Below are 72,089 nucleotides of genomic sequence, written 5' to 3' on the forward strand. Positions count from 1 at the left end.
TTGAGGAAAACAGGATTTGGAAAGATGCAGGTCAAGAGAGAGAACGTTTCAGGCAAAGGCTCAGAGATGGAAGAGAATGGCAAGCAGGCCAGGGGACTTCATGTGAAATAAGGCTAGGGAAAGTGGGAGCCAGCTTGTGAAGGACTTGAAATGCCAGCAGAGTCTGTATTTGATCTTAGGTATAATAGAAAGCCACTAAATCTTATTAAGGAGGGGAATAAAGAGGGCAGAACAAAGCTTAAGGAAAATCACTTTGGCAGTTGTGTCAAGGATGGTTGGAAGACGGGAGAGACTTGAGGCAAGAAGATTGGTTGGGAGGCTGTTGCAATAGTTTGGGTGAGAGGACATAAAGGCCTGGACTAATATACCAGGTACGAGAATGGAGAAATGAGGACAGATGGGAAAGGTTGTTTGGGAAATATAATTGATTAGCTCTGGGGGCAGAGGGAGAGGGAGAAGTTGAGGATGCCACAAAATTTACAAACCAGGATAGCTGGAAAGATAGTGGTACTCCGGACAGCAATAAGCTGAGTTTGAGAGAACTCTGGGATACCCAGTTTGAAGAGTCTGATAGGCAGCTGGTTAGATGAGATGAGAGATGTCTCTCCCATCTGTCCCCTTTTCTCCAATCCCAAAGCTGGAGACGCTGATCTGGAAGTCATGAGCTTGACAACGTCATCACCAACCTGTGGGAGCTGCTGAAGTCACCGAGTAAGTGAACAGAGAAGAGGATCCAGGGAACGCCCAATATAGGAATAACTAAGTCTTAGGGAACTTCTCGAGTCCTAGAGAAGCGAAGATACTTGCCCATGGTCACCCAGTTAGTGTCAGAGATGAGATCTCCTTTCCTGGTTCTGAGCCCTGTATGCTAATCCTGCCCCATTACCTTTGTTTCATCCTATGTAGATCTATTTGCTGTTGCTGTCTGTTTCCTCCAGTGTCTTGCTGTCCTTCCTGTAGACTGTTCATTTCCATTTATTCCTGGCTTCCACTCCCGGGTCTAGCATTTATTTTGAACCTCAGTTTCTCCATCTAGAAAATGGGCCTTGTGGTACCTACTTTATGGGGTAGTTGTAAAGGTTAAATGTGATAGGTATACCCTGGGCTTCACAAACTTTCCAGGCCCAGAGCAACATTGGTTTTTCATTTTTGGTTTGGGACATGAAGAGTTTGTAAAATATCCCCGGGCTGGATGCAGAATCCAAGAGCACAATGTACCGTCTGTTACTGCGTTGATAGACAGCACATCTCTGCAAAGGGGATGCAAATGGTGAGGTGCTTTGATATTAGCTGCCTGCTGTCCTGGAGCATACAGACAGGTTCTGGAAGATGCTGTACCAAGGCTCGTTCCCCATCTCTGTGGCTTATTCAGAGGAAATCAATAAATAACAGAATCACCAAAGCGCAGCAGTGCTTGGTGCTGAAACCAGGTCTGTCTCAGTTTCCATGGCATCCAATCTGTTATCTCCAGTGTTCTTGCCGGGCTGTTCTGAGCCTTTGGGACTACAGCATAATGTTGACAGTTTATGGGGAAAGTATCCGTTGGCAGTCACAGCCCCATTGATTCCACTAGGCTCCAGGAAAAGAAGATTTTCTAGAAACTTGGGCAGAACGCTGGCCTGCTTTACCTGGTGTCAGGTGAAAAGCTTGTCTCTTGGCACAGCATTATCTGACCCCAAGACTGCAAATGTTCTGCTTGTCCCAAATAACATAATTCTTTGGGAAATGATGCAAATAATTTTTTAAAAGAGCTTAGACTAGATTGATAAATAGGATTGCTGTTTGTGTTTTATCTAAGGACCTTAGAGATAACCTGATCATAGATTTAGGGTGTGACCACACCTTCCGAGGCTATCTAGTCCAGCCTTCTCATTTACAGAAGAAGAAACCAAGGCCCAGAGAGATGTTTCTGAGGGTCACAAGGTAGTAAGTAGCAAATCAACCTCCTCTTTTTACAGATAAGGAAACTGATACCCCAAAGGAGATGAGTCTTGCCTAAGGTCACACAGGTAGGAAGGAGCAGAATCAGGAGTCAAATCCAGTTCTTCTGGCTCCAGATCAATAAATTTTTCACTGAACTAAGCTGCCACCTGAGGGAAACCTCCAAGCATTGCCTCAGGAGAAGGTAGGTGTGGGCTTCTTACTCCCATTTCGCAGATAAGGCAAGTGATGCTCAGAATGAGTGATTTGTTCCAAGTCCCATGACTAGTGTAGTGAAGAACCAGGGTTTGAGGTCCAGGGCTCTTCTTCCTAGTGCTGCCACCAGTAAACACTTAAGCAGTACTGACCATGGGCAAGGTGCTGGTGATACAAAGACGCAAACAAAGTAGCCTTTGGCTTCAAGGAGCTTTCATTCTGGGGCGTGGCGGGGGGCAGAGGCAGGAAGGTACAACATGTCAGCTGATGAGTGAATACAAGGTCATTTGAGGAGGGAGAGAGTGGTAAGAACTAGTGAATCTGAGGCTTTCTGTAGGATGAGACACTGAACTAGTCACTGAAGGAAAGTAGCGATTCTCGGAGGTAGGGAAAAGCAGGAGAACATGGAGGCAGTCTTTGCAAAGGCATGGGAGGTTTGGAGATCGAACATCAAGTTCAGAGAGCAGCAAATAGGTACAGGTCTGTCTGGAATCCAGAGACAGGAAATGCAGTGAAATAAAAAAAAATTCTGGAAAGGAAGATGAGAGGAGGATTGTGGGGGCTTTAAATGCCAGGCTGAGGGCTGTGTGTTTTATCCCATAGGCCACAGGAAGCCCTGATGATGTTTGAGCCAGCATGTGACATGGTCAGACCTCCATCTTTGGTTGTCACGGCAAATATGTTGAAGGATAGACTGGAGGGGAGAGAGTCTGGAGACAGGGAGACCAATTCAGAGGCCATTTCCATAGTCCAGGAGGAAGGAGGTAAGGGTCTGAACTAAGGTGATGGCTAAATGGAAAAAAGAAAAAGATGAGGGAAATGTGTAATTAGAAGTAGCAAGACTTGAAAGATGCCTGCATGTTGGGGCAAAGGAGAGAGAACTAGGAACAGTGAGCAGAAATTACTGGAAGTGCGACTTTGATTTATTATATGGAAAGACTCCCTAATAGTGAGGGCCGGCTCAAAGAAGAATGGACCATCCTGGGGGGTAATGGTTTCCCTCCTTGCCCCTCTGCCCCTGCCCCCATCCCAGGGCTACAAAGGCTGACCGGCCACTAGATAGATATGTTGTGAAGTGGACTCTTATTCACATGTGATTAGACTAGATGATTTCTGTGGGCCCTTCTGACGCTCCATTCCTCCATTTTCTGATTTTGTAAGTTGAGGATGACTCTGAGTTTATAAACCGGGGTGACTGGGAGGATTGTAGTACTCTTTATCAAAACAGGAACGTTCAGAGGAGGGGTGGGCCTATAACAACAGCAGCAATGATGATATAGACGTTAATGTAGCATTCACCCATGGGTCTCTTTGGCAGTCTGGGAAAGCTTACAGACCCTTCTCAGAATCATGTTTTTAAATGAATTAAATAAAATACACAGGATTATAAAGGAAACCAATTATATTAAATATAGTTGCCAAAATATAAAGACTTCAAGGTCATGTACCCCAGGCTAAGACCTCTAGTTCAGGGGGATACTGATTATTTCTTTTTAAGACACTCTGAATTTGAAATGCTGATGGCCATCCACCAGACAGCTGTCAATGCCAGGACTCACAGGGCTGGTTATATAGATCTATGAGTCATCTGCATAGAGATGATAATTGGATCCATGGGAGCAGATGAGATCACCAAGTAAGAGACTGGAGAGAGAAAAGATTTGAGGGCCCAGGCCTGAGGCTTAGGTGACACCCAAGCTTAGGGGGCAAGAGATAGAAACGTATCATTGAGACATGCAGGAGGTGAATTAGTGTCACAGAAGGTAAGAGAGTCACCCGGAGGAGGTCTGGTCATTATCGTCCAAGGCTGCAGAAGGGTCCAGAAGGGTGAAGACTGAGAAGGGGACAACTGATTTAGTGATCATTAGTGATGCTGGGGAGAGTAATTTCATTGAGTGCTGGGGTTGGAAGCCTGGTTGTAAAGGATTGTGAATGAAGTGGGTGGTGGGTAAGCTGAGGCAGCTGTGTCAACAACTCTTTTTAGGAATTTGGCAGCAAAAGGGAGCAAAATATAGAATGATGGCATGAGAGAATGGGAGGATTAAATGAAGGATTTTTTTTAAGGATGGGGGAAACCTGGGCAAATTTATAGGCAGCAGGGAAGGAGCCAGTAGAAAAGGAATGATTGAATGTGAGAGGAAGTGGTGGGGCAAACTTCTGCAGGACAAAGGGGGATTGGTCCAAGGACAGAGTAGAGAGTTTGGCCACCCTCTTCCCCAGAGCCTGGAGCAAAGAAAGCGAGGATGGGTGATGATGTAGAGAGCTTTGGAGATGTAGAGATGGGAGATGAGGGAATTTACAATAGATGACCTAAGTCTTTTCAGTAAAATGGGAGGCTGGGTCATTGGCTGAGAGAGGTAGAGTGGGGGTGGTATAGAGCTTGAGCAGAGAAGAGGTTTGGAACAACTGCTATGGGGTGCTTCATAGAGTCAATCAGGGAAAAATAAAAGGATTGCATTGATTGTTGAAATGAGAAAATGTGAATGTGTAGAGGACATAGTCTGGGCAGCTGTGTGCCATCCTTCGGGACTGTTCAGGAGCTTAGGACTAGTTGCCGAGAAGGCAGATGGTAGAGGCGACTGGAGTTGAGGATTGGCAGGGCATGAATGGTGAAAAGATAATGTACCAAGGGACTAATGGACCATTTCCACTCCAGCAGCTGATTGGCCTCCTGGGGCTTCACAAGATACAACATCCGCATTTGTCACAAGGTTGAACCTCAAGGGAGGATCTCAAACAATCTAATCACATGCCTCCCTTAACAGACTTCTTTCCAACATTCATACTCTGTCTGGACTCGTTCCTCAATGGTTGGGATACCCCATCTCCCTTTACTTGCCCCAATCCTCTGATTCTGAATTCCCAGCTGCCAGTGTATAAACCCTGTTCCCGATTAACTAAAAACTCTATTCAACCTTTAAAGCTCTTCATATCCCGGATCCTTCTGACCTGATTTTCCTCACACTTTACTCTCCCCCTGTGGGCTGTATAATGCAGCTACATTGGCTTCCTTGAAGCTCTTCAAACAGTCACTCCATCTCCTGTCTTTGCACTGGCTGTCCCTGGTGCCTCGACTACTCTTCCCCCTTACTTTGGCCTGTTGGTTTTCCTGGCTTCCTTCAAGTCTCAGCTCACTTCTTGCCTTACGCAGGAATTCTTTCTCTATCCCTGAAGCTGCCAGTGCCTTCTCTCATCAGATTAGCTTCCATCTTCTCTGTATACATCTTGTATGTATGTAGTTATTTGCATGTTGTCTCCCCCATTAGAATGTAACTTCCTTAAGGGCAGTGAGTGCTTTTGACTTTCTTTGTATCCCCAGTGCTTTGCAGAGTACCTGGCATAGAGTATTCACTTAATGAATGCTTTTGACTGACTTGTTGACTATACAGTCAAAATTGGGCAGACAAGAACATGGGGACAAAGCAGTAATGACATATTGGAAGAAGAGGGACAGATTTAAGGACTAAAGGTCATGAGGAGGACTAAGTTTAGGAAGAATGAGGCAGAGGTATACTTGGAAAGATAGGAGGTTATTGGTTAATTGTTTCCTATTTATCCTGTATGTAGCTTGCTTTGGGTATATTTGTTTGCATGGTGTTTTCTCTATTAGATTGTAAGCTCCTCGTGGGCAGCAACCTTCTCTTGCCCTTTTTCATCCCCAGCACTTAGCACAGTTCCTGGCACATATTAGACACTTAAATGTTTATTGAGTTGAGTTGAATTGAATTGGAAAGAGGTGGAAATTTCAGCCTGAGATTATTAAGCTGCCATAGTACCAGCAATATTGAGCTGTAAGGTATGACCGTCCCTGTGAGGGGCTGAGTTGCAGTAGAGATGTAAGCCATGATAGTCAAAGAAGCTGAACATTATTCATTGTCTTTTGAAAGGCAATGTTGTCTTGTGGAATGAGGCTAGAGAACCTTAGTTTGAATCCCAGCTTTACCACTTAATGATTGATACAAGTCACCTCAACTCTCTGAGCCTTAGATTCCTCTTCAAAATGAGGACATTGGACTAAGTGACCTCTGAGATTCTCTCCAGCTCTAAATCTATGACCCTATGATATTGAAGTTCCCCATGTATAAGGACAGGGGTAGAGGTGGAAAGACTGTGGGTCAATTACTGAATTCCTTGAGGAAAAAGAGAGTGTGGCCTGGAGGCTGGTGGATTAAGAAACAAGGATCTGGATGAGGATGACACAGAAAGATGGAGTGAACCTCAAAACAGGAAGGGCTGCAGATGGATGGCAGCAAGAGGAGTGTCTGGAAGTGGCAATGGGGAGCAAGGATTATACCCATTCCTCCTCATGACCCCAAGTTTTACTCTTTACTGGGCTACAAGGCAAGAGACAAAGGATGCATAATATAAATATATTTCTTGGGGAAAAGAATGGTAAATTCATAGATTTTTCCCCCATGTTCTGTAGCCATGTATAATCTCCAAAGGAAAGAACTGGAGGATGTAGGGTACTTCTCATTAAAAAAAAACCAAAGAGTATTTAATAGCAGAATGTGTATGAATCCAAAAAATAAATAATAAACTTCATCAGAAATCGGAAAAGGGGAAAATGACCCTTTTAGCTCCTGTGGCTGTTATTGTTTTTTTAAAAAATTTCATTTGGAAAGAATATATTTTTCAAGTAAGCACCTCAGAGGCTAAAAAGTTGACTCACTTATTTCCAAGTGTCGTTTTAAATGTAATCTTTTGCCCCAGTCTGTTTTCTTTCCTTTGGGGGCTCGGACTGTAGGTAGAGTGAAGGTTTTAAGGCAAGCGCACTTGTGATGGGTTTTTATTTATTAGGTGTGACACATTCATGAAAGATGGGGAAGTTTTATGTGGAAAGACTGCATTGCTGACCTTTGAAAAGAAAAGCATTTAAAGGCAGCTTCATGACTGGGTGTAGGTGTAAGAGACAGGATCCCTGGGTTGGAGATCTGGCTCTGCCACCCTGGGCCTCAGTTTCCTGTTCTGTAAAATGAGAGAAGGAAAGTTGTTGGTCATTATGTTCCCTCCCATTTCAAAGATGCCAGGCTATTTGCTAAGCACCCTCATTTTAGTATTTTTCCCCTGTAATAGAGAGTCAGGGAGCTGGTAGGACTCTCCGAGACTATTTACTCTAATTCCTACCCGAAGCATGGACCCCATTTACAACATCCTCTTAAGTGGCCGTCTGCCTCTGTAATGGAGAATCCACTTTTCTCTTCTACAAGAGTGGATGGAAGGTGATGTTAGAGGAAAGAGTACTAAAAGCTGGAGAGCAGGAAAGGTCTCCTGCAAAGGTGAGAATTGAACAGAGTTTCTGAGGAAGCCAGAGAAGCTAGGAGTCAGTGATGAGGAGGGAGAGCACTCTAAGCAGAGAAGATAGCCAGTGCAAAGTTACAGAGATGGGAGATAGAGTTTCGTGAGCGAGAGGGCCAATGTTGCTGGATGAGAGAATATATGGAAGGCAGGAAAGTGGGAGAAGCTTGGAAAGCAAGGTGCCAGAATGGGAAGGAAGAACATAGGGGTCTGCTGGGAGGGAACACAATGATTGCTTCATGTTCAATAGATTTCCAGATTCAAGGCTATCTCCCATTCAACTTGTAGGATATGATAACAAGATACTAGAATTTCCTTTTTGACATGAGGAGCGTCAGCAGTCAGAAGAAGATCATAGACTGAGAGCAGCAAAGAACCTCAGAGGCCATATAGTCTACATCCTGAAGAAACTGAGGCCCGGAGAGATAAAATAACATGCTCGAGGTCACAGATAAGTGAGTGACTTCTATCACAAAACCTCTCTGGGCCTCATTTTTCCTCCTCTGTAACAAGACAGGGTTGGACTGGAGGACACAGACTCTAGTCTAACTCTAATTCTATGATCAATGACACTGAATCCAAAGGACATTATCTGGTCTGAAGCACTAGTATGATGGAAAGGACTTTGATTCAATTTGGGTCCTTGGGTAAGTCCCAAGCTAAATCCCTGGGCTTCACTTTCCTCCCCTGTAGTTCAGACATTTTAAAAATGGTCTCTAAGTTCCCTCCTAGCTTAAAAGGTTTTAGTCCAAAGCTACACAACAATGTTCTAAGCCCTCTGCCAGGTGACTTTCTTGCCTTTTTGAATCTGTTCATTAGCATGCTCCTTGGTCCCTTTCTCTGCAGACCCACAGATAGCCAGTCTGCGTGCCCCCAGTTTTCCAAACAAGCAATGCAGATAGAGAATCTCTATGACATACAGACAAGATGAAAATGAAGCTGACTGTGATTGCAAGTAGGTCAGATCTATTAATATGTGATATTTATGTCTTCGCATGGTTGAAACTGCAACTTCTTTCTTGCACAACATTTCCTCTTGCTTTGATAGAAACTTTCTCACTCAGGAGATTTCAAAATCATCACTTTAAATTGGACTGCCTCTGAAAATTCCATATTCTTTAGAGCAGTGCCTAATATCATGTCAAACGAATTTTTATTTTCTCAAGTCCCATCATGCTACAAGATGCTGGCCTTCTGCAGGGTTAATTTCATTAGGAATAACTTGCTTCATATGATGCTTTAAGGTCTCCAGGTCACTTTGGAAGCTTTGGGCTAAATGATTCCTTTTGACTTGGGAGGTCAATGGCGCAGAGAAGGACCACAATAATGAAGCCAAGGTAGTGGGTTTGGTGACTGTGAGGGCCAATTCCAACCATTATCCTGCAATCCCCAAAATATACGTGTGTTCTTGGTCACAAGAAGGAACCAGGTGAGAGTGGTGGGAGCTCTGTGCAAGGCCAGTCTCCCTCCTGGAGACACAACCCAAAGGCAGGGATGTTTTTCATCTGGAGCAAAACCAAATGTGAGAATAAGGTGGTGGATAAGGGCATTGTTTTGAGAGGACAGACTGACTGCATGCACAGGCACACCCAGACAGCCTTGCCGGTGTCCTCATGGAGGCTGGGGGTGAGGGGGTAGGGAAAGAGAGCCCTGGTACTTTAGCAAAAGAGCAGGGTCTCTCCCTGTGCCAGAGGGCCAACAGGAGACTGCAAGGCACAAAAGACTGTTTGTTTTTAGGCCTGCCTAGAGGATGAAGTACTTCCCATGTCGCACTCTGGGACAAAACTCCAGTTGCTTTACTGGAGCATGTGCCTTACTGATGGCGGAGGGGGGAGGGGTGTACAGATGGCATAATCATCATCTCGGTCTAAATGGACATCATCTTGCCACTCCTGCTGCCAAAATCGCTTGGAAACCCCATATCTCATCAATTCCCTCCTTTTGGGGGCCTCATTACCTCTCATTTATGCTTTTATACCTGTTGCCTCACTGCTCTCTCTGCCTTTAGTCTCTGCTCTCTTTAAACCATTCCAAATAATCTTTCTAATGCATAAGCTGACTATATTACTCCACTGTTCGAATATTTTCAATGGCTCCCTATTGTCTCCTAAACATTAGCCAAAATCCTTTGCCTGGCATTCCAGAGTCTCTAAGATTTTGTCCTAAACTACCTATCCAGTATTTTTTCTTACTGTTACCCTGCATGTATTTGCTACATGAGTCAAGGTGGATTATTTGCTGTGTCTTGAACTAGGCCTATGGTCTTCTTGCTTTGCGCTTTCCTCTTTTGCAGAGTGTAGTAGAAAGCTTGTGAATCTGAAGTCAGAGGCCTAGGGGTAGATTCCTGGTTCTAGTGGTTACTTCCTTCCTATGTGACCTTTGACAGATCATTTGACCTCTCTGACCCATTCTTTCTAAATCTGTAAAATGAGAGCATTGACCTAAGTGGACTTTAAGGCTCTTTCTAGCTTTGAATCCTATAATAATACCCTTGAGCAACAAGGAGGACCTGCTTGCTTAAGCAGAAATGGCAACCTGTGGTACAAGTTGAGAGGAATTATTATTTTGCTATTATATTAACAACCAATGATTACATTAGAATTAAGTTTTTATTTCCTCATTGACGGACCAGCCCCTGGAGGTCAGTCAGCTAGTCTCTGAAGGACATGGCTGACAGATGAGATTGGCATAATCCTCAGGGTACATGCTCTTCAATCTTGGGCAAGACCCCACCCAACTAGGAGATCTTACTTCTGTTTAGAGTGTAAAGAGAATCCAGTCTAGGGGAATTCTTGCCCTGAGGGACCAAGTCCTTGTAGCCCCTCCATTGGAGTTTAGGGTGACCCAGCTCATGAAAGAGAAAACCAACCAGAATGATCTGGGTCCAGATTGCTGATGGTGGCTGAATCTCATGATCAAGCCATGTTCTCAGCAGGAGGAGATAAAGATTTTTTAGCCCACTCCCTCATTAATTATTTACCAATCAGGGTTTATTTTCACCAATCAGGGGCACCCCATTTTCCAAAAGTATATTAAGACTTCCAGTCTCTTTGTGTCTTGGTCTTAGGTTATCAAGATCATCAATTTATTCATTAGCTAGCCTAATCAATACATTGATATTAATTATCCAGAAACTTTGTCCTCAGGGTTTTTCATTCGTCATCAAGTGACTGCCCCAAGATATAAGAAGAGATCCTGGGAACAGTCCACTGGAGATCTTCCTCTGGCCACAGCGGCAGGGCACATGGCAATGCCCAGGAATCCAAAGGACACAGTGGCAAGGTGAATGGCAGATACATTTGTAACAGGTTGAAAGGCAGGACTCAGTGTAGTTAGTCATGTTCTATGTGAGCTTGGAGGGTGATCTCCAGCAGAGTGTTCTAAGGATCTCTTCTTGGCCTTGTTCTACTCAACATTTTTAGCAATGACTAGGATGAAGGCATAGGAGGCATGTTTGATATGTCAGTATGTACCATGAATCTGAGCAGGTTAGTTGGTCTGGTGCATAATGGTTAGGATCCAAAGAGATCTCCACAGGATAGTGTGATAGGCTGGATAAAGAAGGTGAAATCGAACAGAGAAATGTGTCAAGTTCCATAACTGGGTGAAAAAGATCAGGCTACCAAGTACAGAATAGGGAGAGATCTGGGGGTTCCGATGGCCTGAGCAGCCAGTCTGAGCTACTGCTGTTCCCGGCTTCGTGAAGGCAGGTACAGTGTTACCTCTAGAAAAACAAAGGCAATAACGGTTCTGTGTTTTTATTGGTCAGACCACACAGGTAGGACTGTCTGTGTTCAGCTCTGAACATCACTTATTTAGGAAAGATATAGACAAACTGATGCCTTTTCACAAGAGGGTAAACAAAGATGGGGAGAAAACTAGAGAACATTCCATATTAAGACTGATTAGAATAATTAGGCATGTTTATCCTGGCAAAGAGATGACTTGGGGGGCAGAGGAAAGTACCAGTCTACACAGATTTGAAGGGCTATCATGTGGAAAAGAGGGATTTACCTAGTTATACTTGGCCCAGACTGCCTAACCCTGAGCTGTTCCTGGAAGCAGATTCAGGCTCATTGTAACCAAAGACATTCCACTGGCCCATTGCAGCTATGAAAACAAAACCTTGCACATTTCTGCATTCGGTGAGAGACGTTCAGGGCAGAGCAGTGCCTCAGTGATAAATCAGCAGGGTCTAATTAGGTGGCAAAAATGGATAGAGCTTGGGACTTGGGAGTTGAGTTTTTTGGCCCCAGGACAAAAAACCAGGTTTCTAATCTAGGGCCTCTTCCACTAAGGGGCACAGTGGATAGAGCACTGGGCCTGGAGTCAGGAAGGCCTGAGTACAAATGTGACCTCAGACACTCACTAACTGGCAAGTCACGTAAGTTCTGTCTGCCTCACTTTCCTCCTCATTTGTAAAATAAGAAGGTTGGACTTGGTCTCCAAGGTCTCTTAAAGCTTTAAAACTAGGATCTTATGAGACTATCTCAGAAGGTTGAAAATATGCTGTGGACTGGACAAAGGAGGCTGGGGCCTGGAGAGAACTGGATACTTCTAGCTTTGACAACCTGGCACCTTGGATTGAGAAGTGAAGTTGGAGAGTGTGGGTTCAAATCCTAATTCTGACACTACTTTTGTGATCTGGGTGAGTCACTTGATCTCCATGGACTAAAGTTTCCTTGCTTATAATTGAGGATACTAGACTCATTGACCTCTATGGTCCCTTATGGTTTTAAACCTATGAGGCATCAATCCCAAGGGCTTTTAAGGCAGAAATGATGCAGAAGATGCTGTCACTTGGGGAATGTTTCATGGTATTTATTTTTAAAAAGTTCACAGGAGCCCTGTATTTTGCCATTAACACAAAGAAAATAAATTCTGTTATGCTAGACTTTTCTAAGGGGTCTTAGAAACAAGCAGATTTAATTTAGAAGTCTGGGTCATCCTAAAGCTTTGTCGTAAATATCAATAGCCTTGACACCAGTTGGTGCCTAACGGCTCATGCAGCCTTGCCGGCAGGGGAGAGATGAGCCAGTGCCTTCGTAATAAATCAACAGGGTCTAATTCGGTGGGAGCAGCAAAACTCCTGAAAAGACAGGCAGCCTTGATCCATTCAGGCTGAGTAAGGATCAGCTAGGGAATGGGGCTGTGGTAGAGGCAATCAATGAAATAAATTCTCTAAGCCAAGTGTAAGCCCTAACCGCACACAGAGAGGAAGCTGCATGATGGAAGGAGCCTGTATGTCCACCTAGGGGATGGACTAGGCACACTAAAGTTGCCCTGGGTCAATAAGGATTGGAGCCATTTTGGGTTTTGATGCTGATTAAAAATCCCCAATGAAGCATTATTCCACAGGCCAGTTTTCTATAACAGAAACTCTCTTGGTCCTTTTATTTCATACTTTACCATCTATCCAGCATCCTGGGAAGGAGTCCATATGCTCCCTGCCACACACAACTCTGGATGCTTTAATTCAAGCATTCATCAAGAGCTTACTGTGGGCCAGACACTGTGCTAGGCACTGGGGATACAAAGGTGTCCTCAAGGACTTTACAATCTATTGGGTAGAGACAATCTATTAGATAGCAAAGTACAACATATATGCCAAATAAATAGAAAGGGCTAAAGAGGAGGGAACAAGCATTGGTTAAGTGTCTGTTATGTGCCAGGCATGGTGGTAAGGGAGTTACAAATATTATCTTATTGTTCCTCACTACAAGGCTTTGAAGTAGATGCTATCACTATCTCCATTTTACAGATAAGGAAACTGAGTTTCAAAGGGGTAAAGTGACTTGCCCAGGGTCACACAGTTAGTAAGTCTAATTTTGAGAGGGGTATAGGGAAGAATGAACACCCAGGGGAAGCAGGAAAGGGCCTCTTGTAGGAGGTGGTGCTTGAGCTGAGACTTGAAGGGAGCTCTGGATTCCAAAAAGTGGAGGGGAAGGAGTGTGTTCCTGCCATAGGGGACAGCTTACACAAAGGCAGGGAGGTAGGAGATGGAATAGCATATATGGGAATCAGTAAATGAGTCACTTTGGCTGCAACAGTAAAGTGGGTGAGGGGAAGTACTATGCACTAACCCTGGAAAGGGATACTGGAGCCAGATGGCCAGGGCTTTGAAAACCAAACAGAGAAGTTGGCATTTTATCCTAGAGGCGGTAGGGAGACACTGTAGGCTGTTGGAACAGAGGACTCATTTGGGCAGTCCTAGACTTTAGGAATATAATTTTGGCAGCTGCCTGGGACGGGGATTGGAAAAGAAGAGACCAGTGGCAGGGAAACCAATTAGGAAGCCTCCTGGGAGATGACAGCCTGAAGTAGGGTGGTTGTGATGGGAGCGGAAGGAATGGGAAGGATGCAAGGGATGTAGCAGAGTTAGCACTGACAAGACCGGATTTCTCCAAACCCCATAAAAAGCTCCATTTTGCAACTGTGACCTCCTAGGTTCTTGTGTGTATTTAACTTTGGAGCCTTTTAAACTATGTGTCTATCCAAACATTCCTATTTTCTTCTCTCCAAATCTAAAATACTGTTTTCCCTTTTCCCCTGAGGATAAGGGAAGCCAGTAGACCATTGTTAATGGGTTAGGCTCTAACCAGAGCTGTTCTTTATGTAAGCAAAGGAGGATTAGGGTGAAACTGACCAAAGTCCTGACTTTGCTCCCTGACTTGCCAAGGAACTCCCGGTAAATACAGATGACTGATAGGTTACTGGCTTGAGTTAATCTTTGTGACAATACCCAGGATTCCTTTGAATTCATCACAGAATTGTAGAATCTATTTTTTTCTTTAACGTATTTTAATTGATGCTCTTAAAAAATCACCCTTCCTCCCGATGACCCCCCCCCTTTTTTAAAAACAAGTAATTACAATCAAGAAAAGTAAACCAAAACAGAATCATTCCATATTTGTGATTACATAGCTGTCAGTCCTCTGAAATTGTGACTGAACATAATGTTGCTCACAGTTATAAGGCCTTTCGTTTATGTCATTCTGGTCATTGTCTAAAGAGAATCGTAGAATCTCAGAGTTGGAGGGGATTTCTGAGGCTATTCTTACCCAACCTACAACTAAGTGGGCAGAATGGTGCAAAAGACGGAGTGTTGCACCTCAGATAATTCCTAGAGCCTGGGCAATTTATTAACCTTTCTGTGCCTCAGTTTTACCATTTCTAAAATGGGAGGTTGGCGATGGTAAGGCCCCTTTTAGCTCTAACTCTATGGCAATGACGTCTTCATTAAGTGGCCATGCAAACTCCAGTGAACTATCTCTCAGTCTTTCCTGAGGCAGCCCATTGCACTTTGACTTAGCCACTTGACCTATTTCTCTCTGCCAGGATCTCAGAGCAACTGGCTGCAAATCACCTCTTAGCTCCCCCTCCCTATGGATAGTTTTGAGTTTTAGCTTCCAAGGTTGGAGATTTGTGTTTCCACCAATCACTTGGCTCATTGCCCTTTATTTCTCAGGCCACTCCCATTCATCTTGTCACTAGCTTATGCCTCATTGATTCACCTCTCTCAAGGTAATTAATTTAAAAAAGCATTTAATCAGATTAGGCAAAAAGTTAAAAAAAGCATTATCCCATGGAACATGACTGTACATTCCCTGGCAGTCTGGCTTCTGACCTCATGACTCAACTGAAACTGATCTCTCCAAGTTAGCAGTGAGCTCTTAATTGCCAGTCTGAATACCTTTATTCGAGATTGGCCATCTTGTTTTCCCTTTCTTCCTGGATATAGTCTCCTCAAGCTTTCCATGATACTGTTCTCGCTTGGGTCTCCTACCCATCTGGCTGCTCCTCCTTGGTTTTCTTTGCTACTTAACTGTGTGTGTGTGTGTTCACACAAGCGTCCCTCCTGGTCCTTATCTCCTTTCTCTATATACATTTTCTCAGTGATCTTACCATCCTTCCATGGGTACAATTATAATTTCTGTGTAGAGGACTCCCAGGTCTGTGTATCCAGCCTGAGTCACCCTTGTGGGTTTCAGTCTTCTATCTCCAACTGCCTATTGGATACTTCCATAGGCATTTCAAATTCACCACATCCAGAACAAAAGTCATTGTCTTTCCCACAAATCGTCCCCTTTTTGTAACTTCACCGTTTTTGGTCACCCATTTTCATAACCTCAGAGTCATCCTCCATTCTTCCCTCTCCCTTGCCCCAAATAGGCATGTATACAGGGTGTGCTGAGTGTGCTCAGATAGACTCCAATTTGCCATTAAGCATCTTCCTGGGCCAGCTGAGGTTTGGGGGAAGGTGAATTTTCCAGCCTCTGGGGACCTCCACTTACTGCAGCTGCCACTGCTACTAATCCCGCTTCCTTCCTCTGATTCTTACTTGCTTTCCCTTTGCCATTTCCAGGAAGTATGTGTGATGACTTGGTCACCCTCCAGTGCATACCCCATAACCCTCTCCAAGGATCTTTCTGTGCTTCATCTTTGCCTGTTCTTGTGGTGCTTCTGCTTGGCGGAGCCCAGTTCCTGAACTTTCAGTTTTGCCTTTGTTTGTTCAATGCCTTGCCCAGAACCTGGCACAAAGTGAATGTTCATCAAATGAATGGATGAGTGAGCAAATGAATTATATTCAGTCCACAGCCTCAATCCACAGACCCAGCCCCTCAAGAAGGCTGAATCCCTTCCTGGGCTGGTGCCTATGTCCCTATGGTGTCTACTATGGTCTGGGGCACAAGATGCTAGAGACCTGTTCACAATGGCCTGGCTCTCAGAAAAAAACAAACAAAAAAAACAAAACTGAAGTTGGCTGCATGTGGCTAACTTATAGCTTGTCTAGAGCATGGTAGCAACCTGGGGGGTGCCTTTTCTGATTACATCTGCCTGGCCGCCCAGTAACCAGGATGCCACAGGGCACTCTGGTGCCTAGTGGAAGTCTTAACTCCCTCACTTCCTATGGGTCTTCTCTGCTTCACCTCTGTCTCCTTATTACTAGAACAAAGCATGTTGGGTTTCTCATAGCCAGTGAATGCCTACTCTCAGATTCCCTTTGAAGGCAAATGACACGGTGGGGGTGAGAGAGAGTCATTGTGTGCCCAGTGACCACTGATTCTCCCCTCCCCTCCTCCATAATCTCTTTGAAAAAGTCTGTCCGTCAAGGATATAGACTTATATTTGTTCTGTAAGTACATCAGCTGGAGAGACGGTAGCTCCTCCTCCCCTTCCTCCCATTGCATGGTTATTCTCACTCTCCCCCAGGGCATAGTTACTCCTTCTATGACATTAGCTACTCCTCCTCCCCCACCATAGTATTGGCTGCCACATTATCCTGTTGACTCACTGAGTTCTCAATCTCCAAGCCCCTCAGACTTTTTTCACACAAGCTGTCATCTAGCTGTATTTTCTCCATCCTGCAACCCTAACCCGAATATTTTCTTTTAAAAAAATTTTTTTAATTAACGAGCATGTTTTCTCTCCCTCCTACCTCCCCTCATTGTCACCAATATGCATAGTCAAGCCAAACAAATTCCCATCTTGGCACTGGCTAAAACAAAACCAACCAACCAAAACAACATGGTTCTTTCTGCATCTTGAGGCCATCTCATCTCTGGCAGGAGGGCTGAACCCTAATGCTTCCTTTTATCTTGTATCATTGATCCTTTTGAAAAGCCAAATATAGGCCCTGGTGACTTGGTGACTGGTCTTACTGAATATTGCATCCGACCTGGGCTTTTACTTATCATTTAAGGGACTGAGGTATTAAAATAAATTCCTCTCCTGCCAGAAAAGAAAATCAGATTGGCTGGCAACCACTTTCCATCCCCAACCAGCTGCTATTGATTAGAACCTATGCTCACATCCCCACTAGCTTCTTGGGCATTGGAGAGCGCTAGTGGGCTTAGCCTCTCAAGGGAAAGTGGATGGTAAGAGTGAAAAGGCAGCTTGGGACTTGATGCAAGGAAGGCAGAGAATCTGGTCTATGTCTGCCACAGTTGGGGTAGGAGTAGGGGGTGGGGTGGGGAAGAGATAAGAAGTGAGAAGAGGCCAGAGAGTGTTAGTGTTGAGGACAGGGAGAAGCGACAGGGAGACTGTGCACTTGACACTGAGCTTTGAAAGATTCCAGTCCAATATCTATCCCTCCCTCCCTCCACCTCTGAGTATGTGCAAAGCTTAGAGGAATTGGAATGACTTGTATGGTTAGTTGTTTAGGCCTTCCGTATTGAGGCTGCATGCAGCTAAAGGGTTTTCTAGGAATTCTTTTAAACTCCCTACAATTAAAGCCTTGCCACTGAAGATGGTATGGTAGCAAGGTCTTTGCAAACTTTGGGGAGTTACATAAATACAAGCCACTGGTATTTATTTATTTATATTTTTGGATGGGGGAAGACAGGGCAACTGGGGTTAAGTGACTTACCCAAGGTCACACAACTAGTAAGTGTGTCAAGTGTCTGAGGCCAGTTTGAACTCAGGTCCTCCTGACCCCAGGGCCAGTGCTCTACTCACTGCGCCATCTAGCTGCCCCGAGCCACTGGTATTTAACATGGCCCTTTAACTTTTCCAAAGGGATGATTCAAAATAGGATTGCTGCAGGTATGGTATGAAGATAGTTCTAGTATTTACTCTGTAAGGGAACTTGGAGGGCATCTTGGTCTCACCCCTTTATTTCACAGAGGGGACACTAAGGGTCAGAGAACTAAATTGACTTTGCCCAACTTTATTAGGGGCAGCTAGGTGATGCTGCAGTGGATAGAGCAGTGGGCCTGGAGTTAGGAAGACTCATCTTCATGAGTTCAAATCTGGCCTCAGACACTTACTAGCTGTGTGACCCTGGGTATGTCACTTCACCCTATTTGCCCCAGTTACCTCATCTGCAAAATGAGCTGAAGAAGGAAATGGCAAACCACTCCTTTATCTTTGCCAAGAAAACTCAAATGAGGACATAGAGAGTCAAAAATAACTTTAAAAAATCGAACCACAACAATAACAACAGCGACTTTACTAGGAAATGGCAGAGCCAGGATTTGACTTAGTCTCTCCTTGAATTCAATGCCAAAACACTGAGAAACATGAGATGAAAACATTTCTGTGTCTCTTGAAGTTTTTCTGAATATGTTTTGAAAGTGCCTAGTCAAAGTCAATAGTCTTCAATGGAGGAATGGCTAATGAAATGTTTGTATGTGAATAGAGTGGACTTAGAGTCCACTGTGCTGTAGTAAATGAATATGAAGAATACAGGGAAGCACAAAAAGACTTATGTGAACTGATGCAGAATGAAGTAAACAGAACCAGAAAGGCAACATACAAAAAGACTAGACAGTATTGATGAAAAACAAAACACCAAGAACTGAAAGTGAATGAATTGCAGTTATAATGACAAAGCATCTTGGCCCTGAATAAGAAATGAGAAAATATACCTCTTCCCCCTTCATTGTAGAGGTGGAGAACTATGGATGTGGAATATAATATATACTTTCAGACATATTTGATATTGAGGTTAATTTGCTTGAACTGCTTTTTTTCTTTGTCTTTTAAAATCTTTTTTACAAGGCATGACTTGTTGGGTAGAGGATCGGGGAGGGATGGGGAGGCAAATAGTAAGGGACATATTTGGAAACGAAGGTGATATAAAACAAAATATATCAATAAAAATAAGATTAAAAAGTATATGGTCACCATAAACTCAGGTTCAGATGGTTAGAAGAATCTTGAGTATTTATTTCCCAGGCAAAATAAAAGGAGGTTCCATTAATCAAAGAGGCACAAATGAAAATAATGCTAAGGCACCACTTCACATACATCAAGTTGGCAAGGATGATGAAAAGCAAAGAATTTCGCTGCCTGTGGAGAAATGGGTTCACTTATTCTTTCATGGAAGAATGGCAAACTTGTTGAATCTTTTTGAAGAGTAATCTGACAGTTAATGGGAAAAGGCAGAAAAACATGCAAACCTCTTGAATCCATTCGTTTTGTGGTTGGGAAGAAACTTTGAAAGTAGTGATGAAAAACAAACAACCCGTTCAAAGATTGTCATAGCAGCATTGGGTGTGATTGTTAGAATCTGAAAACTAAATAAATGTCCAACAATTAAGGAACAATGAAATGAAGCTGAGTACATTCAAATAATGGAATCCTACAATGCCATTAATACTAATATCAGAAATACAAAGAAATCAGGGAAGACCTTCGTGAAAGAATGGAGACCAAACAAAGCCAAATCAGAAGGACAGAGTTAAGTTGGATGGTATGGTCATAGACTTAAAGCTGGAAGAGGCCATCAAATCCAACTTAACCATTTTACAATGGAAGAAACTGAGGCACAGAGAGGTTAAATATTTGCTCAGGATCACAGGATTAGAACGTAGCTCTTCCTTACTCTAGGCCCAGTGCTACACCCGCTATACCACACTGATAATATAACATTTAATAATAATGTAGTTATCAGGGGGGCACTGTGAGTGTTGGCTAAAGCTGTTCATAGAATCATAGAAGGGCCCTTAGAGGCCCACCACCCTTTATTACACAGATGAGATGTTAGGTCTTCCTGAAAAGCAAGACTGGCATAGCAGAGTGTCTGATTGCAGTCAGGAGATATCTGGATTCAGTCTCACTTTTGACCCTAGCTGTGTGACCATGGGCAAGTCATTTAATTTCCATGGGACTCAGCTTCCCAATCTGCAAAATGGGAATCATGTGCATGGTGCCAGCCTCCCAGAATTGTTGTGAAAATTGATTGAAATGTATGTAAGATGCTTTAAGTAAACCTAAAAGCACTCTATAAGTGGTAGTTATCATGATGCTCCCCAGTGCTTTTGTATCCTCTGAAAATCCACCTCAGTACTGTAACGAAGCCACACTGTGAAGGCCTGTCTGGGGAGGCTAAGGTTCTAGTCTATTAACTTTCTGTGTGACCCTGGGCAAGTAATTTCACCTCTTCTGACCCTTGTTTCTTCATCAGTAAGATCGGAGTTGGGGGAGGTAATTCTTATATTACCTATTTTAGAGGGTCACTGGGGAGATTAAATGAGAGGTATATATGAAATATTTGGGGGCTTTAAAGCACTATTTGAGTGTAGGGAGCTACCAGATGAAAGAAAGGCACCAGGCCAAATGCCCTCTGAACTCAGGAATTAACTAGATGCCTAACTAGAGAATTAAAATGGCTGCTGAGATGATTTCAGTGCTACCTTATGGGATTCGAAGATTTATAGGCTTCTAAAGAATGTTAGCACTTCCAAGGGGTTTACAAATGGTTTAGTCCAGCTGCATGCCTTTCCAGAGAAGTAAACTGAGGCCCAGACAGGGGAAGTGATGTGCCCAAATCCACACAGCACGCTAGTGGTCAAGCCAAGACTAGTTTATACTTCGCCTTTCTCGGTGGGACTAGTCTATGGCAGGGGATATTTGTTAAAAAGAGCATTACTTAATCAGGCTTATCTTTTTGTTTCTTTTGTTAATTCTTTGATTATCTTTGCACCAACTTCACTTATATTAAGGTGTGTTAGTGATCATTATACTGTGATGAGATGGAACTTGGAATGGGGAAACAGGGCTTTGGCCCATGGTGCTGAGTTTAGAGGTCACTGACAGCATTTGCAGTGCTTTAGTAGCACAGAAACAAGAGTACTCAGTACTAAGTTAATGAAGGTAACTAGTCAAACTGGAAAGCAGATGGCTGCTTAGGTTGGGTTCCTCCATTATTTTACCTTGTTCCTCATCCCATAACTGAGAGCCCACTTGGCACTGATTGTCTCAGGTGCAAAAATTCCCAGTTACAGCTCTGGCTCATGGCATTTGACCATGAGGAGGTTATAGAAGAAGCATTGCAAGCTGCAAATGGAACTAACTAGCTGAACCTGGGTCTACTTTCTCTCTAGCACCCCTGACCCCAGCTGCTTATTGCCCATGGGAATTGGTTGCGATCTATTACCATCCTACTGTTAGAGAAAGCCGAGAGATTGGGCTCTCTGATGTCTGTGGACACCTCCACAGGGAAACTGGACATTCACCCAGTCCAGAAAATTTCTCTTTGCTTTGTACACAAGTAGCAGAGGGCAGGTTTTTGGACCCTGTTGGGGTCTAAATAAATGTATTCAATAAAAGCCTGAGCTTGGCCAGTGCTTCTAATGGCCATCTGGAAGGGGAGAAGTTGGTAATTTACAAAGCTGTGTTTACCCTGAATACATTTGAGAAATTCTATTTCAGGCCAGTGGGCATCTGATAATAAAGCAATGGGTTAGCAAAAAGGGATGGTTACTTTTAGAGAAGGTTGCGTTAGGCTCACCATCTTCAACCTGGCCTTCACCACGCTATGCCAGCTCAAATAATAATGTGCTGATGCATATCAAGATGGAATTAACTCCCTAGCAGTTGAATATTCACCTGGGCCCTCACTGCTGCCCCATAATCCTCATTGCTCAACAATCCAACTGTTCTTCTCTTCCTAAGGCCTAATATAATGTCTACCTCCTTCACCATGACTTACTTGATATCATGTGACTCATCCTGATCTTTCCCTCCTACAACTCCCTCCACACAACACTCTAACCCAGGAGTGAGGAACCTGAGGCCTTGAGGCCACATATGGCCTTCTAGGTCCTTGAGCGTGGCCTTTTGACTGAGTCCAAGTTTTACAGAACAAATCCTTATATTAAGGGGATTTGTTCTGTGAAGTTTGGATTTAGTCCAAAGAGCTGCACTTGAGGACCTAGAGGGCCACATGTATCCTCAAGGCTGTAGGTTCCCTACCTGTGCTCTAAACTTTTACATGGCATTTATTATATTCTGTCTTATCTGTATACTTGCTTTGCCCTCCCTTCCCATACCCTCTAGATTGTAAGCTTCTTGAGGGCAGGACCTTTACTCATCTTTCCATCCCCTGCTGTGTCTATCACAATCGCGTGCATATTGAACTCTATTAAGGTTTTGTTGAATTGAATTATTCCCACAAAAGCTATTCGATACTCTTTAACCTAGAGATTCCGTTGCTAGACCTATAACCCAGGGAGGTCACTGAAAAAAAGAAGGTTGCTATTGTATATCCCCAAATATTTACAGTAGCACTTTTTCTGAAAGGAAAGAACTGAAGACAAAGCAGGTGCCCATCAACTGGGGAATGGTTAAACAAACTGTGGTACGTGAATGTAATGGAATATCACTGTGCTGTAAGAAAAGATGAATGTTACGACTACAGAGAAACTTGGGAAGACATAAGTGAACTGATGCGAAATGAAGTGAGCAGAGCAAGGAAATCAACATACATAATTACTATAATAATGTAAAGGGAAAGAACAACCCTAAAGCAATCAAAAACAAATGTTTCTAAATTGTCCTCAAAGATAGTTATAAGAAGATAGATACCTTCTCCCTTTCCTTTGCAGAGGTAGGATCCATGGTTGTGCAACACTGAATACAATGTCAAATTTGTTTCATTCTTTGTCATAAGGGATGGTTCTTTGGGAGTGGGAGGAAGTCAGGAGACAGTGTAAGAACAAAAGATGCCAAGTGATTTTTTTAAGGAAAGAAAATGGAAGTGAAGTAAAAAAAAAATAATACATGTACTTCCTCACTCAGAGGGGTATGGTTGACAAAGGGCTTTGTAAAGAGGCAACATAGGCTGGGTTTGGTATGGGAGAGCCTGGATTACACAGCCAGCTTTGCCACTGAATACCTGCCTGACTTTGGACAAATTACTTCCTTTCTTGTGGTCTCAGTTTTTTCATCTCTAAAGTGAGAAAGTTGAACAAGATGGCCTTTAAGATCCCCTTCAGCTCTACAGCTACTGTCCTATGATGTAAGAGCAAGATAAATGTGAGTTATTATCAACCCACTGAATTTGAATTACAACGTCTTGCAATATTTTGCAAAGAGGAGCACTAAAAAGCTTGTTGAATTGAAATAAAGCAGAGGCTATATATGAGGGGGTATTAGAAGGGAAGGCAACCAGGATGGTAAGAGAGGCATGCAACTTGTTCTCTTTGGCCCCAGATGGTACAGCCTGGATCCAATGGGCCATGCTTTCAAAGAGGCAGATTTAAGTTGCATGTGAGGGAAAAAATACCCAATAATTAGGGCTGTCCGAAAGTAGAATGGGCTGATTGAAGATATGGTGGTCAGAGAGCCAGGGTATGGCTCCTTCCTCCTCACTGAGGGTTTTCAAGCAGAGGTGAGATGACCACTTGTTGGGTGTGTCTTTTTTAGGTATGCTCTGAACTACATGACCACTGAGGTTCCATCTTGTAAATTCTGTGATTATGTGAAGACTGGAAAGGTAGAAGAGACCAAGTGGTGGTGAGCCTGAAATGGCAGGCTGAAATGTTTGAAATTTCTTCTAAAAGCAAAGAAGAATCTCGTTCGAGGTGTTTGAGAAGGGCAGTGAAGTGATCTCAGTGATGCTTTGTGTGTTGGCAGGAGTTTGTTTGATTCATCAGAGGAAAGAGCCTAGACTCAGGGAAATCAGCTAGAGGGCTGGCATAGTAGTGCAAACAAGAGCTAGCCCATCCCTATTCCATTCTCTTACTTGTCTGATGAATGACCAGAGTCCTTTTTTCCTTCCGGATTTATCAGAAGCACGTAGTACTTTGTGTCTTCATGTTTTCATCTTTTAAATGTGGCTAATTGTAATTGCTACTCTCTCTACCTCACAGGGCTGTTAGAAAGATCAAAGGAGAGCATAGATGTGGAAACACTTTGAAAAGGAAGGAAAATATGCCCTAGAAATGAAAGGGATTATTGTCATCACTAGAGTATTTGCAGAACTTAATCCCAGTGGTCAAGGATTAATTTGGTTCCTTTTTACCAAAATTCAAGCTTTCATTTGCATGTGCACACGTGTATGTACATGTATGTGCATGTGTGTATATACAACCCATGGTCCAGAATAGATCTTGGACCCACCTCCCAAATCACTCTCTTTTTGGCTCATGCACAAGATTTCCCTTGGGGATATCACAACTTAGTTTGGATTTAGGTCTCTAGAGAAAGTTCCCACGAAGGCATGTGAGTTATCAATATATTGGGTTTAAGGAATGTTTTATTTCCTTCCTCTCCTGGCTGCTTCTGATTGGGCAGACTTCACTGTCACACTTCAGTTTCTGTCTTCTCCATGGAAGTTCCCTCATCACCTGTGGCCTTCTCTCCCTAGAACATCCCTTCCCACTGCAGCCTTCTCCCATTGGTGAGTTCCACCTTCCCTCCTGCCCAACCTCTATTTTGAGGAAGAGCTTGATAAATGCTTCTTGTTTTTATTTGTCATTTAACCACCACAAAAAATGAGAAACAGAAAACATTTGCACCTAGGCTTGTGAACAGTGAAAACAACTCTTATTTCTTTACTGGGCCTCTACCATCTCTAGGGACTTAAAAGTCTTCTACACTTCTAGTGCTGCTCTAGGGTTGAGGCTGATCTGTATGGAGAAAGCACTCTTGGGTTTCTTGGGAGTTAAGCAACCCACCCCTCTGGTAACCGCCACCTACCCCAAAGACCTATACAGTCTCCTACACTTACAGTGCTTTCCCTAGGACCGGTGCTCTCCCACAAGGGGAAAGAATTGGGAGTTTCTCGAGATTTCGCCTCTTTTCCTCTTGAACCTACCTACTCTGCATGACTTACGGTACTAGACAATTCTTAGGTTTGCTTTTCTACAGCCAGGCTTTATTATTTGTTGCTTCTTAGCTTAGATTCCTGCCTGTTCCCAGAGCTCCTGTGGTTGGTCTAGGAACTCAGTATCATTGAGGAACTCCTCTTTTCTATAGGAGGTTTGGTTCAGAAACTTAATTTTGTCATCCTCTATGTTCAAAAGGCTTGGTCCCAGAATTCCTTTACCTGCTTGAAACGTGATCCTATGAACTCAGTGCTGCTCTACAACTGCCTTGGTCTGCTGCCATCTCTAGAGACACATGGTTCCTCTTCTACTGGGGCCATGTGCTTCCCTGGGGGAGCCTGGGAGATGCACTAACTTTTGCTACTTGAAACTTGGCCAGTATCTTTAAGTATAGCTCCCCTCTTTTCTCTGTCTCCCAGATCCAATTTTATCAGGCTGTTCTCTTCTTTTAAAATTAAATTTAAAATTAAATGCTTGGAAATGGACCACAAATCAATCGGTCATTCCCCAGGAGGTGTCAGTGAGTACCCAGGGCAGGGAGAAACATGACCAATGCCAGAACAAAGTCCTAAATGTGGCATCAAGGTGGATGTTTATACCCTAAATAGGAGACATCTTCAACTGCAGATCAAAGACTTCATCCTTTAACCTTATTAACCATGATGAGGCTCCCTCTGGGCACATCCTTTATATGCATAGTGGTAGAACATACACATCTCTAAAGGTAGATAAGTCTTAGAAGATTTCAGACTTTGGTTTACTTTGGATTCCAAAGCCCCTCAATGTGGATGGCTCTCTGAGCTAGGCCAGCTTCTTGGCCTTGTAAAAGTCAAGTTTCAGTGGGGCGGAGCCAAGATGGCCGCATGAAGGCAGCATCTCACCGGAGCTCTCTCACAAGGTCTGTCAGATTACTATAAAAAAGTGAATTTGAGCAGATTTGAGAGAGTCAGAAACTGCGAGGAGTCTGCGTGGGGCAAATTTCCCAGCCGAGAGAGTCTGAAAGGCCGGAGGCACGAACCTGTAGGCCGGGAGAGTGCTTGGTGCGGAGCTGCTCCAGAGCAAGGCGGAGGCGGCAGGCCGGGGAAATCCACATGGGAGACGGGCTGGGAGAAAGCTGGGCACCCGAAACAGGCAGAGATCCCCAGGCCTCCCAACACAGGACGGCAGTCTGTGGAAGCGACGAGAGGCAGCGCAATGCCACTGGCCGTGAAATACCGACTCCTGAGGCTTGCAGCCCAAATGTATGAAACACGGTTCTTGAACTTCCGGGAGGCGTAATGGCCAGGTAAACGGCTCTAATCCCTCCCCTCCCCACCCAGAGAATTCCTTGGGGAAAAAAAAGAATGCTGGAACTGAGCAGAAAGTAGTGGGGCTTCAGTGGTCAAATAGTAGAAGTTCATTAGTCCCATAGGGGCAGAGTCGGCAGGGGTCAATGCCAGGAGCCCAGACATAACCTTGCTCCCCCAGGGGAAGTGCCAGACATCAGCTCAAACAACAAACAGCTGAAACCATTGCTGATAAGCAAGTGCTGGAGAGCATCCATAGGGAGTGAGACGTCAGGGAGCCAGACCCCTCCCCCACACCTCAGGAAACTGAAGGCTATAATTCTAGACTCACAAGCCCCAGAATAAGAAAGCTGGGACAGAAAGCCCTGAGGCCCAAAGGTAGAAATTCGTTGTAAAGCCAGCAAAAGGCAAACCAACATGAAGAAGAACACAAAAAAAACCGAGGACAATAGATTCTTTTTATGGAGACAGGCAGGATCAAAATACAAATATGGAAGAGGGAAGTAACGATTCTGTAGATACATCAGATACCTCAAAAGGTAATATGAACTGGTCTCCAGCCCAAAAAGCACTGCTGGAAGAGCTAAAGGAGGATTTTAAAAACCAAATTAGGGACCTAAAAGAAAATATGGAAAAAATGGAAAAAAAAATCCACTGATGAAATCAAGTCCCTAAAGAATAAGATTGGTGAAATGGCTATGGAGATTCAGAATCTAGAGAGAAAATGACACCCTGAGAGGCAAAATCAACCAATTGGAAAAGGAGACTCAAAAGCAAAATGAAAACACTAACTCATTAAAAATTAGACTTGAGCAAGTGGAAGCTAATGAATCTATGAGGCACCAAGAAGTAGTAAAACAAAATGTAAAGAATGAAAAAATAGAAAAAAATGTGAAATATCTGATTGGCAAAACAACTGACCTGGAAAATAGATCCAGGAGAGACAATTTAAGAGTTATTTGTCTACTGGAAATCCACGATGAAAAAAAGAGCCTTGACAGTATCTTCGAAGAAATTATCAAAGACAACTGCCCAGAGGTCCTAGAACCAGAGGGCAAAATAGTCATTGAAAGAATTCACCGATCACCCCCTGAAAGAGATCCCAAACTGAAAACACCAAGAAATATTATAGCCAAATTTCAGAACTATAAACTCAAGGAGAAAATACTGCAAGCAGCCAAAAAGAAGCAATTCAAATATCGTGGAACTACAGTCAGGATCACGCAGGATCTCTCAGCTTCCACATTAAAAGACAGAAGAAAGGAGCTGGGACTACAACCAAGGATCAACTACCCAGCAAAACTAAGCATAATTTTCCAGGCAAGGCGATGGACATTCAATGAAATAAGGGAATTCCAGACCTTCCTGATGAAAAGGCCAGAACTCAATGGAAAATTTGATCTCCAAATACAAAACTCAAGAGAGACATAAAAAGGTAACCAGGGGGAAAAACCCCACAAACCTTATTAACCAATAAGGGCAGGTTGTTTACATCTTTATGTGGGATTATATCATCTTATGTATGTATACACATATATAAGTCATTCTTGAGAGTGGTACAGCTATTATGACAATTGAAAGGGATATACATAGGTTGTGAATGCCTGTATAAATTAACTGATGTAAAGATATAAAATATAAGTAAGAGATATAAAGGGAGGGCTATGAGAGAAGAGGTAAGGAGGTAGTAGAAAAGGGTAAATTACACCAAATGAAGTGGCACAAAAACATATTATAGTAGAGGGAAAGAAGGGAGGGAGAAGAGCAGTATTTGAGCTTTACTGTCATCTGATCTAGTTCAAGAAGGGAATAACATACCCTGATAAGTTTAGAAATCTAACTTGTCCTACAGGAAGTAGGAGGGGAAGGGGGGGGAAAGGAGGGGGGTGGTCAGAAGGGAGAGGAGAAAAGTCAAGTTTCAGGAAAGAAAATCTCTGGCAAATCTCTGTCTTGTCTGTTTCTGGCCAAGCTCCAAATTGCTTATCTGAACATGAACTAAACCTTTGTAGGGGTTGATGAGTTGGGAAAAGTGAAACCTAGGAAAGTAAATGAAACAGATAACTGATGATCAAGAGAAAACTCTTGGAAAAGAATTAGATTTGGGCTTTCCATTGGGCTAGATCAGAGGTGTCAAACACATATGTGGCCTACAACTCACAACACTCCCAAGTTTGGCCTGAAGCAGATTAAAATGTGATTGAGAAATATTTAACAAAATAATTAAAAGTCCAAGAAAACAGATAGTATTACATTTTTAAAGTAAGTTAATATGCAGACTTCAGGAGTTATGATTTAATGGCCCCAGTTTCTATTTGAGTTTGACACCACCGGGCTAGGTCTTCTAGAATAGATCAAAGTTCAGATTGGGCATTTGCCTCTGGAGTCGTATGTTCATAGATTTAGAGGATATAGAATCCAACCACTTTATTTTACAGTTGGTTAGGGAGCTAGGTGGTGCAGTGGAAAGAACATGGGACTTGGAGTCCAGAAGACCTGAGTTCAAATTCTGTCGCAGACACTTACTGGCTATTCTATCCAGGACAAGTCACTTAACCTCACTCAACCTTGGCTTCCTTGTCTGCAAAAATGGGGATCATAATGGCACCTACCTCCCAGGTTTGTTGTGAGGACCAAATGAGATGAGGTCTATCAAGAGGTTTGCAAATCCTAAAGAGTTACATAAGTGATAGCTGTTATTACTATGGTCAATCAACGAGCATTTGTTAAGCACCAGCTATGTGCCAGGGACTGTACCAGGCAGTGAGGATGCAAAGTACAAAGAACAAAGCAATCCATGCAGATGAGGAAACTGAGGCTGCTTTGAGATGATTCTCAGATCTGTTTGTCCAGCTCTAACTTCTCTAATTAGACATTTCACACCCTTGGTGTTGCCCTCAACTCCCCACTCTCTCGCTCCCTCCCATATCTAATCTCTTGCCAACTCCTGTTGATCCTCCCTTCACAATGTCTCTCATGTATTTTTTCTCCTCTGACACTGCCATCCATCACGCTGGTACAGTCCTTCGCCACTTTCCACTTGGACTATTGCAGTAGTCTTCCAGTTGGTCTCATTGCCCCAAGTCTCTCCCCACTCCAGTTCTTCCTCCACTCAGCCATGAACATGGTCTTCCTAAAGCACACGTCTAATCATGCCATTCCTCTCTCCCCTACTCAGTAACCTAGAGTTGCTCTCTACTACCCCCAGGATCAAATATAAAATCCTCTACTTGGCTTTTTTCCTAACATCTTCTAACCTTTGCAGTCTTCCCATATGTTCACATTCTCTGTGGTCCAGTGACATTGGCCTCCTGCCTCATGCTCCCACAAGATGGTCCATCCCCCTGGAATGCTCTCTTCCTCATCCCCACCTCCTGGCTTCCTTCAAGTCTCAGCTAAGATCTCACCTTCTACAGGAAGCCTTTCCCAATCTCTCTTAATACCAGAGTCTTCCCTCTGCTCATTATTTCCAGTTTACCCTGTGTATATTTTATATGTATATAGTCGTTTTCATGTAACTCCCACTAGATTGTGAGCTCCTTGACAGTACAGACTATCTGTCTGCCTTTATTTATATCTGTAGAGCTTAGCACAGTGCTTGGCACATAGTAAGAGCTTAATAAATGCTTGCTGACTGACTGACTGAGGCCTAGTCAGATTAAGTGACTTGCCTAAGGATACCTAGTAAGTGATATCTAGTAACTACCAGGATTGGTACCTGGGAGTCCTCAGCCTCGAAATCTAACACATTTTCCACTTTAATAAATGTTTGGAAGTTTGGAGGTACAAGTTCATTTCCAGAGGAAAGGGGAAGATCATGGTTGGTATTTTCTAAGTGTCTTCCTTTTATTTTACTCCAATAAAGTGTTTATTGTTATCAGGGAAACTGAGGCAAAACCAAGTCTAGAAGTCTGTTCTCCTGAGCTTCCAGAGGAAGGAAAGCCAGATACCTAAGTCTACTCCCACCTTGGCCACAGGAAGGAGAGGGGCGAGCAGATGGGAATGCCTAACTTAGGCAATCTCTTAGAACCAGGCACAGCCACTTGGAGGCCAGGGCAGTGGGAGGCTCATCCCTCCAGGATGTAGGGTTGAATTGCCTTCTGATCTGGCAGTGATCTGGCCAGGGGCTGCTCCACCCTTAAGTCCTTGACGTGAGAGGAGCCTCATTGGGTTGTGAAGCAGCCCCACCCCACCCCACCCAACACTGTCAGAGTGTAAGCTCTGAGGGGTAGGTTGTTAATAGGGCTCTGAAGAAGTACTGATGTGCAGGGGCCCAACCACCCTGGATCTGCTGGTGAGACAACTAGATGAGTAAGCAGCTAATGATCTATAGGACCTGGTGGGGGGAAGCATCTGACAACACCTTGTAACCTGGTTGCTCAGTGGTCTCTGGCTATACTTGGGGCCTTGGGCCCAAGAACCCAGAGGACACAGCAGAACTGTTCAATGTCATTTTCACCAGGGAAGAGATGGGAACCATTCAGGAGCTCTGCAAGAATGCAGCCCACAGCTCACAGCCCATAGGTCTATACCCTTATCATACTTCCAGGCAATATACAGGAGCTCTGGGGCCTACTAGCACCTAGTGGCCACTTGGTTGCTATAGGATCAGTCACACTTATGGGAGAAGATTTGGGGTAGGCCAACAGCTGGTCCAAAGAGCTGATGAGCAGGTTGCCTGGCTTCAGATGCTACTAGTTGTACTCAAAAATCATTAGTTGTCCTAGAGATCCTTAATCTCCCAAGGGCCTGTTTTGGGGGTCCAATTTTCCAGCTGCTACTGCAAGGGAACTTTCTTTAGAGCCACTGCCTCCTCAATCTAGGCCTAGTGCTAAGCCCCAGTGATATATGAACCAAACTAAATTCATCCCTGCCCTCTCTGAGCATACATTTTACAGAGAGAAATAAACCAAGCACTTTCTAATTGCCTTCTAAAGCAGCATTTCATAATCTAGTTTAGCACTGGAAAAAGAAAAGAATCGCCAGCTTTTTGCATTCCTTGCAGATTGTCTAGGTCTTTGCCTGGTGAAGCACATCAAATGTGTTTATGAGAGAGCATTTTCAGAAACAAAAGCAAAATCATGATAGCCCAGTTCATTTAGTAATCTTCTTGGAGTCTTGAGCATTCAGAGCACGTACAAGAAAGTAGCCTTGCTCTTTGCTCGTGGACATATGCTCTTCAACCTGACAAGACTTAAGTGGAAATGATCATCAGTGGGAGCATGGGGTTTCCATCTGGCCCAGCTCAGAGTCAAAGCTTACTCCATCTTTCTGGGGAATGGAAACCATCATGAAAACACATGCTTCCTAAATCTTCCTCAAAGCTGGAGTCTTATTTTGACTGGAACTGAGGTCATATCAATTTATACTGGAATCCATTTCTGAGCTTTGGCTTAAAAGCAAAACTTTTCTTTCCCCTCCTGTATTTGCATAAATTCAATCAAATAAACGAACAAACATCTCTTAAGCTCCTACTTTGTCCTGTGTCAGGACCTAGGAATGCAAAAATGAAGAACATATCCTTGCCCCTGAGGTGTTTGTAATCTAGTATGGGGAGGAGGGAGGAAAAGAGACATCTGCACAAATAATCAGTTTGATCTATGTTTCAGTTTATGTATCCATGATACTTCTGTGAGACAATGGGAAGTCTCTAGAAGATAGCTAGATGGCACAGTAGATAGACCTGTGGACTTGGGGTAAAGAAGATCTGAATTCAAATCCTGCCTCAGATACTAGTGTATGATCTTGGGCAAGTCACTCTTAGTTTCCCCACCTGTAAAATGGGAAATAATTAGCCTCTACTTCACAGGGCTGTTGTGAGAATCAAACAAGTGCCATATATAAAGGCCTCCCCAAACCTTACAGCATTACAAAAATGCTAAGTAGTAGTAGTAGTAGTAGCAGTGGTAGTAGTAGTAGTAGTGGTAGTAGTGGTAGTAGTAGTAGTGGTAGCAGTGGTAGTGGTGGTAGTGGTAGTAGCAGTGGTAGTAGTGGTAGTGGTAGTAGTAGTAGTAGTAGTAGTAGTGGTAGCAGTGGTAGTAGTAATAGTGGTAGTAGTAGTAGTAGTAGTAGTAGTAGTAGCAGTGGTAGTAGTAGTAGTAGTAGCAGTGGTAGTAGTAGTAGTGGTAGTAGTGGTAGTGGTAGTAGTAGTAGTAGTATTAGTAGTAGTAGTAGTAGTAGTGTATCTGGGATTTCACCAGTGTGAACCCTCTTCGCAGGGTGAACACTCCTCACAGAGATTCAGATCACAGCCCCTCTGTGACTTAGGAGATGATCTCAACAAATTGCCAGGGCTGAAAAATTCATCACCCTCCAGCCAATGTGGAGATGAGCTTCTTAGAACTTAGCTTAGTCCTCACAAAGCAGTTTGACAACCTTGAAAAGCTATTGCATACAGCAGTGAAAAGAGTGCTGGATCAAGAGTCAGAGGACCTGGGTTCAAATCTTGGCTCTGCTATTTGTTACCTATATGACCTTGGGAAAGTCACCTAACTCCCTGGGCCTCAGTTTCCTCATATTGAAATAAGATTGAACTAGATGACTTCCAGGGTCCCTTTTGCACTAAATGTATGACCTGCTGGATTTTGATAATAGTGATGATAGTGATAACAATAAGGATGATGATAATAAAGAGAAGACTTCAAATCCTGGTTCTGCTGCTTACTAGCTGTGTGACCCTGGGCAAGTCTCTTTCTTTCTCTAGAGCTCAGCTTCCTCATCTGTAAAATAAGTTAAACTAAAAGAGCTCCGAGGTCTATTTTAGCTCCTACATGATGCTAGAAGTGCTAGAGGAAGGCCCCTAGCATGTTGGAAACATCTCCTGTGGAAGATTTATGGGAGAAGTTGGACCAGATTTGCAAAGGATGAGGTCACGAAGAGGTTGCAGTCTTACTGGGGTGTATGGAAGGAGTGCCCACATCCATGAGATAAAAGATATATCAAAGATGTTTTGCCTCAAGCTGTTTCTTTTCTTTGTCTTTTGGTTCTTTTGGGGTTTTTCATGTGCAGATCGTTTTTTTATAAATTTTCAGATGAGCAAATCTATTTTGTCTCTAGCAATTTATTCTATTCCTTAGCTATTTTATCCTCTCCACAACTGAGATAAATATATTATTTCTATTTCTTCAAATTTTAAACGATTTCTTTTGTTTATACCATTCATCCAACTGGAATTCCTTGTATTATATGGTACAAAATATTCATTTCAACTCATTTTACTCTATGCTGCTATCCAGTTCTGCCAATAATTGTTTTCAAATAATGATTTCTTTCTCCATCGTCCTATAACCTGGAATTCATCAGACGTTTATCTCATATATATATATACGAATATATGTATGGTTCAGTTTCTGGATGTTTCTGTTCTATTACTCTTTTTTCCTCAATTCCTACCAGAGAACCTTATTGTATGCTCTGAAATAGAACAGGGCAAATCCCTTTTTATCATCTCATGCTTTGTTTTTTTTAATATGACATTAGTTATCACTTTATCTAATTCTATAAAGTAGCCTATTTGTACTTTGATTACATTGCACTCAGTATATGAAATAATTTGGGAGGCACTGCCATTTTTTCTGTATTCACTTGACCTCATCATAAGTAAAGGGTATTCCTTCCTCTATCTTGGCCAAAATCCTTTTAAAGTTCTCTTCAGTCAGCCAATGAATCAATAAACATTTATTAAGTACCTACTACGTCAGGCACTGTGCTAACTGCTAGGGATACAAAAAGAGGCAAAAGGTAGTCTCTGCCCTCAAGAAGTTTATAACCTAATTGGGGAGACAACATGAAAACAAATATATTACAAAGCAAACTACATACAGGATGAATAGGAAATAATTAAAAGAGGCAAGGCATTGGATTTAACATAAGTTGAGGAAGGCTTCCTATAGAAGGTAGAATTTTGGTTGGGACTTAAAAGAAGTCAGGGAGATCAGTCTTCAGAGTAGAGAAAGACGAGCATTCCAGGCATGGGAAAAATCCAGAGAAAATAACCAGAGACAAGTGATGATCTTAAGTTTGTCTTTGGTAGGTCAGCACCCAACTAGCTAATCTATTTTGTCATTTTTGCAAAAGTTAACTTTTACTTTCTGATTTTTGCTACTGAGATATAAAATCACAAATTATTTTCATGAGATCATCTTATTTACTTTTCTAATCATTTATCCTTTTTTACTGCCCCTCTAGATATTTTAGGTATGCAGTCATGTTGTCTGCCATAGATTTATTTTAGCTATTCATTACCAGTGCTAATTCCTTCATTTTTTCCACACTTTATTACTATAGCTACCATTTCTAAAACTTTGAAAATGGAACTAGTGACAGAGGACAACCCAACTTTATACCCATTTTCAGTAGAATGCATCTAATGTTTCTGTTTTCTATAAGGTTAACTCTTGGTTTGAAATAGGTATTTTTATTACCTAAATGCTTCTAATATCTTAGTTACAGTCATTATGAGTATTCCCTTCACTGATATAAGTCACAACCTTTCCATGCTTGGGCTGATGCTGTTTTAGGGTTGCTGAAGTTGAAACATTCATGCATTTGTGCTCATCCTGGTGAAGAACCTTTCCAAGCTTAGCTAGGTTTTCCTGCTGAGAGGAGACATACCATCCATCACTGACCCAAACTTAAAGCCACCTGTCAGAATTTGCATTCTATTGTTACAGCCTTCCAGAACACGAGAGGATTGGCCCACCTTGGTGAAGCACTGGAGTGTGCCTTTCAACATCATTGTGAGAGGGAATTGTGGGAAGATAGCAGAATAAGGCAAGAAACTACGTGGCTCTCCCAAATTTCTCCACAGATAAATAACAATAGAGTGGCAGAAATACTTTAAAGTCAGGGGAAAGCAGTGGTTCAGCCTAAGACAACTTGGGAGGCCCTTAGGAATACTGGCCTACCGGGATGGTGAGCTGGCTGGAGCCAAAGGCAGATACCTCCAACTGAACAAACAGCAAGCCCTGGGGGCAGCTGTGTGGTGGCAGCCTTGGCTTCCAGAACTTTCACCTCAAGGACCTTGTGGGGGTTGGGTGGCTGAGCATAGGAAGATTTCAGGGGGCTTCACTGAAGCTGGCTGTGCAGGCCTGCTGGCGCTGAACACAGGGCGGGTGCCCTGACCAGACTCAGTCCTAGGTTGAGTGACACCCCAGAGGGGCATGACCCTGCTGGCTGTGGGTGCTCACAGGACAGCTGACTCCCTGGTTTCATTTCCTAGGCAAAGGGGCAAGCTGCTGCCTGGGGCTGCCTGAGGGTCCTTGGGAAGCAAGACTGTTTGGGATGGCAGTGGTGCTGTGGGTCCTGGTTGTGGCTTGGGGCAGAGAGGAGTGTTTGGGGTCAGGCCCCCAGAGAGAGCTCAGAAAACAACAGCACCAAAAACCTGAAGCCTGAGACTTTATCCCCCACACCCTGGGAGCAGAGCCTGACCCTAACATTAAGTTAGCAGCCAAGAAATAGGCCATTAAAATGGGTACGCAAAAGAGAAAGAACCTGACCATACATTGCTACTGCATTGATAGAGAAGATCTGGGTTCAAACTCAGGAGAACACAGTGAAGTGAAAACAGCTACTTCTACTTAAAAAGAAACATAAAATATTCACAAACTCCAAAAGAATTCTTGGAAGATCTTAAAAAGGACTTTAAGAACCAAATAAGAGGGGTTGAGGAAAAATTGAGAAAAGAAATTAGTAATGCTAGAAAATTATGAAAGGAAAGTTAACCAACTGGAAAAAGACATCCAAAAATTGACTGAAGAAAATAACTGCTTCAAAATTAGAATTTGGCAAGGGGAAGCTAATGACTTTATAAGACACCAAGAAGCAATAGTTCAAAATCAAAAGAATGAAAAAATAGAAGAGAACATGAAATATCTCATTAGAAAAACAACTGACCTGGAAAACAGATTGAAGAAAGAATCTAAGAACTGAAAGTCACGATAAAAAAAGACTAGAGATGATACTTCAAGAAATTATTAAGAAAAACTGCCCTGACAAGCGGTGGAGGGAGGAACGGGACTGGACCAGATCCGAGCGGGCTAGGGCGCGGGCATCTCGAGGGGCCATGGGGGAGGGCGTGCTGGCGGCTAAAGCCGCGGAGCCCGGGCCAGTGCACGCGGTGACAGTGGTGACGCTACTGGAGAAGCTGTCCACTATGCTGGAGGCGGTGCGGGAGCGCCAGGGCAGCTTGGCCCGGCGGCAGGGCGGCCTCACGGGCACCGTGCGCCGCATCCAGAGCAGCCTGGGCGCGCTCAGCCGCAGCCACGGGGACACCAGTAACACACTGGCCCAGCTGCTGGTCAAGGCCGAGCGCGTCAGCACGCACGCCCACGCCGCCCGCGAGCGCGCCGTCCGCCGCGCGCTCCAGGTGCAGCGGCTCGAGGCCAACCACGCGCTGCTTGTCGCCCGCGGCCAGATGCACGTCCAGCTCTTCAAGGAGGAGGAAGAAATCCCAGCCAGAGCTTTTCAGAAGGAGCCAGAATCCACAGAGCTAGAAGAGAAGGAACTAGGACCAGAGGCCTTAGAAGAGCTGGAAGAAAGGGAGAGCTCAGATGAGGAGCCAGTGGAATCTCGGGCCAAGCGGCTTCGGCGTACTGGCCTAGAGAAGGTGCAGAGCCTTCGCAGGGCACTGTCCACCCGAAAGAGCAAGGGCCCTGCCCCACCTCCACCCACTCCTACCAAGCCTCCCCGATTGGGCCCTAGCCGGGGCATTGAAAATCATCCTGAGGCAGGGGTAGTTGTTGAAGCAGAGCCAGGGTTGGAGCTAGAGCCACCAAGGAGCCTTGTGGAAGATCCAGAGAGTCCTGAGGCCAGCGAAACTCTGATGCTCCAGGAAGAGGGTGCTGCCTAGTGCTCCATCCTGCTTTCCCACTTCTCTGTGCCTGTATCTTTAATGGCACCACCAGTTGCCAAGCAACAGAGCCCAGTTACCAATAGATCACCTTTACTCAAGCAAAGAAAGTACCCTACCTTTATAGCTCACCTCACTCCCTCTCTTACTCCCAAACTCAGACCTCCACTCCAAAGCCCTCCAATCCACCTCATTCTAAACCTCAAAGACCAACACTATCACCTTCCCAAGTGTGCTCAAGATTAATAAACTAATTTCACTAAAAAAAAAAAAAAAAAAAAAAAGAAAAACTGCCCTGAAGTTCTAGAACTAGAGGGAAAACTATAAATTGAAGAAAAGTCTGCTGATCACTGCCTGAAAGAGATCCCAAAATGAAAACTCAAGAGAACATTATAGCTAAGTTCCAAAGCTCCCAGGTCAAGGAGAAAATATTACAAGCAACTAGAAAGAAACAATTTAAACATTGTAGAGCTACAGACAGGATAACAGAAGATTTAGCAGCTTCTACGTTAAAAGACCAAAGGGCGTGGAATGTAATATTCCAAAGAGCAAATGATCTGTGTTTGCAACCAAGAATAACCTACCCAGCAAAGCTGAATGTAATCCTGTAAGGGAAAAATTAATATTTAATGAACTAAAGAACTTTTAGGTATTCTTGAAGAAAAGACCAGTACTGAACAGAAAATTTGACTTACAAGAATCAGGAGAAACATTAGAAGGTAAATATGGAAGACTAATTATAAGATTAAACTGTTTACTTCTTAAATGGGAAAATTATATTTGTAACTCTTAAGAATGTTATTATTAATAGGATAGTTTGAAAGAATATATATAGAGAGAAGGCTTGGGATTGAGTTGATAATGATGAGGTGATCCTAAAAAATAAAATTGCTTAGGGAGTGGTAAAATGGAGCAAATTATCTCATACAAAAGAGGCATGAATGGAAGAAATGTTATAGTGGAGGGGAGGATAGTGTGGAGGGCAGGTAGTGTGGGAACCTTATTCTTATTGGAACTGGGTTAAAGAGGGAATAACATATACATTTAATAGGGTATAAAAGTCTTCTTTATTTACAGAGAAATAGGAGGGCAAGGGGGTAGGATAAAGGAGGGACATTTAGAAGGGCAGGTAGACAAGGGAGGAAGTGGTCAGAAGTAAATTAGATTTCTGAGGAGGGATAGGGTAAAAAGAAAGAGAGAAGGATAAAGCGTGAGGAAAAATAGGATGGAGGGAAATACACAACTAGTAATTTTAACTTTGCATATGAATGGGATGAAAAACGTAATTCCATAAAATGGAAAATGGGTAGCAGAATGGATAAAAAACCAGAACTTGACAATATGTTATTGACAAGAATCACATTTAAAACACATATAGAGTAAAAATCAAAAGCTAGAGTAGAATTTATTATTCTTCAGCTGATGTTAAAAAAAAAGCAGAGGTAGCAATCATGATCTCAAAGTTAAAACTAAAATAGATTTAATTAAAAGAGATAAGCAATGAAACTACATTACATTAAAAGGTACCATAGATAATGAAGTAATATCAATACTAAACCTATATGTGCCAAATGTTATAGCATTCAAATTTTTAATGGAAAGGTGAATGGATTACAGGTGGAAAATAGATAGCAACGCTTTAATAGTGGGGGATTTCAACCTTCTCCCTTCAGAACTAGATAAATATAATAAAAAATAAATAAGAAAGAAATCAAGGAGATGAATAGAACTTTAGATAAGATAGATACGATTGATATCTGGAGAGAATTGAATGAGAATAGAAGGGAATATACTTTCTCATCAATACATGGCACCTTTACAAAAATTGACCACCTATTAGGCCATAAAAACTTTACAGTTAAGTGCAGAAAAGCAGAAATATTAATGCATCCTTTTCAGATCATAATCCAACAAAAATTACATTTAATAAAGGATCATGGAAACACAGATTAAAAATTAATTGGAAACTAAATAATCTAACCTTAAAGAATGAACGGAAGAACAAGTCATGGAAACAATAAATAATTTTATTAAATAGAATGATAATAATGAGACAATATATCAAAACTTGTGTGACACAACAAAAGCAGTAGTCAGAGGAAAATGTATATCTCTAAATGCTTATATCAATAAAATAAAAAGGAGATCAATGAATTGGGTATGCAATTAAAAAAATAGAAAAAGAATAAATTAAAGATCCTCCATTGAATCCCCAAATTGAAAATCCTGAAAATTAAAGATGAGATTAATAAAACTGATTGTAAAGAAACCCCATTGAAATAATAAATAAAGTAGGAGTTGGTTTTTATGAAAAAAAAACTAATAAAAAAGATAAACTATTAGTTAATACAATTTTAAAAAGAGAAGAAAACCTAGTATCAAAATGGAAAAGGGGGAATATACAACTAATGAAGATGAAATTAAAGCAATTATTAGGGGTTATTTTGCCCAATTATATGCCACTGAATTTAATAATTTAAATGAAATGGAAGAATCCTTAGAAAAATATAAACTGCCCACATTACAAGAAGAGATTTTTATTCTATTTCTAGGATATCAAAATGAACCCGTTTTAGAAAAAGAAATTGAGTAGGTTATAAATGAGCTTCCTAAGAAAAAATCATCAGGACCAGTTGGATTTACAAGCAAATTCTACCAAACATTTAAAGATCATCTAATTCCAGTATTGAATAAATTATTTGGCACAATAGGCAAAGAAGGAGTCCTACCAAGCTCCTTTCGTGAAACAAATACAGCTCTCATACCTAAACCAGGAAGAGCAAAAACAGAGAAAGAAAATTACAGATCAATTTCACTGATGAATATTGATGCAAAAATCCCGAATAAAATACTAGCTAGTAGAATACAACAATATGTCACAAAGATTATATATTATGACCAAGTGAGATTTATACCAGAAATGCAGGACTGGTTCAATATATGGAAAACTATTAACAAAATAGATTATTTCAATAAGAAAAGTAACAAAAATTACACGGCTATATCAATAGATGCAGGAAAAGCTTTTGACAAAATAAAACACTCATTCTTATTAAAAAACACATAATATATAAATGGATTTTTCCTTAAAATGATAAGAAGCATCTACCTAAAACCATCAGCAAGCATTATCTGTAATAGGGATGAGCTAGAACCTTCCCAATAGGATCACGAGTGAAACAAAGATGTCCATTATCACCAGTATTATTCATTATTGCACTAGAAATGCTAACAATCCCAGTAAGAGAAGAAAAAGAAATTGAGGGAATCAGATTACACAATGAGGTAATAAAGCTGTCTCTTTTGCAGCAATATGATGGTATACTTGGAAAAGTCTAGAGATTCAGCTAAGAAGCTAGTTGAAACAATGATTTTAGCAAAGTAGCAGGATATAAAATAAGCCCACAAAAATCATCAGCATTTCTATATATCACCTACAAAGCTCTGCAAGAAGAGATGGCAAGAGACAGTTTGTTTAAAATAAGGGTAGACAATATAAAATACCTGGGAGTATACCTGCCAAGACAAACTTTGGAACCAGATGAACATATTTATAAAACACTTTTTATACAAATAAAGTCAGATTTAAATAGTTGGAGAAATATCATTCTTGGGTGGTCCTCAATTCAATTACCCAAAAATATTAAACTAGAAAAAGTAATAAGAAAATTTGTTTGGAAGAACAAAAGGTCAAAGATATCAAAGGAATTAAAGAGGAAACTGTGAAGGAAGGAGGTCTAGCAGTGCCAGATCTTAAACTATATTATGAGGCAGTAATTATCAACACTATCTGGTACTAGCTAAGAAACAGCATGGTGGATCAGTGGAATAGAGTAGATATACAGTACATAGTAGCAAATGATTTTAGCAATCTTGTGTTTGATAAATGTAAAGATTTAAGCTTTGGGGATAAGAATTCACTGTATAGCAAAAATTGTTGGGAAAATTGGAAAATAGTCTGACAGGTATGTCTTACACCATCTACCAAGATAAAGTCAAAATGGATACATGGCCTGGGTATAAAGGGAGATATCATAAATAAATTAGAAGAATATGAAACATATTACCCATCAGATTTATGGATAGGAGAAGAATTTATGATTAGACAATAGATGGAGACCATTGTGAGATATAAAATGGGTAATTTTGCTTGCATTAAGTTAAAAAAATTTATACAAATAAAACCAATGTAGCCAAGATTAGAAGAAAAGCAGAAAATTGGGGGAAATTTTTTAGATAGTTTCTTGAATAAAGGCCTTATATCTCAAATATGTAGAGAACTTTGTCAAATTTCTAAGAAAATGAGTCATTCCTCAACTTACTGGTCAAAAGATGTGAAAAGGCAGTTTTTGGAGAAAGCTACATCTAAGTCAAATAAAAATGTTCTAAATTATTATTCATTAGAGAAATGCAGATAGATTAAAACAACTTTGAGATACCATCTCACACCTATCAGATTAGCTAAAATGATAGAAGGAGAAAATGAGAAATGCTTAATGGAATGTGGAAAGATTGGGATGCTAATACACTGTTGGTGGAACTGATCCAACAATTTTGGAGAGTTATCTAGAGTTATGTCCCAAGAGCCATAAAATTGTGTATACCCGTTGACCTAGCCATACCACTATTAGGTCTGTTTCTCAAGGTGATCAGGAAAAAGAAAAAGAATGGATATGTTCTAAAATATTTATAGCAACTCTCTTTATGGTAGAAAAGAATTGGAAATTGAGGGGATGCCTATCAATTGGGGAATAGCTGAATAAGTTGTGGTGTATGATTGTGATGGAATTCTACTTTGCTGTAAGAAATAATGAGCAGGTTAATTTTAAGAAAATGTGGAAAAACTTGCATGAAATGATGCAGAGTGGTATGAGTAGAAACAAGAGAATGTTGTATACAGCACAACAGCAGTATTGTTCAAAGAGTAAATGTGAATGACTGAGCGATTTTGAAATATATGAATATTCAAATCAACTACAAAGAACCTATGAAAGAAGAAACTCTCCACCTCCAGAGAAAGAATTGATATATAGAACTGTGTATTGTATAGCTTCACATATATACCTGTGTCAAATGTTGGCTTTTTCTAGTGTGGGGTTGGGAGAGAGGGAAAGAAACAGCTTGGAACTCAAAGGTACTACGACTAAAAAAAACATTTTGAGGTAAAAGCTTTCTATTACTTTTTAATGTCTTTTTTTAAAAAAAGATAAATGTGTACTGAATTTAATCAAAGGCCTTTTCTGCCTCTGTTGATTGCATATGTTTTCAATTTTTTATTGTGTATATTTGTTATTTTGTTAGGCTAGAACCATCCTTGCATTCTCAGTAAAAATCCTACCAGATTTTTATTTGCCAAAATTTTATTTTGTATCACTATTCAGTCATGAGGTTGACCTCTAATTTTCCTTTGATTGGAACCTGAATAAAATTTACCTCATTTAAAGAATGTGGCAGTACATGATCATATTTTGTACTTAGAAACAATCTTTGGAACACTGGGATAATTTGTCATCTGAAGGTTTGTGTGAATCCAGGCTTGGACCTGTCTCATTCCAGGACTTTTAACGGTATCTTCATGCTTTTCCTTTTGAGAAAGAAAGAAAGTGGAGAGATGCGGAAACTGGCCCACAGAGGCCCAGGGAGGTGCAGTGTTGGACAAGTTCATGTTCACCATGGTATTAAGTGGCATGATTACCTTGGAGGACATGCCATCATTTCTTTAATTCATCTTCCCAGTTTAGATTGCAATGGCTCCTCCTTCAGGGTAATGCCACTTCCAGGGCTTTGTGACATTAGAGAATGTTGGAGAGAATTTTGTTGGTGTTCATATCAGGAGACAGGCTGCCATGGAGCCAGTCTTACATTTTTACTAGGCTTGTCTGGGTATTGAGAAGTCTAGAAACGATGTCCTTCATCTACATTAGCTAAGGAGATAAAGCCCCTTAGAGTCTGAGCTGCTTGTTCCAGAATCTCTGAGTAAAAGTTGCTATGCCACTGTGGCTGGGTTAGCTTAGACAGTCAGTTGATATATTTTATAGTTTTTTAAGCTCTTTATTCACTTATAGTGGGGCTTCATATTTATTAGCATAAAGTTGAACTTAGCAATCACTGACCATTTTCTTCTTTTGTATTTATTGTGAGCTCCCATTTCAAATGTCTAACTTTGGCAATGGAGGCTTTCCCAGTTCTTTTTATAAATTTTAATTTGTTAATTGTTTATCAGGGTTTTTGTTGTTGTTTAAACAGCTTCAGGTTTTATTTATTGTTTCATTTGCTTTTTTTATTCTCCATCTCATTCATTTCTTCCAAGATCTTAATGATCTCCTCATTTGCTGTCTTTTCTTTGCTGCCTACTTTTCCTCTCAGTTTCTTTAAATGCAGACTCAATTCCTGAAGTCTCTCTTTTTCTGGTCCATTAATGTAAAACATGCTGTGCTATAAATTTGCCTCTGAGTACTGCTTTGGCTGCCTCCCATAGATTTTGATAAGTGGTATCTGTGTTGTCATTACCTTTGAGGTCCTGGTAAGTATAATATATGACATTTTTACCTTTATAAATCTGCGTAGGGTTTCTCTGTAACTATGAACATTTTTTGGTGGAATTTCTGTGTGCTTAGAGTAAAAGAGTATATTCATTGCTATTTCTATGAAGTCTTCACCATATATCTATTAAATCCATTTTGTTCACTACTACTATTCTAGACTCTCACTCCATATGTATCTTTTGTTTGATTTCTTGCATTCCAATAATAGACCGTTTCTTAGTACTGCTACTTTTCTATCCATTTCTTTTTGCCTGTGAGTCCCTCCTCCCCTTATAAATATAGCTGCTGGATCTTTTTGTATGTAGGACCCTGGGGTTTCAGGCTGCTGTAGATCATGATTTCTTCCTCTAATTGACCTTCCATCTTTTGTATGGCTTTCTGCTTTAGATGTGTTTCCTGTAGACAACATATTTTTGAATTCCATTTTTTGTAATCTGTTTTCTTTTACGCAATTTTAGAAGCTGGCTTACATCATCCCTTTATTAAACTATTTGTTTTGTTAGAAGAAGACATAGATTTGCAGCCAGGGTATCCAGTGAAAAGAGAGCTGGACCCGGAGTCAGGAAGACCTGAGTTCAAATGCAGCCTTAGGTGTCTAGTAAACCTTGAGCAAGTCACTTAACCTCTCTGAACCTCAGTTTTCTCCTTTGTAAGATAGGCATAATAATAGCACCTACCTCCCAGGGTTTTTCTGAGATAAAATGAGATAATATTTATAAAGTGCTTTACAAACCTATCATTATTAGATTTATTCTTAACGTAACACTGCTGAATAGAATTCTTGTATTTTACATCATGAACTCTGTAAATCTGTCTAAAACACTTCCCTCTCTCTTCCATCCTTGTCATTTTTTTTCTTTTTTTGTTTCTTTTTGCTTATCTGTAACATCCTTTTAATTATTTCCTCTTCTTTTATGTATTTTTTCAAACTCAAGTATCATCATTTAGTAATGCAAGATTACGACTGGGGGCAAGAAGGGTTATCCTCTAGTCCATCTTAGAGAAGCTGCTAGGAGTAGGGATGCTCTGGGTTTGTCTCCTGCCTCTGACCGGTGCTCCCTGACAGTGGTCAAGTCCCAATCTCTCTGAGCCACAGACTACTCTGAAAGAGGGTGAGCCATAGGCTAGTTGCAGTCTTCATCTGTTGGAGGAGGGAAATCAAAGGTGCTTGGCTATGGAAGCTCTTAATTTTGAATGGTAATTCATTTGTTAATGCATCTATTATTAAACTTACTCAACTTTCCTAGCTGTCTCTCCAGCTCCCTTCCAAAGGTTTTCTTGAAGCAGCCTCTTTTCCCCCCCTTCTCCCAGCATCGTTTGGAGTCATTTTTGTTCAGTAAATGTCCCATCTTTGGTCTTCAAGCATTCTGATCAGGTTCACAGGGAAATGAATTCTAGGATGGGGCCAAGATTTTCCATTTTTTATATCTGTCAAGTTCCAACTTCCTTAGTATTTTCTGGTTGTTGTGGAAAAATCTGGTGAGACTGTTGAATTTTTAAAAAGGAACCTTTTTGATATGGAATGCCTTTTTTCCTTGTGGTAGTTGGAAGGTTTTTTCCCTTTTGTCCTGTGTACTTGAAGTTTGACTCAACTGCCTGCGTGAGTGGAATTTGGAATTTCTCCTTGTTTGGACAGATGTGTGCATTTGGTTTGCAGAATGTCGCTTTTTGTTGTGTTTTATTTTGTAATTCTGGGACATTTTCTTGAATGACTTCCTGAAACCTAGTGGTTGGATAATTTTTTTCTCTGAAAAGTGATTAGCACAGTGCCTGGCACATAGTAGGTGCTATAAAAATGCTGATTCTCCCCATCCCTTGTTTCACGCTTGCTCGGGAGGTAATAATTGTGAGATGACCTCCCCTCAGTCTGCCTTTCCTAGCCATCACTTTCATCTAGATTGCTTTGAAATCTCCTCCTAGTCGAGCTATTTTCTGAATGGCTTTTTCCTACCTCACCTGTGCTCTCTGTCATGCTGTCTTCCATTGCATTATTCCTGCTTTTGGCTGCATCCACTGATATTTTCACATCCTTCATGCTCTTTTGCATTTGGGGGGAGCTTTGCCATTATTTCCAACCAAGATTTATTTTTTTAGCTACATTTCTTCCTCCAGTCCCTCCCAGGCTTTCTTAACAATGTTCAGGTCTTTTATTTTCTCTTGTGATGCTTTTGCTAATTTAAATTCTCTTTGATGTGCCTATCCGTTTGAGGATCATAGAGTCATAGATTTAGAACTGGAAGGGATGTCAGAGGCCATCTAATCTAACTCTCTCATTTTACAGAGCAAGAAACAGGCCCAGAGAGGTTAAGTGATTTGCCTAGGCTCACACAGGCTCTGTCTGGGCTAGAATATGAACTAAGGGCTCCCTGATTCAGGTCAACCCTCTGTATTGCTAAGGGTTTCTTCTAATATTTCAGATATATTTTCTGATGTTGTTTCACTATGTATGTCTATTTTCTGGTACCTTTTTCCTTGATTCTTTTCCTCCCTATTAAAAAAAATCATACCAGTGTGCTTATTGTCTTTTTGATGCTTTTTAATTTTCCTGAGAGAATTTCTAACAATTTTACTTCATTTTGGTAATTCTCCAATTATTGAAGAGGAAAGGAGAGGAGGGCTACCTGAAGCTGCATTCTCTTGGGATCTCCCATTCTGCCATCTTCTTGGAATCTCTTATAAGCTGGTGTGCTCTGTTTGGAAGTATAAGATTCTCCCATTTTAGGTACCCTGAAATTTTCATTAAGTCATAACATTTTTGAGGTACAAGGATTCTCAGCAACCAAGAAATGAAACCTGATTTGCCTAAGATCAGACAGCTAGTAAGTGGCAAGACTGAGATAGAACTCAGCTTTCCTCACTCGCAGTCCAATCTAACAGAACCTAAAATCAGTCATGTTCAAATATCTGCAACAGGGCAATATTTCTGGACCCTTCCCATTCAGAGATCTCCAACTTTGCCCTGACACCCATTAGAGTGAGTCTAAGAGACTTGTCCTTTGTAAAGTAGCACAATATGGGAGAAGCAACACTAGAAATGGAGCCAGACTAAGGGTCAACTCGCAGCTCCAACACTGACTAGCTGTGTGACATTAGGGAAGTGATTTACCCTCTCTCTGTCAAGACTGAGGGAACTGGAGCCAATAAAGGAAACAGATGAAGCAGCTGTGTCCTGGGTGGGTGAGGCGGACAAGAATGCAGCTGTCTCCAATTCAATGGACCACTTTGAGAGCATCAGGACGGAGCCTTGGGGCTGGGCCTGGAGGTTTGGAGACTTACAAAAAGAACATGGAAGGAGAGCCAGTGCCATGGGGTGAGTGAATCAGGGTGGTTTTCCTGCTTGTACATGGGGTAAATTGGCATACTTCCACTGGATAATGCACTTAGTTGTAGGGTAATTCAGTATTTGTGAGAGACAGAGTGAGTAGGTCATTAGTGTAATACTGAAGTCCCTGCTGGCATAGTAGATAGAGCACTGGGCTTGGCATCAGGAAGACCTGGGTTCGAGCTTGGCCTCAGACACAGTAGCTGGGTGACCCTGAACAGTTCTTTTACCTTCTCTTGGTCTTACTTTGCTCCTGTGTAAAATGAGGAGGCTGGACTTGATGGTCCCTACCAGTTCTAGATGTCCTGTGTGTGAGAAATGCAAAGTGTATGATGGTAGGGCCTAGTTTCCTTCCTCCGCTCTTATGCAGGCCTATAGCAGGAGAGGGTTATTATATAAAGTTGAGATTAGCCTCTGTCTGGTATAACAATTGTGAATCAGGAGCTTTCTTAGCTCCTGTTTGACTATATACAGAGGAAAAGGGGGAAGGGGGGAGGAGGGGAGAATGAGAAAACAAAAAATAATTTTTTGTTAATAGAAAAAGAATAAATAAAAATCATAGAACTTCACAGAGAGACAGACAGACAGACACATACACACAGAAAACAAGATTGCTCACGTAGAATTATAAGGTGGTCTAGGCTGATTGTCTCCAGTATAAAAAAGCATTTATTAAGCACCCACCATGTACTAGGCACTGTGAATATGAAAATAAAAATAAAAGCAGTATCAGTCTTCAAGGATTTTATATTCTGCTGTATACAAATGAGTATATAAATTATCATTTAGGACAGAGTGAGGTAGCACAGACAGCTAGGAGCACCAGGAAAGGCTTCATGTGTGTGTGTGTGTGTGTGTGGAGGGGGGGTGTACCTGGGCTGGGCCTTACAGTAAATGAAGAATTCTAAGTTAGGTAGAGGTGAAGAGGGAATGCATTCCAGGCATGGGTCACAGCCTATGCAAAAGTATGGAGGAATAAAATTCCAAGTTGAGGGAACAACAAATAGGCCACTTTGGCTGGCACTATGCCCAGAAAGGTAGGCTAGAGACATTGTGAAGGGTTATTTTTTACTACCTGCCTCATTGCTTATCATTGGGCCTGGTACCTGCTTCTCTGCTCAGTACCCGCTTCTCTTCTCTGTAAAGACTTTGGTGACTCCCTCTAGAATAAAGGCCAAACACCTTAGCTTGGTATTTAAGGCTCTTCAGAGCATAAATCATATGGCCCATAAATCATAAAGGTTTAGAGGGGCAGTGACTATCTCAAGGCCATACCAGTAAAAAGTAGAAGAGCCAGTCTTCAAGCCAGGTTCTCTGATTCTCAGTCCAGAGCTCATTCCGTGACATCCTGTGGTCTTCTGGATATCGGATGACAAATGCCTATGGGACTCCTGTGCTATGGTTTGTGTAGAAAGTATTGATACAGTGCCTAAGGGCAGAGGTGAGCAGGCAAGTTTGAAACCCAGTACCAGATCCATGAAACAAACTCAGGATGAATGTCATGAAGTATGTCCTCAAATCAACTTTAGCAGGCAAAATTGGTTTAGTGAGGGAGGTTGAGGGAAGGAAAGGGATGCCTAGACTTCAAGGCCTGATGGGGGAAGAGAAGACCCCAGGACACCACTCCATTAGGGTAAGAACTAAGCTCAAAGCCCATGCCAGTGCTCATGAGGTTGTACTCCTGGGAGTGGGAAGTGGGCAGGAGGAAGTGTACCATCTAGAATTTTCCTATTTTAACTAATTATTTGGGATTAACTGGTACCAAGCTAACTTGTTGCTATGTTGCTGAAGGAATACAAGCACTGTCAACATCCTCTCAATTTCAGCGTCCTGGGAAACAGCCTGGATTGCTCTTCCTAGTTACAGCTCTAGACCATCCTGAACCAGGTTTTGGTACCTGCCTTATTTCCCTGCTCCTATATTTAATTAATCCCAGCACTTTGGTGTTAATAGACAATTTTCTTTCCAAATGAAGAGGCACTTTGGTACATCGCCATGATTTTAACAACAAGCACTCCTGGGCACATGTTGTGAAATAAGAGGTGGCTCAGGTCAGGAGCAATAAATAGTATTCTGGCGTTTAATTCATTTTACTGTTAAATCTCAAGGCATGTGGCTTTAATCTTTTATCTGGTCGAAGAATAACAGCTACAGACAGTGGATCTGATTTTTGTCCTTAGATAACTAAGCAACATATGCTAATAGAGGCAGGAATAAACAGATCTGGGATGTAGGCAAGACTCTGCCAGGCTTTGAATCACTTAACCTCACTGTGTCCCTTTTCCCAGCATAGAGCACGGCGCAGAATATGCATGCCAAAGGAATGTTATGATGATAATAAGATAACAGGTCCCTGGCAGTGCTCAAGTTGCTCCCTGATGGTAAATTAGGTCTATCAGCTCTTGTAAGCCCCTGGCATACCATGTAGGGCACCATATTGATGTGCCCCAAAGTACACTCTCATGTTAGAAAGCTGGCTATTCATGCAAATATACATTACTGTGTACTAGGAGGACCCACGGAGAGAGTGTGGACATGAGGCTCACATGGACAACCCTATCCCTAACACTTGATTTAGAACAGAACATTTTAGTACTCATCAGAAATCTTCCTTGAGTAATCACTCTGGCTAAGGACTGGTATGGGGGAAGGGGGAAGGGAGGCCTCACAGATAAGATGTAATATAGTGGCAAAATTGTGGATTTAGAGGCAACAGACTTGATTTCAGATTCTGGCTGTGCCATTTAATAACCAGGTGGCTTTAGAAAGCCCCTTTTCTTCTTCTTACCTCTTCTGTAACATAAAAAGGTTGGACAGGATGGCCTCTGAGGTCCTTCCAGCTTTCGATATATCATCCTATGTGCAACCTTGGGCAAATAATTTCCCCTCCCTGGGCCTCAGTTTCCTCCTCGATAAATTGAGGGGGGTTGGACTCGATGGCCTTTGAGGTCTCTTTTAGCTTGAGATCTATGGTCTCATGAACCTAAATATAATTTTTACCCTGCTTTTGAGGAGATGTCAATTTATCTAGAGAAAGGAAAATACAGAAATACGGTAATATGAAATGCTTACTTCTACTACAATTGTGGAGCCACAGGAATGATATAAACAAAGTACTGTAGGAATTCAGAGGAGGGAAAGATGCCATTCAGCTTGGGGGGAGGGCAGGCAGAGAAGAAACAGGAAAGGCTTCATGGAGGAAGTAGCATTTGCATTTGGCCTTGAAAATAAGTAGAGTTTCCATTGATGTCGATATTAAAGGCATATTAGGAGAGTGGAGATAGACTAATTTTACTGGAACAGAGTTTTATATAGGGGAGTAATGAACAAGAAACTTGGATGTGTCAGAAGTCTCAAGCGTCACATAAGGAGTTTGGACTTTCTTCTGAAGGCATTGGGAATACATTGAAGCTTTTAAGCAGGGCAGTGACAAGACCAGGGCCATACCTTTTGTCAGTTATGTTGTCACTTTCTGGAGCAGCAAGGGACTGGAAACAAAAGAGAGGTTCATCTCTTGAGGAAGTAGCTGAACAAAGTATGGTACATCAACAAAATAGGATATTACTGTGCAGTAAGAAATGATAGATACGATAAATAACAGAGAAATGTGGGAAGACTTAGATGAACTGATGCGCAGAAAATTAAGCAGAACAGGAAAAACATACAGAATGACTGCAACATTATAAATAGAAAGGAAAATATAAATGTGGCTGAATGTTGTGTAATGACAGTGTCCAAGCTTGACTCCAAAGAATAGAGAAGAAAGTGTCCCTCCCACTCTCTTTTGCACAGGTGAGGGACTATGAGTGTGGAACACTACATACACTGGAAAATTCTGTTGTTGTGTTGTTTTGCTTTGCTTTTTTGTTCTCTTTTTCAAAATGTTATAATGGATAGCTTTCTTGAGAGAGGGGAAGGTGTATTCAGAAATGAAGGTGAAGTAAAAACAAATACTACCAGTGCAAATGCTTTTAAAAGATGATGCCAGCAGCAGCATGGAAGATGGATAGAATTGTGATGGGGAAAGGCAAGGGGACCAGAAAAGAAGGTATGGCAGTGGTCCATGTACAAGATATAAAGACATCCAAGGACGGGATTGGAAGAGTTGGCTAGCAAGTATTTTGTGGGCTGTTGAAAAATCCCGGCAGGTTTTTAGACTTTTTGCCATCCTTACGAGGTTAAGTTAATGTCTGTTGAGAAATTAGTGTGCGCAGAGTTAGAGAGAGTATCTATCTGCATTACAGATGTGATAATGAAATAGCTCCGTCATGTCCCACAGTATTCCATTCACACATGCTGCGTTCGAATGTAAGCCATTGACTCCAATTACATAATAACTGTGTTTTTCTTCTTCCACATTCGCTATGCCGTTCGCTAGCCTCTCAAGTTTTCTCTTCCTGTAACTATTGAAATGAAAGGTATTGAGATCAAACAAGGGATGGAAATATATGAAAATGAATCATCAAACACAAGCCCCAGTTCTATATTTACATCCCTTTATTCTGGGATTTGAAAAGGCTGGTTATTTTCATCAGTTTTCATTATGTTCTTCGAGCTGACTATGTTAGAGACTCTGAGCCTCATATTGGATTAGAGAGCGGCCGTCTGTTTTGGGTAATTGCTGTCCAGTGTAATTATTCACTTGTCTTGGGCACCCTGATCTGAGTGTTTCCACCCAAATCCAGGTCAGGCATTCAGATGTTTAAATTGAGCCCCAAAGGAAGGTGAGCTTAGGAGCCGAAACCCGTGAATACGTCATGATTTCAGTATTCAGCCCTCACCTGAGAATCCTTGAGCCTTGAATACCAACCCATGGTATTGCTTGAGAATGAGTTTATTAGTTGATCATTAAACATATTGTACATGCCACATAATTAATTTTTACAGCAAAGTTGGCTGGAACCTGGAGGATGGAGCAATTAATCTCTCCTATGAAAGCAGATCCATTATCATAATTGCTAATGGGTCTAAAACTCACACACATACACGAGACAAAAATAAGCCCTCCTTCTCTCTTGGCTCTTTGATTCAGAAGCTAATCTATAATTTCTGGCAGGCAATTAGTAGGTTCCTATGTCTCTAACACTTGTGACCTATTAATATGCTTCATTTTTTTTCTCCCTTAGTCCCATATCAGTAATCAGGCTACCAAAGCAGCTTTCCCCTCCTTTCCCATAAGGCTCTGGCCCCTCCAATTTGTAATATCTAGCTCGCAGATGACAACAGCTTCCAGAACGTAGCCACGGGACATCTTGATAAGTAAGGCCTTGGCAAAGGGAAGAACAGATCCATCTTAGTATGGTATCTTGTGATTGTTTTTCAAGTAATTAAAAGAAGTGCTCGGTTGTTTCTAACGTGTCCGCATGCATGCAGGTGAAAATCTTTAGGTGAAAATGAAGACAAATGGGACACAATAGAAGAGAAGCGGGACTTAATTATAGAAGGATTTTTGATCGCTTGTTTGAATGGGCTCCGCGTCTTGCTCAGAACTTTCGAAAGTAGAGATAACAGTGAGCAAAGGGAAATCCTGTTTCTTTTGTGAGAGTCTTTTTGGCAAAGAGAGATAAAGATGCTTGAATGTTACTAATACTGTGGATACAGCTGACATTTTAAGTGGCTTCTCCCATGATATTCTCCTTGTGATCAGAGCTGGAAAGGAATATAGATGCCACTGAGTCCAACCCTTTCATTTTATGGATGAAACAAATCAGTCAAAGAGAACTTAAGGGACTTGGCCAGGTTCACACAGCTAATAAGTGTTTGAACTCAGGCCTTTGCTCTATCCACTGTGCCACCTACCTTCCTCCTTTTGCAGGTGAGGAAGCTGAGGCTCACAGAGGTTAAGTGACTTGCTCAAGGTCAAACACGTTCTAAGTAACCAAGGCAGGTTGTGAACCTAGGTCCTCTACCTCCATATGTAGTGTAGCAATATCAGTATTTAGCGTTTATATAGCATTTTAAAGTTTACAAAGTGCCTTATGAAGATGATCTCATTTGATCCTCACAACAACCCTGGGAAGTAGGTGCTATTATCATCCCCATTTTACAGGTGAGGAAACTGAGGCAAAGGTTAAGTGACTTTTCCAAGGTCACCCAGCTAAGTGTCTGAGGCTACATTTAAACTCAGGTGTTCCTGACTTCAGGTCTATTACTCTATTGACTGTTCACGTATTACCTTGTCACTCTTAGAGTAGAAAATCTAGCCTCCCATACCCTTCTTTGACATCACTGGAAAAACTTAAACTTCATTTTCCCATTTTCCATTGCAATAAAAGGAAGTCCCCAAGTCAGAAGAGACATTTGGAGAGTGAGGGACACGTCTAAATTCATTCCAGCTTCTTGCAAAGTTGGATTCAAGTTAAGGAAGGGACTGTTTGCCAGATGAGTAACGGAAACAGTTTTTGCAGCAAGAGGCAGCCTGGTGTAGTGTGTAGACTACTAGAACTGGAATGAAGAGAACCTGGTTTTGAATCCTGTATCAAACATTATTAGTTTTGTGACTCTAGAGAAATCACTTAAGTTATCTGGGCCTCAGTTTCCTCATGTGTAAAAAATGGGGCAGGGAGTGAATCTTGACCTCTAAAGTCCCTTGTTTCCCCAAATCTATGATCCTGATTTTTCTGCCATAATGTTAACAGCTTGAGTTTATGGAGGGCTGGAAAGTTTGCAAGTTGCTGTATACGTGGGAAGTAGGCATTCTTATTATCCCCATTTTACGGCTAAGGGAACTGAGGCCCAGAGAGATTAAGTGACTTGCCCGGCATCACACAGCTGAGTAAGTGGCCAAGGCTGGATTCAGTCCTAGTTCCAGATTTCAAGCCTAGTGTTCTTCCCATTCCACCATGCTGCCTCATAGAGGACCCAGGTTCAAATCCTGTGTGACCTTGGACAAGCCTCTCCTGGGCCTCAGGTTACTTATCTGGAAAAAAGGGCATTGGACTAAAGAACCACAAAAGTCTCTTCTAGTTGTAGATCTGTGATCTTCTGGGTGACTCCAGGAAGGTGACTTTCTTCTCTATACGATGAGAGGTTTGGACTAGAACTAGAGACCAGAACATTTAAGAGCCCTTCCATCTCTAGTCAGGCATTCTTAAGCTGGGGTCAATGAAGTTGTGTGTTTTTTTTTAAATTTCAATAACTCTATTTCAATGTCATTAGTTTCTTTTGTAATCCAATGTGTTTTATTTTATGCATTTACATTCTTCCAAGAGGGAGCCATAGGCTTAAGAAAGGACTATAAGCCTATGACCTTTCTGAGCTTCCTCTGTTTCTTTCTCTAGAAAGTGTTCTGAATGACTTCTAGGGTATCTTCTTGCCCAATATCTGCGAGTCCAGGAATATCCAGATGAAGTCTCCTTACTTTCCAGTCCTACTTCTTGTAATCCAGGTTTTTCCAAACAGGGCTTCTTCACTCACTGGCATTTCAAGGCTTGCAGAGAGGTACCAGGGAATTTTTAATTGCATCCCACTGCTTTAATAAGGTAATAAGCTTTGTGGTATTGAGAGCACGGTCACATTGGAGTAACCTATGCAGGTGGTTGCTTACATAGTGATCCATTGGACAGGAGAGGGAGGAGGGAAATGCTTCTTGCAGTCATTCCTTAAATGGCAACCTACCTGGCTATTTATTCCTGCCACATAGAAGGACTAACATCCCAAAGGAAGTTGGGGCAGCTGCTTACTTGCTGACTTAGGGCAGAGATTCCTGGCTTTCAGGAAAGTTCCCTGATTATAAGGTTCAGGTCTGGGACAGACTTCAGAACCTAAGGACTAGAGGCATCCAAATGGCTCTGTAAGGTTGGAGACAGTAAGTTGTGTGGGCCTAGCCAGATCTCCAAGATCAAAACTCTAAATGCCCAAGAAGGGAGAGCTGCCAAATAAGGCCCTTGGCCATGTGAGTCAGAGACGCTTGTTGCTTTAAGAACATTTGAAGGCAAGGCATCGACCCCCTCTCAGAATGTGGCACAGATGCTAATGTACAAAATCTGGGACTCAACGGCTCTGTCCCTAGACGAAGTGATTAATTGAGGGTCACATTAAAAATGGGCACTTAAGAGACAGCCAGTGGTGTCTAGAAGGCCATATTCCCTACTCCGTAGTTAAAAACCAGCAACAGAAGCTATAAAAAATCTAAATGGTGTCAGGGCAATTTGGTTTAAGTAGTTTTTTCAGTTTGATTGTGGCTGAGTAGATATTCTCTTCCGAAGGACATTTTCTGCTGACCCCATGTCCCTGACCTGGAGATGTTTTTTTCTGCCTGAGAATAAGGCAAACAGCGTGACGCCATGAACAAGTCATCCTTCTGAGGAGGCAGGTTAAACTTCCTTCATTTTCTCCCACAGGGCGATTTAGAAGATTATCCACCAGGCCCTGGCATCAGTGAAAAACAGACAAATCAGGCTTCCTGAAGGGCAGGCAGGTGCTGGCCTTGGCATGGCCTGGACCTTGAGATGAGGGAACAGCACCCCCCCCCAATCTGAATGGTGCATGCTTACTATACTGCCTTTCTTGTCACAACCCTGGGAGGCAGCTAACATGGGCATGCTTGCCCCCATTTTTCAGAGAGGGAAAGTGAATTGTCTTAAGCCCAGATTTGGAATGCTGAAGGCTCACCTTAGAGCTTCTAGTTTCGTTTAAGACTAGGATGTACTAGAAATGTGGATTCCTCCAAAATACTTTATTCTCCTTCACACCTACAGGCCTCTCAGACAGCTGTTTTCTTTTCTTTGGTTGGGGGGCAGGGCTGGGGAATAATTACTTCGAAGGTCTTCAAGGCCAGACTCTCCTCTGGGAAGCAGTTTCTGATCACTTTGGGTACTAGGGTTCTTAGGTACTGTACTGCTTAGCACAATGCTTGGCACACAGTAGGAACTTAATAAATGCTGATGCTTCCTTCTTCTAATTTACTTGTCTTATAGTTATATATGTTGTCTGTGTATCTATGTATCACTCCAACAGAATGCAAAGTCCTTGATGGAGAGGGTTCAGGATTGTTCTGTATTTGTATTCTTAGTGCCTAGCACAGTGCCTTGCATGTAGTAGGAATTTAAAAAATGCGTGATGGATTGAGTTGACATGTAACATTTCAGGTTTCTTTAACCCCCAATGTATAACCCCAGAGCTCCTATCCAGGAGAACCTAAAGGAACACTATGTGCCTGTTTCACTGACAGCTGGCCAGAAAGAAGTTGAAAACATGCTTTCTTCTACAGGGCAACCTTGCCCAGAGGAACACAGGCAGGACACTCATGGCCTACCAACGGAACTGTGAAATGGTCCCACAATTCTGGGAAGTAGTTTGGAAATGTGTCCCCAAAGTTATTAAAAATGTGTATTCCCTTTGACCCAGTAATACCACTCCTAGGCCTAGACCCCAAAGAGATCAAAGAGTAAAAGGGCCCAAGTGTGCAAAGATATTTATAGCATCTCTTTTGGTGGGAAAGAAGTGGGAACCAAAAGAGTGTCCATCAGTCTGGGAATGGCTGACAAAATTATGGTACATGAATGAGACGAAATCCTAAAGGGCTCTAAGCAAGGACAAAATCGGTGGTTTTAGAGAAACCTAGGAAGACTTGTTTGTTCCTACAAGAATGCAGAATGAAGAGAAAGTAACCAGGAGAACAATTTATACAATAACAACAGCATTGCAAAGGTAGAAATCTTTGGAAGACTTAAGAACACCAATCAATGCAACGGCCAACCATGGCTCCGCCATAGCAATTTCTGGACATGGCCAGCATAGGAATTGGTTTTGCTTAACTATGCATATTTGGTACAAGGGTTTGTTTTCCTTTTTTTCTTTTTCATTTGGGGGCGAAGGAGGTGGAAGAGAGAGAAAATTAAAGCTTAATTGGGAAACAAAACAAAATAAAAATGACATTAAAAAGGGAACAGAGGTGGGATTGACCTCCTTGCTTCAAGTCTTAACTCTCTCCTATGCATCCTTCATACAGCTAACCATAGCACTCTAGTGCTCCAGAAGGAGCAGTGGCTCCCTATTGTCTCTAGTATCAAATCCTCTGGCTTGAATTTTAAAACCTTTCACAATCTGCTCTCCCTGCTTTCCTTTCCAGGCTTATTATATACTGTCCTTGTTGTTCAATCGGTTTTTTTCAGTTGTGTCCAACTCTCCATGACCCCATTTGGGGTTTTCTTGGCAAAGATACTGAATGGTTTCCTTTTCCAGATGATTTTACAGATGAGGAAACTGAGGCAAACAGGATGAAGTGACTTGCTCAGGGTCACCAGCTAGTAAGTGTCTGAGACCAGATCTGAACTCAAAAAGATGAGTCTTCCTGACTCCAGGCGCTGTGCTCTATCCACTGTAGTGCCACCTGGCTCCACCCCTCTGCACTGAATATTACTCTCCATCGTGTTTCACCCAATTTGGCCTACTTGTTCCCTGTACTCGCCGTTTCATCTCCTGCCTTCATGCCTTTGCATGGGCTGTCTGCCATGTCTGTTACTTCTGCCTCATAAAATTCTTAGCTCCCTCCAGTCTTAGCTGAAGTACCACTTCCTTCAGGAAGCCTCTTCTCTCTTCAGCTGCTGGTACTTTCCCTCCCAGAAAAAAATGTGTGTGTGTGTGTGTGTGTGTGTGTGTGTGTGTGTGAGAGAGAGAGAGAGAGAGAGAGAGAGAACGTGTATGTCTTTATTAGATCATACATGTAGATCTGCAAGGGATCTCAGATGTCACCTAATCTTCCCTCCTCATTTTACAGATAAGGAAACTGAGTCCCAAGGAGGTTAATTGATTAGAACACTGGAATTGGAGTCAGGAAGATCTAAGTATCAATCCTACTCCAGACACTTCTTCACTGTGTGACCCTGGGCAAGTCACTTAGTCTCTCTCAGCCTCAGTTTTCTTATCTGTAAAATGGAAATAATAAAGTACCTACTTCACAAAGATCATAGATTTAGAGCTGGAAGGAACCTTTGAGGCCACTGAGTCCAACTCCCTTATTTTACAGTTAGACAAACTGAGACAGACAGAAGTTCAGTGACTTGGCCAGGGTTAGATAACTAATGAGTATCTGAGATTCAAGCTGAATTCAGGTCATCAGCTCTGTATCTATGATGCCATGCTTGAAGTTATCAGGCTCAAATGAGATAATATGCCATGTGCTTTGGAAACTTCAAATCATGAGGTATTTTTTACTGTTGCCCAGGGAGGCCTTAGATTCCCTCCTCCTTGATGGGGGAATGAGGAGCAGTATTTTGTTTCCTCCAACAGAATATAAACTCACCAAGGACAGGGATTGTTTCGTTTGGGTGTTTGCATCCCTAGCACCTTGCATGGTGTCTGGCTCATGGGAGGTGCATAATAAATGCTTGTCAAATAAACAACTTAGGGAATAAATAGTGGTTTGGAGAGTGATGGTTACGACTTTTGTATTTGCACTGTCGTGTTTAGCTCAGTACTTGGCACATGGGAAGTACTGCACTGATTTTTTTCATTCATTCATTCCAAGGGGTCAAGCAGCCAGGTTGTGGAGCTTGAAACTAGAAAACAATGTGCCCTAGGGAGATAGTTCATGACCAAGCGATCTCTGAGTTTAATGCTACCAGTGATCATTGTGACATTGCGGATGCTCTGGGCATCCAAGAAGCCAAATAATGATCTGTGACATTTCTATAGGGCTTAAATGTTCCCAAAACACCTTCACATTACTCATAATCTTCAAACCAGCCCTGGGAGAGGAATAGAGCTAATATCCTCACCTCCATTTTCTTCATAAGAAAACTGAAGACTAGAAGGGGGGAAATGACTTGCCCACATCCACACAACTACTGAGGAGCAGAGGCAGGCCTTGAGTCTGGGTCTCTAATGTGGTGCTCTTCCCACTTGACCCCTCTGTAGAGGTATGGGGAGGGATGGGAGAGCCAAAGCAAGTCTTCTCTACTTCTCCATTTTGCTGTATGACATCCTGACCTTATGTTCACTTCCTGCCCAGGTGATGCAAACCCCAGTAGAAAGCTCCCACAATCTCCTTCCCATTTGGAAAACTCAGGGGATTCAAAGAGCAGCCAGAAATTTAAAAAGAAAAAGTGACAGTTCAGTGCCGTGCCTCATAGGAGTTAAACCGTGAGTGGAGAAGTGTAATAAAGTGGCTGTTTAACTATCACCCTGATTTGTTAACTGTTGAGTTGAGAAGAAATATTCTACCCAGAGCATTAATTTCTGATTAGCTATTAATCAGGCCACATTGGAAAATCGGCTGAAAAATCGTCTGCGCTTACACATTCGCTTTCGAGTCATTAGCTAAAGCAGCCCATGCCTCAAAGAGTGGGTCAACTCATTATGGATAAGGAAGATAGAGATTTAAGAAAAAAGCTCAGCTCTAGAAAGCCATAGTCCTGTCAAAGGCGGGGAGGTGGGGCCTCTGAGTACATGTGGAGATGTCTAACTGGAGACCTGGTCGAACTGGGTACCCTTCTGAGGCCTGTTTAGTGTCTTCCCAGCCCCAAAATCATATTAAAAACTCACACTGCAATAAGCATTTATTAAGTGCCTCTCACATGCAGCACTGTCTCAGGTGCTGGACATACTAAGACAAAAACAAAAGATAAAATATTTGCCCTTGTGAAACTTATCTTTTAGGAGGGGAAGAGGTACATAGATAAGTAAATACAAATTGTAAACATAATAAATACAATGTCGTTGCTAGGAAGGGGAAGTAGAGAGCACCAACTACTAGGGTACTTGAGGAAGTGACCTATGAGCATTTCAGCATGGTGGGCAACCCAGGGAAAGGCAGTGAAGTAGGAGAAGGAATGGCATGTAGTGTATGGGAAAGAGCAAATTGGCAAGTTTGGCCAGCGTGGAGTGTGGAATGCTGGAGAGCTTGTTCTGCAAAAGTGAGCTGGAGCCAAATTGCAAAGATTAGATGCCAGGTGGAGGCATGCTTCTCATGCTATAGAATATGAATTTGGCAACTGGGTGAAGGCTGCATTCATTCCCATCTTACAGTGAAGGAGACAGGCAAAATGCTTCACCCAACGTACGAAGACAGTAATGAAGCTGTTAAGCCAGTAGTGTGAGCCAGGTCTTCTAATGAACAGGTCCTTTGTTGATGGCAGCAAGGCCATGATAGAGTTATTCCAACACAATTCTCACTATTTTGGGGGTAATCCATTAATCCTATACACAGGTAAAAGTGAGGCCAAACTTTGAGGTCCTTGGAGCCTTAGGATGCTTAATGATAAGGACTAATTGGACATCTGGAGGACACTGTCAAGCAAGCATATTGCATATGATCTGGACTTCTACTTCTAGATGTGTCCAGATCTCCCCTTTTCCCACACACAGACAAAAAAGCCATCCTTCGACCCTATGCCCCTGACAATGGCCATCTCATCTCTCTTTTCCCCTCCACTACTAAGCCTCTCCCAAGTGTCATTTATGCTTTCCACCTCCATTTCCGGACCGCCCTTCTGAGACAGCTCTTTCCCAAATAGCTAATAAGCCCTTTGTCATTAAATCCAATGACCTTTTTCTCACTCCTCATTCTTCTGAATCTTTCTGTGACATGTGAGAATGACTGTCTCCTCTTTCACTTAGCTCCTCTAATCAATACAGTGATCGAAAACAATTCCAAAGGACCCATGACGAAAAATGCTGTCCACCTTCAGAGAGAGAGAACTGAAGAACTCTGAGTGCAGACTGAAGCAGACTTTTTTCACCTTCTTTATCTTTCTTGCTTTTTTATTTGCAACATGGCTAATATGGATATATGTTTTATATGACTTCAAATGTATAATTGATATCGTATTCCTTGCCTTCTCAATGAATGAAGGAGGAACAGGAAGGAGGGAGAGAATGCAGAACTCAAAATTCTCAAAAAATGGTAAAAAATACATAAATTTTAAGAAAAATACAAATGCAAAAAACAAAAAATCTTTTCTTTCTTGGTTCCATGACCATGAATCCTTACAGTTCTCCTTCTTCCTCAGACCACTTCTTCTTTGTTTCCCTTACTGATTCATCCTCATAAAATTTGAGAGTTGAATGGAACAGTCCAACTCATACACCGAAAGACCCCATTATAATGCATACTACATGTGGTCACCAAGGAGGGGGAACTTACCCCATCTCAAGGCAGGCTGTTCTACTTTGTTAGTAAAGTTTCCTTGACATTGTGCCTAAATGGCTCCCTCTGCAATTTCCTCTCATTGCTTTTCTCTGGGACCTGAACAAATCTGATCCCTCTTTCACACAACAGCCTTTCAAACACTGGAAGATAGCTATTGTGTCTCCCCAAGGCTTCTATTTTCCAGGTTAAGCATTCCCAGGTCCTTCAGCAACTCCTCATATGACATGACCTCCAGGCCCTTCACTATGCTGGTTGCCTTTCTCCGGATACTGTCCAATTTAACAATGTCTGTTTTATACCTCAGTGCCCAGAACTGAACACAAAGAACAGAAATTTCTTGACCTTCTTCTCTATCTCAGTCAGTCAGGCAGACAACTAGCATTTATTAAGTTCCACCTATGTACCAGGCACTGTGCTAAGTTCTGAGGATACAAATAAAGGCAAGAGACAGTCCCTGCTCTAAAGGAGCTCACAGTCTAATGGAGGAAACAGCATGCAAACTTATAAACAAGTCATATATGAGATAAATTGAAGATAACAGAAGGAAGGCATTTGAATTAAGGGGTATCAGGAAAGATTTCTTGAAGACTGTGATTTTAGGTGCGTTTTAAAGGAAGGAAGCCAGGGAAACCAGGAGTAGGAGATGAGTACAAAGACCATTCCAGGAATGGAGATTCCAGGCCAGTAAAAATGCATGGAATCCGGAGATGGGACAAGGTGGAAGAGAGGTAGAATTTGGAGTCCAAGGACCCCAATTTCAATTTTGAGCCTGTTATTTCATGCCTGTGTCATCTTAGGTGAGTTACCCACCCTGGGCCTCTTTATTTGTTAAAGGAGGGTCTTGGCCTGGATAGCCTCTGAGGTCCCGTCTAGCTCTGACTCCCTAATTCTTTGACCCTCTGAACTTTCCTCCTTTGGCAGTCTCATTCCTTCTCTAGTTTTAGTTGTCATGGCTCTGAGAATGACCAACTCTCAGATGTTTATCTCTAGCACTAACATCTCTCCCCTGAGACTACCAGCCCACTTTTAACCAGCTATCTCTCTAGCACCTCAAGCTTAATCTGTCCCAAACAGAACTAATCTCAGGATTTTAGGTCTGCAGTTAGAAGAGAACTCAAGAGATCACCTAATCCAAAATTCTTAACCTTTTTAGTGTCTCATGAAACTGTGACTATCTGGTAAAGTTTATGCACCCCTTCTCAGAATGTGATTTTTAAAAAAAATCGTAATTGATGGAAATCCTCAGTTTCAATTAGAGGCTAGTGACAATGAAGATATAATTTTTCCCATCCAAGTTCATAGACCCCCTGAAATTTATCCAAAGACCCCAAGTGGTCTCTGGACCCCAGGTTAAAACTAATCCATCCCCTCATTTACCAGATTACTTAAGGTCCACAAGATATTGGGGAGCTGAAGCAGGACTTGAACCTAAATCTTCTGACTCCAAAGTGGGTGGTCTTTCTACCACACCAACTTTCCTTTCTAATATTACACTGCCTCTCTTCCTGCCCTGTCTTTCAATATCCCTATTCAGATGAACTAAAATGTCCTACTGCTGTGGTCTTCATATTTCTATTACCCCTTTTACAAACAGTATGCACTGATGTATTGATGCCTTTCATCTTTGCCCTTCTTATTTCACAGATACCATCCACATTTTTGCCCCCTACTCTTTGAGTTTTATAAGTCTAGAAAATCACAAGTAAGGAGGGTCTAGGTTACCAAAGATTTTGATTTAAAAAATTGTTCCTATGCCAACGTGAAAGTCCTGTAACTTGAGCTTTACTGGTTCAGAATTTGAGACATTTTTTCCTCACCTTTTCTGCATCTTGAGCACAACAGCTCCAGTTTTCTTGGTCTCTTGTTTCAAATGATCATTCTAAAACAATAACTCAGTTAGAAATTACCATGCTATGGGGCAGCTAGGTGGCACAATGAGTAGAGCACCAGCCATGGAATCAGGAGGACCTGAGTTCAAATCCGGCCTCAAACACTTGACACACTTACTAGCTGTGTGACCTTGGGCAAGTCACTTAACCCCAATTGCCCTGCCAAAAAAAACTTAAAAAAATTACCATACTGTTCCTGTCTTTTGAAAAATAAAAATAAAACTCCATCAAAACAGCTAAGTGTAACAAATATGAGCAGTTCGTCCTTCAGAAACAAAACAAAACAACATTTAGGTGCAGTTTGGTACCTTTCACACTAATATTTAACTCTAAAAATATTCTAACTCCGTTCTTTTCCCTGACTTGGATTAGAAGGTTTCTTTCTGAGTTACGATGAATCTAATTTTTTAATTAATTTATTTATTTTTAATTTTAGTTTACAACATTCAGTTCTTCAAGTTTTTGAGTTTCATATTTTCTCCCCCTCCTTTTCTTCCCCTTTCCCCACCCAAGATGGCATATAATCCGATATAGGCTCTACATATACCTTCACACTAAACATATTCTCACAATAATCAAGTTGCAAAGAAGAACTACAACCAATGGAATGAACCACGAGAAAGAAAAAACAAAAAAGAAACAAAAACAAAAACAAAAAAGAGAAAGCAAATAGTTTGCTTCAATCTGTATTCAGATTCCATAATTCTTTCTCCGGATGTGCATAGCTTTTTCTATCATGAGTCTTTTGGAGTTGTCTTAGAACCTTGCATTGCTGAGAAGAGCCAAGTCTATCAAAGTTAGTCATCAGAGATATAGTGTGTCTGTAATCATGTATAACGTTCTCCTGGTTCTGTTCCCCTCACTCAGCATCAGATCATATAAGTCTTTCCAGGTTATTATGAAGTCTGTCTGCTCCTCATTTTTTACAGCACAGTAGTATTCCATTACATTCATATAACACAACTTGCTCAGCCATTCCCCAATTGATGGGCATCCCCTTGATTTTCAATTCTTTGCCACCACAAAAAGAGCTGCTATAAATATTTTTGAACATATGGGTCGTTTTCCCACTTGTATGATTTCTTTGGGATATAGCCCTAGAAGTGGTATTGCTGGGTCAAAGGGTATGCACATTTTTTATAGCCCTTTGGGCAAAGTTCTAAATTGCTCTCCAGAATGGTTGGATCAGTTCACAACTCCACCAACAATGCATTAGTGTTCCAATTTCCCAACATCCTCTCCAACATTTATGACTTTCCTGTTTTGTCATGTTAGCTAATCTGACAGGTGACATTGTGGTACCTAAGAGTTGTTTTGATTTGCATTTCTCTAATCAATAGTGATTTTGGAGCATTTTTTCATATGACTATAGAATTTCTTCCTCTGAAAACTGCCTGTTCATATCCTTTGACCATTTCTTAATTGGGGAATGACTTGTATTCTTATAAATTTGACTCAGTTCTCTGTATATTTTAGAAATGAGGCCTTTATCAGAGACACTGGCTATAAAAATTCTTTCCCAGTTTTTTGTTTCCCTCCTAATCTTGGTTGCATTGCCTTTGTTTGTACAAAAACTTTTCAATTTAATGTAATCAAAATTATCCATTTTGCATTTCATAATGCTCTCTATCTCTTGTTTGGTTATAAATTCTTCCCTTCTCCATAAATCTGACAAGTAAACTATTCCTTCCTCTCCCAGATTGGTTATAGTATCAGCCTTTATATCTAAATTGTGAACCCATTTTGACTTTATTTTGGTATGTGCTGTGAGATAATTGGTCTGTGCCCAGTTTCTCCCATACTATTTTCTAGTTTTCCCAGCAGTGTTTTTTTTTTCAAATGGTGAGTTTTTATCCCAGAAGCTGGAGGCTTTGGGTTTATCAAACAATAGGTTACTATAGTCATTGACTACTGTATCTTGTGTACCTAACCTATTCCACTGATCCACCACTCTATTTCTTAGCCAGTACCAAGTAGTTTTACTGACTGCTGCTTTATAATACAGTTTAAGATCTGGTATGGCTAGGCCATCTTCCCTAGCATTTTTTTTCATTAATTCCCTTGATATTCTGGACCTTTTATTCTTCCAGATGAATGTTATTACTTTTTCTAGCTCTATAAAATAATTCTTTGGTAGTTTAATTGGTATGGCACTAAACATTAAATTAATTTAGGTAAAATTGTCATTTTTATTATATTAGCTCAGCCCAACCACGAACATCTGATGTTTTTCCAGTTATTTAGATCTGACTTTATTTGTGTGAAAAGTGTTTTGTAATTGTGTTCATTTAGTTCCTGGGTTTATTTTGTCAGGTAGACTTCCAAGCATTTTATAATGTCTGCAGTGATTTTAAATGGAATTTCTCTTTCTTTCTCTCGCAGTCAGGCTCTTGAATCCAATTTTGAATGCCTCTTGGGGCTAGCACACAGCTCTGATCTTTCAGTTTAACATGGTGTCAAATATCTTAACAGGTGTTTTTCATCTGCTAGCGATTTCTTTCCTTTTTGGCCATTACTGATCTTTTTGCCCTTATCGGTCCCTTTGCCCTAATAGGCAATGGGTACCAATTTAAGGGTTGCACTTATCTACTCTTCCTAGACTTCGGATCAGCTAAAAAGTCCATGTTGTTTTCTTAGAGTTTCATTGTCCACAACAAATAATCTTGCCTCCTAGTCAGAATGGAAAGAGGGAAGATAGGAGAGTACAGGTTGAACTAGTTCTCTTCAGTCTAAGAAGGTTTCTCTAATACCTTGTCTTTCTGCTTTTTGTTTCTTTACCTGGGAGCTACTAAGCATAACTAAATGTGTCTTCATTTAAGTACTTCTCTTAACAACAATGGAGTTCACAAATTGCCTTATTTTACAGAGCTTCCAATTACAAATCCAAGCAGAACTGGCACAAACAACATTTTTCAATGGAACATTGAACAAGGTGTTTAAACATAGCTCTCTAAAGTGGTCTCCTCACCATGAGCTAGCATCAGGATTGTCAGTGAAAATTCTAGTCAAAATTCTGTGGACCTCGTGAACCTAAACCTTCCTGGCAATCCAGATTCCCAGAGGGTTCTTCAAGGTCCTCTCAGCTAAAGTGGATCACCCTTTACTTCTGTTATTTTCTGTGGGTCAATCTTGCTTATCCCTTCCTCCACTCCTATATATTCCCTCTTAACTCTTTGCTTCTCCTTTCTCTCCAATGTTCTCATCTCATTATCTTCCTTTTCTCTCCATATTCCCCCCTTTCTCCCTCATTGTTCTCTGATTCTGTGACCTTATCCACTTCCAACTTTTTTCTGTCTCTCTCACCTCTCCCTACCTGCCTCTCTTAACTTATTCTAAAAAAAATCAGATAAAAGAGAAAGCTTTGAAGGCTACGGGTTGAACTTGTACTCTTTGAAAAGTGAAACGCATTTATTAGAGACAAGTAGTTTCATGTACAATTCTTTTCCTGTTCTACTATGTAGACACAAATGCCCTTTCTATTTAATGTTTAAGTACAAAATAAAAATGGAAAATAATTAAAGAGAAACATGAAAGTCTCTGCTATCAAGGAATTATATTCTGCCAGAGTTAGTGGTGGATACGGCATGTCCTTAAGGACATGAGAGATTGGGGCAGAATGCTCCTGGGGTAACATTCGCAGCTAAGACTTCCTAAATGTGGTAAGAAGAAGAGACGGCTTAGAGTTTGGGGGTGGCCTGTAGTCCAGCTAGGCTGAAAGTGATACACAAATAAAGAGGAGTATTGTGAGAGATGGCTGGCAAAGTAGCTTCGAGCCAGACTTTGGAGGGTCATTTTTTGTATTATCCTAGAGGCAGTAGGGAACCAGGGCCAGCTCTAAATATTTGGAAGCTTTTCCCTGCACTGAACCAAAATCTGTGTCTGTGTAACTTCTACCTATTGTCCAAGGCCTTCCTTTAGAGTCCACGCAGAACAAATCTCATCCTTGTCACATGATAGCCTTTCAAATATTAAAAAGAATTCTCCCTCTCCTCCCAATTCTTCTCCAGCTTAAATATCCCCCATTTAAAAAAATTGTCAAAGGCTGCTATGTGGTACAGTGGATAAATCAATGGATTTGGAGTCAGGAAGACCTGAATTCAAACCCTGCCCCATATACTTACAGGCTATATGATCCTGGGTAAATCATTTAACCTCTTTCTTCCTCAGTTTTCTCATCTCTAAAGCAGGCATACTAATAGCAACAGGATTTTCGTGAGAGTGAAATGAGATTTCTGTAATTCAGCCAATTAACAAGTATTTATTAAATCCATACTACATACCACACACTGCACTAGGCACTGGAATAGAACTCCAAAGAATGAAGTAATCTCTGCTTTCAACGACCTTACATTCTGGCTGTTGAATAAAGCTATTAGGATATAAGTTCGTCTTCCTTAATTTCGCTGGAAACATCCTCAGGACAGCTCCATTAGTGGACAGAACAGCTGAAAGGGTACATGCATCCTTTTCTCATGTGATTTTAATCATGGCCACATCTCTGTCCTTTGAAAGCTTTTTGTGTCAAATAACTTGGTGATCATAAATATTGGACATCGTGATATTTGTTTAAATGCTATTCTTAAATTTTATGAATTATTGTTATGTTTTGGGGATTGGGTGCAAGAACCCCTGAATTCAAATTTGGCCTCAGACACTTACTAGCCATGTGATCCTAGGCAAGTCACTTCACCCTGTTTGCCTCAGTTTTCTCATCTGTAAATTGAGCTGGAGAAGAAATGGCAAACCACTCCAGTATCTCTGCCAAGAAAACCCCAAATAAGATAATGAAGAATCAGGCATGGCCAAAAAATGACTGATATTTGGTTCCAATATAATTTCTTGGTTGAGCTATCTGGGATATTTTCAGACCTATATTTACATGAGAATTTATCGTCTCACAGTCTGTGAAAGATAGTGAACTTCTGATGTGTAATTGTTGTCCCAGGTCATGCCTTTCTAAGTATTCAGTTGGTGCTAAATTTGTACAGCCTGCAATGATATAGAGCACTATTTCCATCATTTCCGTGTAAAATCTATCTTGATTACTAAATCTTGATAAATACCTCCAGGATAACCTTTCTGTACTTTATGGTGGGAATGACATGGTCCCGAGTTGTCATCATAAACCCTCCATTTCCACAATCAAAGCCACCTGACTCAGCCATCTGTTTGAGGCTTCTTTGTTAACACATTGTTGGCTAAGTTTAGGTGGATGTTGCCCGTGGAGGGCTTTTGATTCCCCTTTAAGATCTTAGTCATTTAATAGGCTCCATCGAAGGTAAGCCATTTTCAGTTACATTCAACAAATCCAATGGCATCCACCTTCCATCAGTCCTTACAATTGCTTCGTGAAGAGATTTCTTGGAGTTCATGACCTGTTTGTCATGTACTCTAAGAGTATCTTGTATTACTTTTCTTTTTTGGTGTGGAAATGTCAACCAATAGCTGCTTTAGGATGAGTAGGCCTCAAATTTAATTAATATAACACAAATTTCTGTTAGAATACTTTGCAAATCTGTTATGGTTCATTTTACAATTCCAAAGGTTTACTTTGACTTGTATTGTATAGGTGTTAATTGCCTTAAATGTATTCTTCCCATGCAGCTTCAACCAACCCCAGAATTCTACTAAGTTTCAACATATTTATTCATAGCCTCCTTTTTATCTTTGTGCTCAGTGTGTCTTGTCTGGAGAAGAGTGTGCATATCACCTTTATGCGTTGGTTCAATGAGACCTCTGGATTCAAGCTTGAAGCCTTTGGTCTCTATCTATGTCATAAGTTTTTATACTTATTGAAGTCAAATGACATTTTGATATCATTGAAGAAAGATTTCACATAATGAAGGAGTTGGCGGTTTTTATTGTGTTTTTTTTTACCAGGGAGCCATCTAACTGGAAGTAATTCACATGTGTCAACTAGTTAATAAAATATTTCAGTTCAACTCTTTTAATTTAGAAGCCCTAACTAGTGAGGTGGCACAGTGGATAGCATACTAGGCCTGGAGTCAGGCAGGCAATCAATCAGTAAATATTTATTAAGTACCTACTATGTGTCAGGTACTGTACTGAGTACTGGAAGACCTGAGTTCAAATCCTGCCTCAGACACTTAGTAGCTGTATGACCCTAAGCAAGTCACTTAACCGCTATCTACCTCAGTTTCCTTAACTGTAAAATGGGGATAATAATAGCACCCACCTCCCAGAGTTTGTTGTGAGAATCAAATAACAGTATTTGTAATGCACATACAATAAGGCCTGGCACATAGAAGGAATTTAATAAATGCTTGTTTCCTTCCATCTTTCTTATTTAAGAGAGATAATGTATATGTAGCTAGGCAGAATGACAATAAATTTAAATTGTCTCCCTGAAAAATGTCACATTTTATTCAGATTGCTTGTAACATTATTATGTTGGTAACATGTTTTAAATAGCATATTTCCACAATACTCTAACACAGTGGTGTCAAACATGTAGCCCATTGGCCACATGCAACCAGCGTTGCCTGAACTAGATTAAAATGTAATTTGGAAATATTTTAAAAACTAAAAAAGAAATTCAACAAAGCATGGATAATATTAAAATTTTAAACTAAGCCAATATGCAGCCTGAAGGGATCCTTATGTATGGATTAGTGGCCCCCATTTCTATTTGATTTTGATATCCCTAGTCTAACATTCTCGGTAAACTTGAGTCTTTTTATGTATTTGCTCAGCATGAACAAGTCATGAGTATAGAATTGAGTCAAAGGGTTTGTAAAAATCAATAAAGATAATATATATGTTATATATGTTATCTCAGCTTGTTCAGTGACTGTGGAGTTGATAAGTTTCTCTTAAACCCCTGGGACTTTCTGGCACACCATTTTTGCTCCTCAGCTAATGTATTGCTTTCTTGTGTTTATACATTTTTGCTGGTACAAGCTACAAATGCTTTGTATACAAAATGTAACTGCATAATTAGCTCATATTTAGAGGGGTCTCTGGCATTCTCATCCTTTGGTAACAGGTACGTAATGCCTTCTGTCAAGAAAAGAGGCATCTGGCTAACATCTGAGAGGAAGCTGGCTAAGTGCCTTGCTAGTAATTCACACACTACTGTGAAGCATTTGAGCCAACAATTATGCATCTGATGAGGCTCCATCACTTTTTCAATTTTACAGAGAGGCTAAAATTTCAGACACCTCCCTGGATATAATCATTCTGTCATTCATTATACTAATTACCTAGAGTTTATGTTTCTTCTTTGATCTGATTTCTGTTTTAGTTGATTCTTGAACTTCTTGATACTGTAAAGAATAGAAAACTTTCCACACTGTCCTCCTTTGGTGGTTCTATCTTACCCACGATCTTTTTTTTTTAAACTTTCAAGCCTCTATAGTAAAGTTTTCGATTAATGTTAAATTGTTTACTTTGCCTTAAACTTCTCTGACTTGTACTGCTTTAAAGTTTTACCTTTTGATTTCAATTGCTGACTAAAGGAATCAAAAATTTCTAATGATCTCTTGATTTCTGGATTTTTTTCCACATGTTGATATTCGTTTGTCAGTAATGGAAGCGGAAGGCATTCGAGTTTTCTGCTGAACGTGCTAACTAGCTATTGAATTATTCTTCCAGTGCCTTTCCACAGGTCCTTACTAGCTCTCTCAAGCTAATTCTTCTGTGGTGGTATTAAAGATGTCTACCCTCAGGGCTATTCCTTGATGACTCTACCTTTCCCCTTATGGTTTTCATGACAGTGTCTGGACATATACTGCTATGTGCAAATGCTGAAATGTTTGTTATTCTTTCTGTTAGTATAGGAGAAAAGGTTTAATTGTAATAACTATAGCAAACATCAACTTTTTAAAATTACTCTGTTTCAGTATAATTGGTCTGCTAGTTGAATTCACGCAAACAAATTTTTTTAAAAAAGGCATTTCAGAATTCCAGTCTGAGTATGCCCATCTCCTTTTTAAAATCATGTGAGACTCTGGTAATATTGTTTTCCTCTGATGTGTTATTGGGCATAATTTCCAGAATTTGCATTAAGCTAAGATTTACAAATGATCAAGAGGTTTTCGATTTCTCCCTCTTCAGATTTTATTAGATCCTTGATTTCATCATTTATCTAATGTAAGCTCAACAATGAAGTTTTTAAAAAACAATTCCCCACCATGGGTCATCAATATGTTGTTCTGTTGAGGGTTCCATTCCCAAAAAGCAGTATGAAGCCCTTGCTTATAACTGGTGTGCTCTGTTTCCAATTTTGTTATAATAAAGCAGTGATGCATAATTAAAGTATCCATGTCTTCAACCCCTTTCCTTATGCACTGTGGTTTGCTCACTTTAGTGATCAGCATTATCTGCACAGAAGTATTTCCAGCATGTGGGGAAATTGGTATTTCTGATTTGTTCTCATATATTTTGCCTTGTTTGGGAACTAAAACAAAAAGAAGGAACACTCATTCTGCTCTCCTCAGTGTCAAGCTGGTTGTCATAAGGGTTACTAGCAGGGCCAACCTGCAACTCTTTGCCACCCGATAGATTTCTTAGATTCATAGGAGCAGTTCATCTATCAGTCGGGCTGGAGTTAAGGTTAGGATTAACTTTATCGGTGGTATTGCTAGTAACTAAGTGACCAGCATTTCAGGAATCCTGCTATGTCTCAAAGCTACCATATAAAGCCCCCTTCTGTACATTGCTCTGGCTGCCATTCTCTTACTTTGCCATCAACTCTCTCCCTTAACTCTTCTCTGCACAGATGACAGGTTAGACTTTGAAAAATCTTAGTATTATTGTCATTACGTCATTCTTATATTTTTCAATCAGATCAGAAAAAAAGGTCTTAGGACAAATTACTCTCTTGCTATTATTCCTTTCCATTGAATGGTCTATATTCTATTGCATAAGTGGACAAAATAACTCTGCTTTATAGTTTATTAAGTTTAATAATTGCCAGTATGTAAGCTTGTCCTCTGAAGCCATGGGAAACATCCTTAGTACAACTATATAGCATCAGTCAGAATGTCAGGGATGCTATAGGTTTCAACCTCTCACCACACAATTTTGATTCCTTTGGCCAAGCCTCTATATGTTGAAAGCTTGAAGATTAGGAGAATTTCAGATGGCAATAGCTTTAAA

At 41.4% G+C, this 72,089-nt stretch overlaps 1 protein-coding gene and 1 pseudogene across 1 annotated transcript; one reads left to right on the top strand and one right to left on the bottom strand.

Moving 5' to 3' along the window:
- Positions 1 to 30,339: 30,339 nt before the first annotated feature.
- LOC118832510 lies at positions 30,340 to 36,337 on the bottom strand (annotated as a pseudogene).
- On the top strand, positions 36,301 to 37,356 carry LOC118832808 (caveolae-associated protein 3-like). Its single transcript, XM_036740167.1, has one exon. The coding sequence runs from the start codon at positions 36,336 to 36,338 to the stop codon at positions 37,119 to 37,121; it is 786 nt and encodes a 261-aa protein (XP_036596062.1). The 5' UTR covers positions 36,301 to 36,335; the 3' UTR covers positions 37,122 to 37,356.
- The last annotated feature ends 34,733 nt before the right edge of the window (positions 37,357 to 72,089 follow it).

The sequence above is a fragment of the Trichosurus vulpecula genome, chromosome X (assembly GCF_011100635.1).
Source record: "Trichosurus vulpecula isolate mTriVul1 chromosome X, mTriVul1.pri, whole genome shotgun sequence".
NCBI lineage: Eukaryota > Metazoa > Chordata > Mammalia > Diprotodontia > Phalangeridae > Trichosurus > Trichosurus vulpecula.

Excerpts from the sequence above, each read along its gene's own strand:
- LOC118832808 (XM_036740167.1), top strand. The coding sequence starts at position 36,336 with ATGGGGGAGGGCGTGCTGGCGGCTAAAGCCGCGGAGCCCGGGCCAGTG.